The 68,719-nt window shown below is 31.9% G+C and overlaps 3 protein-coding genes across 9 annotated transcripts; 2 read left to right on the top strand and 1 right to left on the bottom strand.

Annotated features, from left to right (window-relative positions):
• Positions 1 to 9,118: 9,118 nt before the first annotated feature.
• LOC133700639 (uncharacterized) lies at positions 9,119 to 14,367 on the bottom strand. 6 transcript variants are annotated; one of them, XM_062124225.1, is made up of 6 exons: positions 13,922 to 14,362; positions 13,302 to 13,423; positions 11,796 to 11,848; positions 11,318 to 11,559; positions 10,749 to 10,851; positions 9,119 to 9,376 (listed from the first exon to the last, which is right to left on the bottom strand). In XM_062124225.1, exons 1-4 carry the CDS (start codon positions 14,160 to 14,162, stop codon positions 11,529 to 11,531), a joined length of 447 nt encoding a protein of 148 aa, XP_061980209.1. In that variant the 5' UTR covers positions 14,163 to 14,362; the 3' UTR covers positions 9,119 to 9,376; positions 10,749 to 10,851; positions 11,318 to 11,528. The 6 variants fall into 6 exon arrangements, 3 of the variants coding, with proteins under 3 accessions (XP_061980209.1, XP_061980207.1, XP_061980208.1); XR_009843449.1 differs by lacking the exon at positions 13,302 to 13,423 and having other exon boundaries at positions 13,922 to 14,364; XR_009843450.1 differs by lacking the exon at positions 13,302 to 13,423 and having other exon boundaries at positions 13,928 to 14,364.
• Positions 14,368 to 22,683: 8,316 nt separating this feature from the next.
• On the top strand, positions 22,684 to 30,416 carry LOC133701861 (DEAD-box ATP-dependent RNA helicase 20). The gene is made up of 10 exons (XM_062126002.1): positions 22,684 to 22,889; positions 23,000 to 23,268; positions 24,745 to 24,924; positions 25,038 to 25,199; positions 25,397 to 25,551; positions 26,368 to 26,460; positions 27,766 to 27,851; positions 27,956 to 28,182; positions 29,226 to 29,459; positions 30,030 to 30,416. Exons 1-10 carry the CDS (start codon positions 22,834 to 22,836, stop codon positions 30,086 to 30,088), a joined length of 1,521 nt encoding a protein of 506 aa, XP_061981986.1. The 5' UTR covers positions 22,684 to 22,833; the 3' UTR covers positions 30,089 to 30,416.
• A 31,282-nt stretch (positions 30,417 to 61,698) lies between these two features.
• Positions 61,699 to 68,106, top strand: LOC133701085 (3-epi-6-deoxocathasterone 23-monooxygenase CYP90D1-like). 2 transcript variants are annotated; one of them, XM_062124871.1, is made up of 8 exons: positions 61,699 to 61,958; positions 62,345 to 62,669; positions 63,249 to 63,401; positions 63,529 to 63,777; positions 64,306 to 64,395; positions 64,559 to 64,744; positions 64,841 to 64,962; positions 67,582 to 68,106. In XM_062124871.1, exons 1-8 carry the CDS (start codon positions 61,699 to 61,701, stop codon positions 67,673 to 67,675), a joined length of 1,479 nt encoding a protein of 492 aa, XP_061980855.1. In that variant the 3' UTR covers positions 67,676 to 68,106. The 2 variants fall into 2 exon arrangements, with proteins under 2 accessions (XP_061980855.1, XP_061980856.1); XM_062124872.1 differs by lacking the exon at positions 63,249 to 63,401.
• Positions 68,107 to 68,719: the final 613 nt, after the last annotated feature.

Below are 68,719 nucleotides of genomic sequence, written 5' to 3'. Positions count from 1 at the left end.
ATGAAATATTTTTTTGAGTAACATGGCTTATTAAATAAAAAGTAAAAGCAATAAACAAAATCATTTGCGCAAAAATTCTAATTAAAAAGGATAAGATATATAATTTTAATTAAAAACTTAATTTTTTATTTATGTATTTCTTTTTTATTTTGTCTAAAACATACTTTTTTTTTTAGGAAATGCATTGTTTTGTAAATAAAAAACTCATTATAATCGTGAAAACAAGTTTTATTTGGAAAAAAAATCATGTATCGATCATTTGCAAACACCTATATAAAAATAAAAATATACATAAAAATTATAATAAAAAATACAAAGTTGTTTTAAAAATTCTACATATTAGGCTAATATATAATTATTTATAATACAATTGATAATATTATTATAAAAGGCTAAAATCTTGTAAATTCAATGGCATAATTGAACAATCCCTTTAATATTATTTTAATAAATTGATTTAAATATAGTATCATTTTTTAATTAAAAAAGAAAAAAATGTTAAGAAAATCAACAACAAAAAAGTATGGCTTACATGCCTAGCTCCCCTCCTTCCTGTTTTCCTCTCTTTTATTTTGTTATAAAATAGATAACATATCACCCACTTAGACATATGATATATTATTTTTTAGCTTAGATTTTGATCATCTAATAATTGAAAAATCAATATCTGAGTTTTTAGATCCTAAAACTCAATTTTCAACTTACATGTTACCTGAAAACACCAAAAAAAAATCATAAAAACCTTAATAAACCAATTTTGAACCTTAAAACATCCTCTAACCATTCAAAAAATTCAAAATCTAATTCAATAAAAAAACAACTTGATTGGTTCCGATCTACTTTTTGCAACATGTTCATATAGAAAAAAAAATTCATTTCCATTGAACTTTCTCCTTGAAGAAAAACTTAATGACACCAAGATTGAATCTATTTTTTATTGTTAGAGTATGGTCGGCCAATCCTCTCTCCCCTCCCCCCTTTTCAAATGACTTCCTCTCATCTCTCAATATCTATGGACTGAAATATAATAAAAATAAAGTTGAGGATCAAAACATAAAATCCTAAAATAATAGGAATCAAATAAAAAACAAAAACTTCAAGGACTAAATTGAAGTTTTTTGCACCCCATGAACAATAATTAAGCAAAAGCGGTTGTTTTTTCTCGGTCTTAATTTAGTTCTTATTGTTTTAATTTTCTATAAAACTATAAATAAAAATTTCATTTTGTATTGCTAACCTTTAAGTTTATGTCAGGATGTTTCATGCCAACAAGAATATACTTGAACATGCAAGTCAAAATAAATTATGAAATTTAAAATCACACAATCATAATATAAGAGGATGCAATTGAAATAAAAAAAAAATTCAATAATCATAACTGTATACTTTTTATAGGATAAAAAAAGGAACAAACTCAGCTGCATTGTGATAGTTCATGGTAAAAGCAACAATAAAAGTCCTTTCTCTTTTAGTTTTTTTACTAGATATTTTGGCTCATGCTATGATGCAGGCTGTTGAGATTTCTTTGATAGCAAATATAGAAATCTCAAGCAAAGCAATTATTTTTTAAAAAAATTATAAAAATATGATATTTGGGTCATTCAGTTGATCGCGTTAAAAAAACTCAGTTGATTTTTAAAAGTGAAATTCTTTTTGAGATTTGGGTCATTGGATTGACTACATGTGATAAAATAAATAAATAAAAAAGCACCGACCATAAACAAATTGAAAAAAAATGGGCTATTGCCAAAATTAAAGGAAAATATTAAAAAAAAATGACCCATGTCAAACTAGGTTTACTCATCAAATTTGTGACTCGAAGCATGAGATTGAGATAACCCTACAAGAAGAAAATGAAAGAAAATAATAAAGGATGATTCAGAATTAATCAAATTTTGAAGAATCAAACTAAAATAAAATAATTAATTTTTTTTAATAAAATGAAGAAGCCAACTCAAAAAAATTCTCTAAACTTGTAACCCAAGTCATCAGAAGAGAATTATCTCATAGAAGGTAAATTTAAAAAAATAACGGTGCAAGAATCTTAATAAAATATCGATGGATGAAATTAAAAAAAAACATTAATCTAAAAGAACATAAAAAATAAAAATAAGAGTTTATTGCGAAACCCTACTTAACCTTGTAACTTGACGCCTAAGCTAGGTTGAGTCCCAAAATATAGGGGGAGAAATGACCTAGCTTGACAAGGTCAAGATTTTGGATTGATCCATAACACGATTAGTTAGGAGAACATCCCGTCAAAGCCCAGTGAGTTTTTTCCCCATTTTTTTCCTTTTCAAAATAATACCTTTTTTTTCTTTTTAGCTAAATAAAAAATCAAGCAATCTAGAGGAAAAACATGTCAAACCCGTTGATTTTTTTACCAATTTTTTTTTTATCAAAATAATATCATTTTTACTTCCTGCATAATTAAAAATCCGATTGACCTTGGTAACCTCGGTCATTCGACCCAACTAGTGACCATATGATAGGAGTCGACTCCTATGCCGGGTTTCAAAAGCACGAAAAAAAAAGCATCAAATATGATACAAAAATTCAATGAAATTAAACAATGAAGGAAGAAATTGCCAAAAAATAATTAATCAAGAAGAAACTAAAAATAAAAGAAATTGCAATCATAAGAATGAAGATCAAAATCAACAAAAAAAAAAAATTAAAATCAAATGATTAGGGGTGGAATTAAAAAATAAAATTTAGTTAGAAAAAAAGATTAAAAGCAAAATAAATAAGAATAAAAAAAATGAGGATCAAATTTGACAAAAAAAACATAAAAAAATCAAATACCAAGGGATAAAATTGAAAAAAAAAATTAAATTCAATACAATTAAAAGATTGAGGACTACTTTGTAATTTTACAAGGTTAACACATCTTTCAAGATGAAGGAGAGAGAAAGGAAGGGAAATGAGAAGAATTGTCACTGGAGTTTTGTTGTGCCCTGGCAGCTGATATGTGTCGGCCCACCATGTAGAGGGTCGTAGGATGCTTCAAACGCCGCTTCAGAAGGGGACCAAAAGCCATCAAAAGACATTGCACACGCTAACTATTTTTTTTATTTATAGAAAGACTAGAACACCCTTGAATCCACACGATAGTTGGAAAAAAAAAACCAATGTAAAAAACCAAAAATGCCCCTTAACCTTGGAAAAAAAGAAAAAGATGACCCCTAGGGCTATTCAATAATAACATTGTACATAAAATATGAAAACTCAAAAAGGTTCTTCAAACATTAGCCGTCATGTTTTTGTTTTTTTCCTCCGCATAATTACACTATGCAATAAAGTGTGAAAATACTATTTTATCCTTGAGTGTGTTAAATCCTTTGGTTTTTAAAGGGCAAAATCACCATTGTACTATATATTACACTATTCACATGCTCAGTAAAACACTAAAGAGAATTAGTTTATGTATAATAAAAAGATTAGAATATCCTTAACCCCACATGATAATTACAAAAAAAAATTCAAAATTAAAGACAAAACAAAACTTAGAATCCTCATTTTGAGCTATTACAAATATCCCCATTCCATATATCAAATGTACTTAGTAGGAGTGATTATTAATTATTGAGAACATCCCCATTCCATATATCAAATGCCCTTTCCTTACACATTTATTTCTTCTAATAGCTCGACAAAAAAGTGTTATGAGTCTAAAACTTAATATATTTCCATCCTTTTAATATTTTGGAGTAAAACAAACAAAAATAGGCAAATTAAAGTTTAGGAAATAAAGATGTGTTCACACACATATTTATCAGTAAAAAAATAATTCACAAGGTTAAGAATATTTTGGAGTAAAAGATATCAAAGGATAACCTAACACCACAAGTACCATTTATTTCCAAAACGAAGAATTGACAAAAACTAATATGATCATGCATAGTTTTGAAATCTGACCCCGCTTGGCAGGTCGATTCGGGGTTAAAACCGGGCCGGGTTAAAGAAAAAATAGAAAAAGGAAAAACCTGGTATGACCCAGTAATCCGGCAAGACCCGATCAAAAACCCGGTTGTAACCTGTTAACTTTTATTTTTGTATTTATTAAAACGACGTCGTTTTAATTTTTTAAAAAAATTAACCCGGTAACCCGGTCAAAATCCGGAACCTAGACCTTAGACCAGGTCAGTCACCAGACCGCCTTCATGACTACAAACAACCCTTGAGGGGATCGCAAATGTTTTTTTTTTTCCCTTTGTGGCGTCAAATAGAGCCTGTGACCATCTCAAACCAGAGCTTTCTATATGACGACTCTATCAAATTTGCACAAATAGCTGAGTCTTACATCATGGCGATTTAATGGAAGAGCGAGTCAGATGAATCCTTACATCTACAATTTCTAAGAATCGTAAATCTCAGCAAGATACAGCAACCATACCTTTGCTCGAAAGACAAATAAACCTCTATATTGACGGACATGTCATTTTATACTCAACCATACATAGCATTATGGACATGCCATTTTATACTCAACGGTAATGAATAATAGTCCACTTAGTTTCTTACACCTTCTGCCACCTTTGTTGCAATTCAGGCAAATTGTCATATGTTAAAGATCAATGCTTCCTTTCGCATTATGGTCTAAGAAGAGAAAAAGGAGGTGGGGAAGAGAGAAAAAGGAGAGGAGAAGAGAGAGGGGAGAAAGGGAGGGGAGAAGTCTCTATCTTTTCTTATTTCATCATCAATAATCTGACCATATTTTAGAAAATTACATATAAATAGTCAAACATAGAAACCTAATCAAAATCAAAGTATTCAGAGTTCGGATGCAAATACTGCATTGCTGATATTGAATATCAGCTTCAGAGCATAAAACACAAAGTGGAAACGTCGAATACACCAGAAGCAGTTCTAGTAAGTATGACAATGAAAGATAAAGGTAAATTCTTAATTTTTTTCTCCAGACATGACTTTATAAGCTCCCTTGGGTGGAGAGGAAATTAAACTTCAAAAGAGGAAGTCAAGCCGCTATATAGTATCTTAAGAAGCTGGAATGTTTGTTTTTTTTTTTTTGGAAAATGGGTACTCTTTATTCTGGATCATGCACACTTTCCTGGTACCTTAAGCAATACTTGGAAATGCAGTTTGCATTAGCTTGCCTAGTCCTCACCTCCCCCATTACATAAAAAAAAAAAATACCCAAGATGCTCTGGAAAATGGGAAAGATCACACGAGAGAACACAAAAGGGAGAAAGATTTTACACATGGAGGGGAATCATGCAAAAATAATGTAGGGCTGTTTCATTTTTATACAAGGTCTTGTCACTGTCGGCTTAGCCTGTCAGTGAGTTAGTAGAACAAGCAGTCTAATTAACAATTATAACAAAAATTATGTCGGAAAATTACCATGAATTAAGAAATATTTTATTATGAATTATAATAGTAATTTTATTTTCAATTTCTCATTTTGTCGATTGCAAGTGGAAAAACGTTTTTTTGTTTTTGTTTTTCTTCTCATTCATTGCTTCTTCTCTTTTCTTTTTTTAACTTTTTACAACTCAGATCACGAAGAAAATGAAAGTGAATCGAATGAGAGGAAACTGCAAAAAGAAGATGATGATGGTGCTTCCTGTGTTCAGTCCTTCTCTTTCTTCTCAACCAAATCGGTTGAAGAAATGGAAGAGAAGAGGGCACCAAATTGACAGAGTCGCAACGAAGAGAAGTAGATAACAAATAGAGCATGAAATTTTATGGTATGATTAATGGTGAGAAAAAATATGTGGTTTGCTTTTATCTATTCCTAAGAGTTTGATGTGGTTAATTATTCTTCCATTAACATAATGGATGTATCTAATGAGAACATTCTTAATCTCACCATCAAACCTATAATTTTTTAACGAAAAGTAGTGGACTTTATGATTCTAACATCAAAGGTGAGATCTTTTTCAAAAATCTAACTTGTTTTGTTGTTTTTTTAATAATGTTAGGAGGATTAGAGATAGGTAACAGAAAGTTTAAACAACAAATTAATAGAAAGAACAAGAGAACTTTGAGTATGTTGAATCAATATTTTTTTAGAGGACAACAAGTATATCCTTGCATTGTTAACAAGAGAGGTTTGCAAGAGTAGAGTAATTTTTCTTTATTCTTGATAAGAGTTTTTTAAGCTTTAGAGTTGATGCTCTGCTTATTTTTTTGTGTTGATCTTTGCGGCATATCATTTGTAGCTGATTCAAAAATTTAACATGTTGTTTGTTAACATTGTTGTTGTTACTGATTCAAAAATTTAACATGTTTGCTAACATAATGGGTTAGGCATGTTTGTCAGACCCAAGTAAATATGGTTTAGGCATGTTTGTCAGACCCATGATATCTAGACTTGACGGTTAGTCAAGTCCATAGTGCATGAACTTGGTAGCAGCCAAGTTACATCAAGTGGGTCTGAAATGTTTGTCAGACCCAAGATGTTTGGATTTTTTGCCAGCCAAGTTGAAAGTCAAATAAATATAGATCTGACATGTTTGACAGACCCATGATATCTGGATTTAGTGGTCAGCCAAGTCCACAGTGCATAGACTTGGCGGCAGCCAAGTCCACATTACGCCGGTTTGGCATGTTTGCCAAACCCATGATGTCTGGACTTGGCGGCAGTCAAGTTCACATAACGTGGGTCTGACATGTTTATCAGGCTCAAGTAAATGTGGGTCTGACGTATTTGCCAGACCTAAGACGTTTGGACTTCAGGCATCGACCAAGTCCAAAGTCACATAAACATAAATCTGACATGTTTGTCAGACCTAAGTAATGTGAGTCAACTAATTTTTATTAATGTGTTTTTGCAAATGCCTGCAACATAGTGCAGACAATCTAACTAGGCTAGACCCAAATAAATAATGTTTTTATTTTGATCTTTTTTTATGTTAGTGTTTTTTTTTTACAATTTAGTCATTCAATTCTAATTTTTGTATATTATATTTTTCAATTCAATCCTTCTATTTTTGATTTCTTAATTTTTTTTCTCTTGGCTCTTTTTTTAAAGTTCTTATAGTTTTTAATTTTACCCTTCAAATTAAATTTATAATTTTTTCAATAGTAATAATATTTTTTTAAAATTTAATAATAATACAGTAATAGTTAATAATAATAATAATAATAATAATAATTATTATTATTATTATTATTTTACCCTTCAAATCAAATTTATGATTTGTTTCAACAGTAATAATATTTTTTTAAAAAATTTAATAATAATTATTATAATAATAATAGTAGTAATATAGTAATAGTTAATAGTAATTGTGATAGCGATAGCAATAACAATAATAATAATAATAATTGTGGTTATAATAGTAATAATAATGATGATGATAGTAATAAGAATAGTAATTGTTATAATAATAATGGTGACAATTTATCATTCGATGTTATATTCATCCTTAAATACTGGATTAATTGGGAATTCAATTTCATAATTAGTTTCGTTTCGCCTTTTATGAGGTTATTGTGATCTAAAAAAATATCTCGGTATTGAGTTGGTGTTTGATTTTGCAATCATCTATTTTTGTTATCATGTAGTTAGAGAAAAAATAGATTAAAAAAAACAAATTATAATATCAGCGAAGTCCATAACTCAGTTCATAGGTTTATCGTACTAGCCCGGCTTACCTAATTCACGCATGGCAACTAGCTCGAAATGGATTGACCCTCACTTTTGAAAAGGAATTTTTAATTCGTTATTTGCCTTAACACCGCTTTGTCTTTACCATGATCTAAAAACTTTTTTGTTGGCGTTCATTAACTCATTATGGATAAATCATTACCTTACTTTTGTGACATCTTGCAAGACTAATGTTGAATTTGCAAAGATCAATTGGTATTAACATGGTAGAGTTTAGCTTAAATTCTGTATCTATTTATTGAAACTCAATAATGTTTGGCAAAAATATTTGTTATTTTTTTCTTAACAATACATTATAAGTTCACAAGGAATTATTAGTTAGATGTCCTAAGACCATTTAACACATTTGCATGAGTATTTTGGTTCTCAACAAAACCATAATCTTTGCCTGGCTCACGAAAATTATGCAAATCCTAGGCGCCAGACCCAAGGTACTTGGGTCTGGCAATTATACCAGGTCCAAGCGTCTTGGGTCTAGCAACCACGCTAAGCCCAAGCGTCCATGCCAAATCCAAGCGCCATGGATCGGAGGAACCATGCCAGACCCAAGCAACTTGGGTCTAGCAACCATTCTAAGCCAAAACGCCCATGTCAAACCCTAGTGTCATGGGTTTAGCAATCACGTCATATCCAAGCTACTTGAGTCTAACAAGCATGTTAAACCCATGTTATGTAGACTTGGCAAAAATTGCAATGAACAAGCTTTGATTTTTATTTGGATTTCACTCTTGCTATCTTGGTTGTGTATTAACCCATTTACATAAAATATTTCTATCTATATTACTACTTATGGTTTGTGTTAATTTCTTTTTACATTATTAGTTGTTAAAGTTCATGTTATATTACATATTTAGCACAAACATGAACCAAGTTCAGCACAATGACAAAATAAAAAAATGCCGCAGCGGAGCATGAACATGTATCTAGTGTCTCCAAAGAGGAGGATGCCATCCAATGATAGAAACCCCAGTTGATAGAGACACCAACAGTGGCTGGATAATCACGGCTACACAAGCATGAGAAAAAGGCTCACTTGCCAGTAAGCATTTAGAACAAGGAACATGCAACATGGCATGTTTTGCATGTTCGGAGGTGCTACACATAATGGGAAGAGAGGAGAGGAAAAGAGAAACAAAGGTGCGAGGGACAAGCATGTAAAGAGATAAGGTGTGTGAAAAGAAGGGCCAAAAGATCCCTAATTCATGTCATTAAAGCTATCCATAGGCGAGGCTACATGTTGGGCCAAGGCATGTGTTCATAGGGTTAGCAAAAAGCATGTAAGGCACAAGTCCTTTTCTTTTTTCCCTCATGAAAGAGACACCATTGTCACTAACTTACATCATCTCTCTACACAGGCTTCAGTCCTAATTAGCCAGTTCTATTTTACTCTGCCATCATTTGCCACATAATGTGATCTTAGCTTTCACCTAGCTTTCTTGCCCCACAACATCATAACCTTAGAATCCCAAGCTTGAAAGGAAATGAAAAAAAAGTGCATGACGTTTGCACCTGAGCACATGATGCCCATATCATGCCACTGTGGCACGCATTTTATTACAAAAGCGAAAAGGTAAGGTGCTCGATACAAATTTGATTTTACAAACAAGAAAGGCGCACTCTAGATAGTTGACTTACTGTTTGCTTCCTCCATAATCATTTGTGTAGAAGAACCAGTTGAGAATCCCAACGTAAGCATTACTCTTCCAAACGATTTACATTTGTCAGGTAGAGATAACCAACCTATAATATGCAAAGTATAAATTAAAACAAGCCAAGAGGAGATTTCTGAATCATGAATAATGACTTCAGGTCATGACCAAGCAAATTGGATAAGAAATCAATAAAAAAGGTAGATAATCACATATGAATGTCTCAATACAACCTAAGCCAAATTCACACCAACTTAAAAGAGTTTCTATATCATAAAAAAATTTATAACCTTGTTTGTAAACAAATTCAAAATTGAATGGTATCTAATTGAATAATATCCTAAATATAATTTTATTTTAATGAATTTTAATTAAAATTTAAGAAAAAAATTAAAAAATAGGCTAAATATAAAAAACCCAATACCTAGACCTGGGTTGGGTGGAGCATTCTTGGCCCAAAATAGAGAAGTCAAGAAAATAAGCCTGACCTTTTATTTTTTTTTGTTAAATTGGGCAGTCAAATGTTTTTCATAAAAAACAAATGACACATAGTCAATTAGCTGAATTCTAGCCACTCCGTATGGCTGAAAAGTTGAGTTCTGACTTTTAGAACAAAAAAACACTTATTTTAAACCCTTTTTCACCTAAGAAAGACTAACTTAATAAACTCATTTCTAATCTTAAATCAACCTTTAATCTATATAAAAGAACTTAACCCAAATAAAAAAAATCTTGAGTCTCAATCTACTTTTTCCAGTAAGATAAAGAATTAAAAACACATTAATGATACTCACTCGTCAAATGAAACTCATTAACATCGAAATCAATCTTTTTTACTGTCAAAATGCGCCATCCGATCACTTTTTCTCTCATCTCTCAAGCTCATGGACCGAAAAGGGAACAAAATAAGTTTTGGACCAACACTAAATGGATCAAAATAGAAGTTAAAGGAAAATATGTGGGACTAAAACATACTTTTTCACGCGCCTTTTTTATGGTTTTTAGTGTGGTCTTTTTCCTTTAAATTGTTTCCTTATACTATAAAATCAAACTGCATCTCATTAAATTGACCTGTAATCAAGTTTTTAAATCTAATTAAAAACTTTAAATCTCAAGAATATGCACAGAAAAGAAACTCTCAACTCACAAAACACCAAAAACAACACATGAAAGGATGCAATAATAATAAAAAAAGTTCAAGACCAAAAAAAATAAAAACACTGCTGCAATCCACAATTAATTATGAGAGCATGCACAATGCAGACATGTATAGTGTTTTCCCAGCCTCTTTTATTTTTCTTTGTAATTGTAATACTATATACTTATATATTGTTGAAAAGATGGTTAATGTTCCTTGAGCATTTCCATTTATGCAGGCGTCCAAACTAAACTAAATTGTACTCCAAGAGAACATTATATTATGCTTATATCTTGTTAAAACCAGAAGGTAAGAGGGTACTAACTAATGTTTCTAGTGAAGATGCTCAGTTGTAAACTGCTACCCCAACACGTTTTTTTGTTCATGTTTTAGCTGAACCGACATTCTTTCCCCAACGAAGAACACCCCTGCATTAAGAAGTTTTGAAAGGTGATGATTAGTTACAATCTTCTAAAAATCATTCTTTTACCATGGAAGATTAAGGAACATGTCATCACAGTTTTCAATAGATAATTTAGCTTCAATGAATTCCGACAATTAAAGGAAATGTATTAGGTTAACTAACATCACCTTAGCAATAAGATAAATCTACTAACAACCATTTGATAATCTTTCTTTCTTTCTTTCCCCCTTCAATTTTTTTTTTTTGAAAAACGTAATCCATCATCTCTCTATGAGTGTCCCAAAAATCTCACTCTTAAATAAAATAATCTAGTTGACTATTGCTATATAAGCAACTATTTCTATTATAAAATAAATAATTTTGTTTTTTATGAATCTCAATAAATAAATTGTCAAAAAGAATTTACATCTATAAGAGGAATTGATTGGAACGACTCTTTTAGGGGTCGTGAGTACATGGAAAAATCTTACGATTTCTTGCCATGACACCACATGACATTTGACTTGTATGCCAAGTAATATCTCAAGCAACTCAAACCAAGAGCCTTTCCTTCCATTCAATTTTAGAAGTCCCATCATCATCTCTTGCAAGAGTTGAAAACTTGAAATTCTGTTACTCTGCCAAATGCCAAGAACACATTCTCCAACCCGAATCAGTAATTTCCCTTCATATGGTGCTACCTCACATGGAATTTTTGATGTGCTCTAGGCTCCTAAAATAGAAGGGTTCCCATGAGTCCAAATAGAATTCAAAGGCTGCTTTTAGATCATGGGATAAAGATAAGAACAAATTCAAAATTAAATTCAGAAGACCACATGTCTGATTTTAAAAAAAAATAAACAAAAAATTAATTGCTCTTTTTTAGTTTTGACAAGAAGGAGAACAAGCATTAAAGAGTTTATGTCAGTAGATAAAAGAGGATAAATGAACAAAAAATGTTCTACAGACCTTTCTTCCTCTGACAGGTAATTATCATTGAGAAGTTTCTGGAGCAATGCATCCTGATTGCAGCAATCAAATAAATTAGAATTTGAGCTTGAGCAACAAAGATATCACATAATAATGAACTTCAAAAGATGAGAGGGGCGAACATCAAAGCAGGAAAAAGAGAAACCAAACCAATTGTAAACTAAACACCAAACCATTTTAAATCCTTTATGGCAACCTAATTCCCTTCAAACAGCTAAAAAATACTGCCAGACTCCTAAAACTACATAAGCGGTTGGGAAGAAAAAACTTCAAAATTAAGTAGAACCCAAAAAAGTACGAGAAAGAGATACAATTCCATACGGACCATAACCTATAAGTCTTTTGCCACTATATACAACATGCATGCTCTGTAACTGAATATACAATTGGTTAGCATATTGTATTGTTCTTCTTATCACATCATGAATAGTAACTAAAGTTCACAGATGAAAGTGAAGGCTCACCAACATATCCGTAGAAGTTAGAATAACAAGGGATCTTAACAATGGGTAGAAGAAGGGAAGGTTGAGTTAAGTAAAATCTACATCATAGACTCCAAAAATAGAAAAGTGGTATATAATACAAGATTACAGATTTATTACTTGATTGGAAAAAAAATAGCACATCTCACCCACGGAATGTCTCCATTTAAGAATATAGAATAACAAATGTGATGCAAAATTGAAAGAAAGAAAGAAAGAAAGAAAAGATAATATTGATTACGAAATCTGTACTTGTGCTTCACAGCGTACAACTGCAATCACACAGTCATTATGTTCCTCAAGACTCAATGGAGGAAACAAAAAGTGCCTATGAGCATATAGCTGCATCATTTTAGAAACAATGGTGTATATTATCTGGCAAAGTTAAATAAGCTTCAGAAAAACAGCAATTGTGTTACAAACATAGAATATACCATGCAGCTTGTAAGCATCAACAAAGAAATGTGCATTCTCAGCTAATCATCTAAAAAAGCCATCAACCAGTATATCTGCCCATTTGTTAATGAGTTGATCATTCCTTATGCCCTGTGCTTTTTCCAACATAATAATTATTCTTTTTTTTTTCTTTTATCAATAGATCATGCCATTAATGTGTGATTCAGCTTTGTACCCAGAGCACAATAAACATAAACCTCTTGTGATGCAAAAAGAAGGTGCAATGCAGCCCATTTACATTGATGTATACAAAAGGTGTGCCAAGAGTACAACCATAACCTAAAAATTAAAGGATCTGAAATTCAAAAATAAAATGGGAGTGACAAATACAAAATGAATCTGGTTAGAAAGTAAGGGAAATATGAAAAACACAACCATGCATCCATAAACAGAATGCCATGCATCTGCAAATATTCTACCTTTCTTTTTCTGATTCAAGCACCAATAAAGCACAGATTATGACCATCCTCTCACAATAACAAAATGTAAGAAATACGAAGGTGGATCCAAATGGTGATTGAATGAAACAAACAAAATCAAAACACACCTCAAAAATACTATCATCAATATAAGCCAAAGTCGCGGCATTAAACACTGATGGAGGCTTCTCTACTTTTGGCTGACTTGGCAACCATCTCTCACATCCCAAATATGAATCATCCAATTGTTCTACAATTTCACATAAATTCCAATCAAAAAGAAAAAAAATAGTAACAATCCCAATTGAAAATGATAAAAATAAACGAATCCTTCATTTGATCATCAACCCTTGTTAGGAATGACAAATCATTAATTTGCATTTAAGCACTTTAAAAGTAAATTTTCCAAAGCATATACTCATGAAAGCAGATTATATAGGGTCCTACGTACAGGATTCCATTAATTATTCTATTACCTGTCATTTCCTTGCTTTGGTTATTTATCTGAGCAACTAGCTAATCAAAGCAGGAAAAAGAAGACCAAAATAACAGAATGGCAATCCCTGAAAACCCATTAAAACAAATAACAAGTTTCTTTCTTTCTTTGACTGAACAGAAAAGAATTCTCCTTATTCATTAACCACAACACCATAAGAAAACAAAAGTCCTATATTTCTTTCATGATAGATAAGAGGCTAGAGGAACATGAGTAAAGAGAGAGAAAAACAAGTGTGAAAGTGATGAGTACCTTTACCCTGAACAATAACAGTCCTGCGTTTGAAAACGTCAGAAACTGCTTGAGCAGTTAAAGTGAAAGTCGGTGAGGAAGCAGTTTCTGTCGGCGGTGGGGTAAGGACAGAATTGTTGGGTTTAGGATTGAGGTTTTTTGAAGGAGATTCTTGGATTGTAAGGGGGTTGGTGTCCGCTGAAGCAGCTCTTACTCTTGTTACTTTTCTGGAAATCATATTCATATCCATATCCATATTCATGGATACTGCCGTTTCCGTTCGCTCCCTCTTCTTTCATCAGTTCAGGTACAGGTACCGGTGGGACTCCGACGGGAGTATAGGATACTATGGCTGCTGGGTTGGGTTTCGGCTGGTTTTGTTTGGGCTTTCTTTTGGTTGGGGATAATTAACCTTATCTTTTTTCTCTTTTTTTCCCAAACATTCAATGGTGGGGCTGTAGGTGCATTTCTTATGGAACCCTTACGTGTCAGCATCTCCTTGAAGACAATATATACACGCACGCATGCACTAGATTATTATCTCACCTGTATTATGAGTAGAATTAATCTTTTAGCGTAAAAAAACATCTAACTAAATTTTTAGTAGGAGAAAAAAAATCTTTTGGGATCACTTCAACGTGATTTGGTTAATTTAACGAGTTTAAAAATAATTTAAATAATTAATAAAAATATAATTTAATTCAAAATAAATATTCAATATAAAATTTTTTTATAAGTATTAAAATTACTTGGATCAATTTTGTTCAACTCAGCTTAACTTACTAATCTACATGTCAGGTTATGAGACCATGATAACTATATAGAAAATAAATAAATATAAATTATAAAACCTAATTTCCAATAAAATTAATGTTAAATAATGAAATTAAAAAAAACAAAAACAAAAACTTGAGTTAACTCATGTTAACTTACCAAACCAGTGACTTGGGTTATGAGATTGAGATAACCCAATAAAAAATAAATTATAAAACTATCAATTTAGTGTTAAAAAATAAAATTAAAAAAAATAAATATTATTATAAAATGTCATTTCCGGTAGAGTATAAACCGGATATTTTTTCCCCAGCAAAGCTCGTTGATTTAATTTTTCATTTGATCTGTTATTTGATTAGTTGTTTTATATGCTGCATTTTCAATTTTGTTTTCTTCTTGCAGTATACCATTTCTATTTCATAACGAGAGCTCTGAAAGGACAGGTCCATCCCTGTCAGGAAGGATTTTCTTAAGGTTGAGCAATAACAGGTTATCTGGATAAATTGCACACCATAATTAATTATTTTTCTAATTACAATGAGATAAAGTTAGGTCCTCTTTATTTTTTTATTTTAAAAATATTTTTAAAAAAATTAATTTTTTTTCTTTGTTTTAATTTAATATTTTTAAATTATTTTGATATGGTATATTAAAATTAATTTTTAAAAAATAAATAAATATTATTTTAATATATTTTTAAATAAAAAATATTTTAAAAAATAACTGAACCAAATTCCTAGATATTTGTTACTTCCTGCTAAAGGGAAAAATAAATTTCTAGATATATGTTGAAAGATGAAATTAAAAAAATTAATTAAAAATGATGTAAAAAACAACTTGAGTTAACTCAGGTTAACCCATCAATCTCATGACCCGAGTTATGAAATAGAGATAACCTTATAAAAAAAAAATCAAAACAAATAACAAAGTCTAATTCTCAATCACCTCAATATTGAATGATGAAATTAAAAAAAAAAGTTAATTAGAAAAAAAAACTTGAGTCAATTAAATTAACTCGTCAAACCCGCAGTCTCGGTCGTTAAACTACAATAACCTCATAAAAGTAAATTGAAAAAACATTATAAAGTCAAATCCCCAATAAATCTTATGTTGAATGATGAAATTGAAATTAAAAAATCAATAAAAAAAACACAACAAACAACTCGAGTCAATCTGGTTAACCTACCAAACCCGTGATCCAAGTCATGAGACGGAGATAACCTCATAGAAAGTAAATCAAAATAAATCATAATGTCTAATTCTCAATCAACTTAATGTGTCAAGGATGCATTTGATAAAAAAAAACCAATCAATTAGAAAAAAAAAAAAGAAAAAAGAACCCAAGTCCACCAACTTAACATGTCAAACTCGCAGTTCGAGTTATGATACTAGAAAAACATCATAAGAAGTAAATTGAAAAAAACTATGAAACTCAATACCCAATAAACCTAATATGAAAGGATGAAATTAAAATTAAAATTAAAAGAAATAGATTGGAAAAAACCAATTTAAGAAAAAAAAACATTATTCTAGTAAATAGTATTTTATGAGGAGGGGTACAATAAAATCTCATTCTCTTTTAGTTTTTTGTTGAAATTAAAAAGAAAACATAGATTAAAAAAAAAACTCCATTATAATGAATAGTATTATGTGAGGAGAGATACAATAAAATCTCCTTCCCTTTTAGTTTTTCGTTGAAATTAAAAAAATTATTATAGTAAATATTATTATATGAGGAGAGGTACAATAAAATCTCCTCTCCTTTTAATTTATACTAGTTAGGTTGTACGTGCTATGCCGCAAACTCACGTTTTATTTCTTAAAAAGTTAGGTCTTGATGTTGGCAAGACCCAAGGTTATTTTGGATTCTTTAACATGCAAGGCCCAAGGATAGTTAGGTATTGTCGTGTCAAAGCACCATGTGTGAGCTGGGGTATACCAAGCCCCTAGGTAGACAGCTCAAGCGCCACATGTGCGCAGGGGTGTGGTCAACACTGAGGCAGGACCTAAGCGCCACATGGGGGCAGGGGGTGTGCCAAGCCCCCAGGCAACAGCCCAAGCGCCACAGTTCTTCACGTAGTTTTTTTTATAGTAATAACAATTTATTAATAATGATGATGATGATGATAATAATAATAATAATAATAGTAATTTTTAGTTTTACCTTTCAAATCAAATCTATAGTTATTTTTCAATATTAAGAATAATTTTTTTCTAATTTAGATATTATTTGATTAATAATATTAATTATTACAAAAATAATAATATTTATAACACAAAAGATAATATTTTTAATATTAATACTTTGGATTATAGTAAAATTAATAATATTCATAACACAAATAACACTATTTTTAATTCCAAGAATATTTAGAATGCAAATAATACTATTTTTTTATATTAAAAATTTGAATTCTTATAAAAATAATAATATTATAACACAAATAATAATATCTTTGATATGAATATTTAAAATTATAAGAAAAATAATAATATTTTGATATGAATATGTTAAATTATAAGAAAAATAATAATATTTAGAACCTAGATAATAATATTTTGATATGAATACTTTGAATAATAAGAAAAATAATAATATTTAGAACCCAAATAATAATATTTTTTAAATGAATACTTTGTATTATAAGAAAAATAATAATATTTACAATGCAAATTATAATATGTTTTTATATTAATACGTGGAATTGTTGAATATTTTTAATAATACTACGTCGCGGGCTAACTTTTTATTTTTATAAAAAATACCATAAAAATTTATAATATAAATGATAATATGTTTTCAATATTAATAGTAATATTTTCTTTGAAATTTATTAATTATTTTATTAATAATATTAATTATAATAAAATAATAATATTTCTAAAAACAAATAATAATATTTAGAATCTTAGGATCTAAGAACCCTGGGTCTTGATGAAGAACCCAATAAAATTGGGTTTTAAAGCACGACCCATTAATCTTGAGTTTTGACAACAGACCCATTTCCCTTGGTTCCAGCACAATGAGTCAAGCGTTAGGTGTTCCCAAGTGAGAAGCGGGCATGGTTCCGTCTAATGTAACCCAAACACCACATATACAAATGGATATGCCCAGCACGTAGACAGAACCCAAACACCACGTGTATATTACACTCCAAATTACAATTACATTAGATGCCAAAAAAAACTCACATATCACTAGCCTTTTCCGTTCTTTTGTTTTGTTTTTCTTCCTAGTTCAAGTTTTTCTACCCTAATCATTAAAGTTTTTTTTAATTTCATTTTATGTTACGTTAGCAACGAAATGAACTTGATTATTTTTTTATTTATTTTCTCTAGAATTATGGTGATTTCGAAAAAAGATAATTTGGCATTGGATTGATATTTGGTTTTGTAAAAAAAAAATAAGTTTTATTATTTGTGAAAAAATAAAAATGTGGGGACCAAAACTAACAGTAAGGCAAAATACAAGATTTTTTTAAAATTTTTCATTAAGCACTTTTAAAAAAATAATTGTAACCAAAATCTTTTAATTTTTATTTTTGGTTTTTAGTTTGAAACTTTAATATTTTAATCTAAAACTTTCACATTTCAACCTCTAAATTCGAATAAAGAGAGAGTCAATAAAAAAAAATTGAAGAGATAAAAAAATGGTTAATTGGCTAGATTTTGTGATAACAAAAGTCAAATTTAGTTTTAATATGTTTTTTTTGACATGAGAAGTGTCATTGAGATTTTTTGAGCTTCCATATTGTCAGAAAAAAAGGTAAATGAGGGTTGGGGGAAATCAATATTTAATTTTATGTTTTTAAATAGATTTAAGAATATTTTGAGTTAAAAACTAGTTTATTAAGATTCTTTGAGTGTTTATTAAGTGTTTAAAAACTCTGACCTAGTTTTTCAGCCACTTCTCCTGTGGCCAAAATAAAAACAATCACATTGTTTATTGTCTTCTTTTATTTTTTTTTAATAAATAGTGGATGACATGTCTTCATCCTTGAGAAAAAAAAAAAGAGAAAAGGCTAAGAGTGCAAGCCTAGTCTTGTAGGGGCCCGTGAAACAAGTTTTTTTTTTTTGTTAGGTCAGGTATACGGGCCTCATCTCTTTGGCTTAAACACGTGGTCCTTTTTTACGTTTTGTTTTTGTTTTTTTTTTTAGTTTTTGATTGAATGCACTATTAAAAAAAAAGTTAACTTGATAATTTAAATTAGTATTCAATTTTTTCATGGTTCTTAAATAGTATTATAGGTTTTTGTGGGAATGTTAATGATTTTTTTTTCAATAATTATATACTAATACGCAAAAATAAGAAATAAAAATTGCTCATGAATATTCAATAAAAATAAAATTTATATTCTTTAAATTTGTTATGGATTTTTTTACATCATTTTATAATATTTGTTAGTCGTTTTTTTCAATCACATACAAAATGTTTAGAAACTGTTTTAATATTTGTTTTTAAAACAAGCTTTTGAGATCTAGATGGCTTTTTATTTAAAAACAATGTGTAAAAAAACATGTTTTTATTAAAACAATAAAGAAATGCATTAATAAAAAAATTAAGTTTATGTTGAAGAAATACATTTCTCCGTGATAATTATATTTGTTGTCTTTCCTACAAATGTTTATTTTAATATTTTTTAATTAAATAAAAAATATATTTCAAAAAACAAGATTATTAAATCCAATTAAGACCATGTTTTAGGTTATGGATTACGCGGGTCAACTTATTTGACTCGGGTAAATTCAATATGTTGTTTGAATTTTTTTATTAAAATATAAATCAATGTTATTTTTATATCCTTTTAAAAAAAAACTGAAACCGAGTTTTGGTCAAGTTGACTAAATTGTAGGTGCATCTAAAAAAAATCTGCATATTACATCTAACCTAATCCTTATAAAAAAAATTACATTTTATTTAAAAAAACAAATTAGCATTGTTTTAGAAATTTTTTTTTTGTATTTTTTTTTGGATTTTACAACAAGTTTGTAAACTTCTTTAATAACTTAGCTAATATTTCAATAACCATAATTCTTTTTCTTTGAAAATTAATGGCCAACATTTTAGCATAAATGTTGCACTTTCAAGCAGGCTGATATTTAAATATCAAGACTTGATTATAAAGTTCTTAGATTTTTTTTGAATATTCACCAATTTTAATTAAGAATATTTTTCACCATAATATACGAGTTGTGGAAAACATTTTCACCTTCTAAGATAAGTGAACCTTATTAGGGCACCTATATAGATTTTTCCTATAATATTTTATCTGGGCATAAAAGCCCATAATAAATTTAAAATATCATATTTATTCATGAGAGTACATTTTTATTATGGGTCATAGATGGACCATCAATTAGGAATCCATAAACTCCTTTAAACCACATCTAAATCACACAATATAACTTACCTCAGATAAGGTGCGCTAAGGGTGCTAATATCTTTCTTCGTCACAACTAGTCCCTTACCCTAGAATTTCAAATAAAACCAGTCCATCTGGGTCTCCTAGTGACATTAAACCAAACAATTAGGTGGTGACTCTTTGATTCCAATATCTTGTCACGCCACGCGCGATAGAATGACGACTTCACTAGGGACAATTTAAGCTCAAACATCCTTAATTGAGATAAACCTGATTAATTTTACACAATTAGGCTTTGCCAAAATTTGATTGAGATCCTTCAAGTCTGACAACCTTTTCAAAATAGCCCTTGGTTTCTAATTTGTTCAATTTAGTCCCCCATTAAGCCTTAAACTTTTATTTTCTTCAATTCAGTCTCTGGAAAAGTTTGATATAGTCTCCAATGTTGTGTGCCTTTTACATAAAGGTCATCAGCCTTGAATTTATTTAATTTGGCCTTAATTGACCCTTAAAATTTGATTTTCTTGCAATTAAACCCCTGATTGCACAAATTTAGCCTTTCAAAGTTTTAATTGTGTCCCTAATCTTTCAATCTTTGCAAATTGATTTGAATTAGACCTATAAACTTGGTTTTTCTTCAATTGAGTCCCCGACTAACTACTCAAAACCCATTAGAAGTTTAACCAAGTCCTTGACTTTAATTAATTCTTTTAATTTTGGTCAAGTCAGATTTCAATCTTAAACTTTGTTTCAAATTAAGTCTTTCTTCAGCCCATGTTGTTAACATACCCCAATATAATTATTCTTCTAGCATTTTGTTCTTTTACAGCTTGAAGATTTATCTCCTCGTTTCTCAAAAATATTTTTGGATTTTAAAATAAAAAATATGCATTTTTTATTTTAAAAAAATTTTTTTTTGTCCAAAATTTGGTTATGACATGCCTGATGGGTCAACCTGGAAATTCCCTAACTCACCCTCTGCTTGACCTAAGTTTTAAATTAAACCAAATGAAAATTGACTTGATGTGACTTGACTGACATAACAAGACCAAACACGATTCAATTAAAACCTAATTTGATTTAAAAAAAATTCAATACTGTCATTTTAAAAAAATATTGAGATGATGAGGTTTTGAAGTGACTTATGTTAACCCAACTTAACACGCTAAATTTGCAACCCGAGTCATGGATTCAATTGGGTTTAAGAACTTTATTTTTTGAAATGTATCTTTTTATTTAAATATACAATAATAAAAATAGACATTCACTATAAAGCCATCAAATAAAATTTAAGAAAAATAACAATTATGAAGGACAGTGCAAAAAGAGTACTTGTTGGTATTATAAAAAGAATGCTATAGTTTTATTAAAAAACAAAATAAAAAACAAATGATATTTAATAAATTAATGTTCTAAATATATTTTTAATTAATTAATTTTAATAAATTTTAAATAAAATAAAAGAAAAATATTAAGAAACCATAAAGGCGAAAATAAGCCAATGCTTATGCCTAGGTGGGCTATATGACCATCTTTTTTTTAAAAAAAATGGACAACACATAACTTACGTACACCTATTTTTTTTTAAAAACAAACAATGCATCATTTGCTGGTTATATTCTGAACATCTCAAGTGGTTGAGAAGTCTGGTCCCAACTTTTTAGACAAAAAACTCGTTTTCAACTATTTTTTCACTTGAAAACATAAAAGAAGCATCTCATAAACTCTAGGATATACCAATTTCTAACCACGAAACAACCTTTAACTAGTAAAAAAAATGAAAATCATTCTGAATAAAAGATTCCAGAGTCTTGATTTATTTTTTTCTAGCAAGAAAAGAAGTTAAAAACACCTAAATAAAACTTATCTTGTCAAATGAAACTCATTGACAATAATATTATTATTTTTAGTTGTTGAAATATGGACAATTGACAACTCTCTTCCCTTATTTTCTAGCAACTCCCTATCCCCTCACACAATACAAGGATTAATCTGCAAAACAAATAAAGTGAACTCCTTCTCTCCTTATAAAATAAAGAGACTAATATGCAAAATAAATGAAGTGTTTAATTGAAACTTAAAACTTCAATAAACAAGGATAAAAATGAAAAATAAAAGAATTTAGGGAACAAAAAATTTAAAATTGATGCCTTATGAATAATAATAAAAGATAATTTTTTTTATCTAATTGTCTTATTGGATCCACACAGTTTCAATCCGTTCTAAGCAATAAACTGAAGTCTATTTAGGCAAATAAAGCATTAATTTAATATCTAGATGATTTTTTTGATATCACGAAAACTTCACAGTAAACTGATTAAAATAAATTATTAAATTTAATTTTTAATTATTGTAATATAAAAAAAAGAAATTTTAAAAAATTTCAGGATTGAAGTAAAAATGCTTCCAGTAAAAAAAAAAGAAAATACTTTTCAATACAAGGGGATACAATGTTTTCCCATCTGTTTATAGATTTCTTTGTAATTATAATTTGTAATTGTAATATAGTTGTATTTGTAATTAAAGAACACGAAAACTCAGCATGATGGATAAATATTCATTGGATCAGGGTATAATTGTCATCTCAATTTGTCACAGTAAAAAACACGTATGGTGAGCTAGAGTACACCGTCAACCAAACAAACGGAAACGCACGCACGCACGCCAGATTATAAAAACCACAGAGAAGGAAATAAAAAACTCCTCCCTCACCCAGTTGCTTCCATTTTTTTTAAACCCTAAAATTCAAAACCAAAAACAAAAATCATCCCTGATAATCTCACCGGGAGTAGCACCATGAGCCGATACGACAGCCGTTCCGGCGACCCAACTTCTTACCGTGACCGGAGAAGGTAATCATTTCAATGTGTTTATAATTATACAGCAGTCAACAACTGAATTAGGATAGCTTGTTTTGCTCTTTCATTGTTACTTCATTTCTGTGAATTTTGTGTTTCTTTAGTGGTTCAGGTTTCGGCGGTGCTTCCAGTTATGGTGGTGGCTCCACTCGGCCATCATCCGAGAAGAGGGAGCATGGTCGTGGTGACTCGCCGGCGAAGTCGGATTTAGATGGGCTGACTCCATTTGAGAAGAATTTCCATGTGGAATCCCCATCAGTGGCAGCAATGTCAGAAAGGGATGTGGAGGAGTATAGGCAACGCAGGGAGATTACTGTAGAGGGCCGTGATGTTCCCAAGCCTGTTAAGAGTTTTCATGATGTCGGCTTTCCAGGTACTGTGTATCGATTTTTGATTTTTTTTAAAAATCCCTTTGATTTCGAGTTTTCTTGTTGCCTATGCTTATGTGTATTGTTTTAGAGGTTCGAGGTGGTCGATAGATTGCTGATGAGAGGTTCCTTGCCACATGGTATTGGAATTGCTGTGTTGCAGAAGGTGCTCTTGATTTAACTGAAACCTAGGATAGTCATTCTCCTGGGAGGGTTGGTTACGAGTTTTAAATTTGTCAATCAGCCTATCTGGAGCATTGCGATAACAGACTTATTTTTACAGCTTGTTTAACTTAGTTTGAATCATTTGTGTGGGTGGAGAGGCCAGTTGTTCTAATTTTTATAACTGGTTGGTGGATAGGATAGGAAAATGTGGATTCTGTATATGATTCATTCTTTAGAAAACTTTAATTTGTTACTCTTAACAGGTACTGTTGGATTTGAAATGAACTTTAAGTTTTACCTTTTAAATCATTGTTAGGATTTATAATCCAATTGTTTCTCATGCATAGGGATAGAATAGGGGATACTATGATCAATTGATTCCCTAGGGATTGAGGCACCGTTTGTTTTTGCAGTGCAAAATCGCTTTTGAAAAAAAATGAAATTTTTTTGCTTCAAATTACTTTTTTGGTGTTTTTAGATTGTTTTGATGTGCTGATGTCAAAAATGAATTTTAATAAATGGAAAAAATATTTTTTTGATGCATTTCCAAATGAAAAACATTTTAAAAAGCAACCACTATCACGATGCCAAATGGGCTCTGAGGGCTGTATTTCTCGAGGTGGAAGTTTGACATGTTCTTCAAGATTTAACCTGCTATCTCTTATAGAGACGGGGCTAGCATTTTTTGCAGCCTCAATGGCTATTTAGAGTAGGACTAAGATGCAACTTAATATAATACTTCCTAGCTACTTAATTTGGTGCTGAAAACTATTCATTAGTTTGGTAAAATCACTCATTGTTGTTTCAAGAGATGTGAGATTATATTCTGCTCACACTACATGAGAGGGGAAGGGTTACTCACTAGAGTGTAACCCAACTATTAGACTACTTTCTCCCCACATCCCCTTCCTTCTCCTATAAAAAAAGAGAAAAGGATGAAAAAGGGAATTAGGAAATAAAACTAGTGATAGGAGATTTCAGAATAGAAAATGGTTGGGTAAGCAACCTACAACACTTAATCAACTGGGATAGGCTATTTTTTATGTCAATTGAGTTCACTGAAATGGATAACATTTCAGAATGGATAAGTCTTTAAATTGGATAACAACGTTTATTTGAGAAAACTAATAATCAGAGATTGCAGAATAGAACATGACTGGGTAAGCAACCTACAGCACTTAATCAACTAGGATAGGCAATTTTTTTACATCAATTAAGTTCACTGAAATGAATAACATTTATATGGAGAGTCTTTAAATTGGATAACAACGTTTATTTGGTAGTAAACTTATTAGAATCTATTTAGTTTTCTCCAGATTATGTTCTGCAAGAAATTTCAAAAGCTGGGTTTACTGAACCTACACCTATACAAGCTCAAGGATGGCCAATGGCTTTGAAGGGCCGTGATCTCATTGGTATTGCTGAAACAGGATCCGGGAAGACACTTGCTTACCTATTGCCTGCAATTATCCATGTTAATGCCCAACCATTTTTAGGTAAAGGTGTAGTTTGCTAGTTTTTGAAGCTTCTCATATCATATCACATGCCTCCATATGTTTTTGATTGTGTTGTTGGCTTAAATTTGGGCTTGTTCTCCCTTATTTTCCAGCTCCTGGAGATGGACCTATCGTATTAGTTTTAGCTCCAACACGTGAACTTGCTGTTCAGATACAACAAGAAGCAGCTAAATTTGGTGCATCATCAAGGATTAAAAATACATGCATATATGGTGGGGTTCCAAAGGGACCTCAAGTGCGTGACCTCCAGAAAGGTATGTGGTGGTTAACATTGGATGACATTGCTTCTGCACTATTTTTTGAAACATGAACTTATTCATGGCCTTTGAGCGTAAGCACTAAAACAGCTTTACTATTTATTAGAAGTTTAGAACTTCATTTAATGGTGTATCTGGATTACACAGGTTGTTGTTTGAGTTTTTCTAAAGTTATGACTTTGTTTTTGACTCAGGTGTTGAAATTGTCATTGCTACGCCGGGAAGGTTGATTGATATGATGGAGTCACATCATACAAATTTGCGAAGGGTTACTTATCTGGTTCTGGATGAAGCAGATCGGATGTTAGACATGGGGTTTGAGCCTCAGATACGAAAAATTGTTTCTCAGGTTCTTGTTTTTAACCTTATCGTTTTCTCTTTGTAAGAAAATAAACAAACTTTGTAAAGTGGGGCGAAGATAAATAACTCTTCATTTAAGTTATGCACAACTAACATGGATATTGTTGTTAAGCCCATTGCCTTTTGCCTCTTCTTTTCCTGGAATGTTTAGTAATGCTGTTGCTATTAAGTTTGAACTCTTTCAAAGTTGGATATGGTTAGCAGATGTCTTATAAAGCCTCCATGGAAGAAGTGAACTATGGATTGATTGTTGGTTCCTACCTGTTTAGAATTTTAATGGCAGCCTAGCTGTATAACTAGTCAAATGGCTGGAAGTTGTTTGATTCCTTGGTATACTGTTTTTTGTTTTGTTTTTTTGATATGGTAAGTTCACCATGTGCAACTGAAGGAGAAACTTGGTTCTACTATGATTAGCTCAAAAACATGCAAGATATATAATTTAGAATGCTGATTTTATAGGAAGTTGAATTTGGAGGTTATCTTTTCTCGTTTTTTATGCCAATCATGTGAAAAAAGACATGAATAGGTGAGAATATGCTTGGAATTCAATCAGTTTTAACTTTACTCTCCATCTGATACATGCTGTTGTTGGCTGGCACAGGTTTAATTATAAAGTGCAGCCTACCAAACAGTCAAAAGTTAATAAAGTGTGTAGCACTAAGATTGATTGGAATTCTCTGTAGTCTCTCCCTTCTCTTTTCATGCACATGTGCACACTTGTTTGTGCTCGCAGGTGCACACCTTTTCTAGTTAGTTCTACTCTTGAGATTTTTTTTTTACAATTGCCCTTTTGATCTGTATGCAGATTCGACCAGATCGTCAAACTTTGTACTGGAGTGCAACTTGGCCTAAAGAGGTTGAACAACTGGCACGGCAGTCTCTTTACAATCCATACAAAGTAAGATAGTTCTTCTATGCAGGCATAATATTGTCCGCAATTGATTTTGTGAAATTAAATGGACCCTCTTGTGCCTTTGTAAAATTGAGAAGATTAGTCAAATGTTTAAATACATGACACAAACTCCATCAACATTCTATGAAATGTGATAGAATAATGTGATCCACTTCCATCACAGAACTAATAGAAATTGATAATGTCGTGCTGCATAATCATATCTTGTACCAAAAACATTCATCCTAAGAACAGAAGTTTTTCAAGGATAAAATATCTTGTACTGAATTCCCTCCTTGTGGCACTCCAATCAAATGATTCAATCTTCTACAACTCTCTCACTCCCTTACTTGAGAACACCCAGATGGAATGTATTTGTGTTGGGGATGATTGGATGAATGGAATAACCAAACTGTTCCATGTTGCCCCACATTCCCAGCCCAAAGGAGCTGCCACTACCACCAATCCAATAAGTTCCAAGTCATCAATCCCAATAGAGCTACCTCAGAACCTACAGACATTTGTAACCTTGTGGTGAAGGAACCTGCCAATGTCTTATTATCCTAGGATCATGTACAAATTCCAGACATATTGATCACTAGTTATTCAAATGAGCTGGTGCTTATCAAGAGCTAGAACAGCATACCCATTTCATATGCTGATCTTGATAAGTACTGCTGTATGACCATCCAACAAGTAAGGATGGTTGCCACTATCTTCTACATGTAATCTCAAATAAGAACTTCATTAATTTGCATACTTGCCTTGTATAGCTTGAATTGAAATGCAACTTTGGAAGCTTATATGGTGTTTTTTGTTTCTTCAATTCTCATTTGTTTCTTCAATGAGTTAGATTGATAAAGATAAAAATGATTTGAGTTCATGAAGTTGATTCAGGTTAAAAATTAGTGCTACTCATGTTATAACAAAGTTAATCAAATCCTAGTTAATTTAGTCTTGATTAGTTTTACTCATTTTGGGTTATTTCCAATATAGTTAGATTATCTTACTTGTGTTACATCTCATAGATTGATATGGGTTCTTATTTCATTTAAACCAACTTGAGAAGGTAAGATTCTCAGCAATGTTCATCTGGCCACCAAAAAGTTGCAATAAACAGCATTCCATTGCTCAATGTTTCTAACTTCAATTTTTTTTAATGGTTTCTAGTCTTCTTATGAACTGTCCAGTAACATTGTGATCATTCAATCAATAGTATTGCCTAAGGCCTTTGCCTCATCTGGATTCTCATTTTGTTATTGTTGTTGCATGATTTTTTAGTTGGTTCTCCACTTGGATATTATTGTGCAGGTGATAATAGGATCTCCAGATTTAAAAGCTAATCATGCAATACGTCAACATGTGGACATTGTTTCAGAGAATCAGAAATATAACAAGTATGATGTATTCTGTGTTTGTCTTATTGCTTCTTGTTTTTGTTAGCATCTGTCTGCTGTTGTACATGAAATGGATATTTCACATATCTTTCTTCACATTCCAGATTGGTGAAGTTGCTGGAAGATATCATGGATGGTAGTCGGATTCTGATTTTTATGGATACCAAGAAAGGTTGTGACCAGATCACTCGACAACTTCGCATGGATGGTTGGCCTGCTCTCTCAATTCATGGAGATAAAAGTCAAGCAGAAAGAGACTGGGTCCTGTCTGAGTTCAAAGCTGGCAAGAGTCCTATAATGACTGCAACAGATGTTGCTGCTCGTGGATTAGGTACACTGTATATACATCTTGCTGATGCTACAAAGCTTTGGTTTTTGACTGCTCTATGCCCCTAATTTTGGTTGTTACATGGTTGTCTGTGATTTTTGCCTTTATTTCTGAATGTCACTTTATCCCCTTTATAAAGAACCACAACTCAATAAGGCCAGCTCACTAAGGCAGCCGATTCTCTGTCATTTATAAACTCATCTCCTTCTCTTTTGTACAAAGAATAATCATCTTTCTGTAGTTGCTGTCATTATTTAAGCCTGCCTTTATCTATGGTTGATAGCTTTATCATTCTCCTCTAGCAACACACTTTCTGATCCTTTTTGTTTTACCTTTTCTGTCCATCTCAATTTTATATATTCTTATCCAGACAAAGTTACTCTTTTCAATTTCCGACACTTTTTGAATAAACCGTTTGTAGCTTTGTTATTGCTTTTCCATCATGTATGATCTTGTTGCTATCTTTCTTGCCTGAAATTTAGTTACAGCATTCAAGTCTTGTTCGTGGATATGTTCTCTACAGATTTTGGATCATGCAGTCTGATGGAGTTTGTACCTTTAGCATTCTCAAGCACATCTTTTTGTATATATTCTTTGTGAACTCTAAAATTCAGCTCTCGCTATGGTCTGTTGTGGTTCAATGTAATGGAGATCTTCACATTAAATCACTGCTCTGTACATTTTGTTTTTCAAGGATATCCTTTCCTCATTAGCTTCATTAATTGTTTTGTTTTTGTTTTTGTTTTTTTTTTGTCATTTTGATGATGGCTATTGTAATTTGTCTGACAAGCTTTCAGCTCTTAATCTTTCCTTTTCTTTTGTTGGAGGTTGTGGGGAAGGGTGTTGTTCATCTGGCCCCATAATTTGATTGAATTTATATCTTCTCTTTCGGAGTTCCGTGGGGCACTGAACTCTCTTTGGGTTTGCTAGGCAGCTGTACATGGGTTCTTAGGTTTTTGACCTCTGCAAAACTTTTAAGGGGAGGATCATCTCTTGACTTAGCCACCTCAGTTTCTGGATTCCTTATTGTTTTGTTTTGGTTGCAGATGTGAAGGATGTAAAATATGTGATCAATTATGACTTCCCTGGGTCCCTAGAGGATTATGTTCACCGCATTGGCCGGACAGGAAGGGCAGGAGCAAAAGGAACAGCTTACACTTTCTTCACAGCTGGGAATGCCAGATTTGCTAAAGAACTTGTCACCATACTCGAGGAAGCTGGACAGAAGGTCAGTCCAGAATTGACAGCAATGGCTCGTGGTGCACCTCCTCTACTATCTGGTTAGTTGTCTGGAACCTTTTCTTTTCACACAGTTTTTTTTGGGGGAGGGTTACAATCTTAATAATGGCGCAATGACTCTAGGGATACCTTTTGGGGATATTTCCTCTTCTTTTTAGGTGGGGGCCCAGGTGGCAAGAGTATCTGGATTGTTTTGGGAAACCACATTCTGTGGACATTGAATGCTATGATTTGTTTAGATAGAAATTTAAGGTCTGGATCCATTATCATAAAGTGGCCACTTGAAAACATGAGTCATGGCCACCATTGGAGTTTTTGCGCTCATATCACTGGCAAAAGTCTCAAGAGGTCATTGAAATGTGTAAAGAGGCATAGGTTTAGTGTGCCAAACTGCCACTGGTTTAAGGATTTGATTTCTTACTTCATTTCCTATGATAGATGTTGATTTTTGTGATGGAGCTCCTCCATTCACTAGGATGAACTTACTGTAGAGTGATGAGCTGATAAAATACTGATCGCATTATGTGGTTTGCTGCATGTGCATGTTACAACTATTAGTGTGTGTCGCATTCTTATTTACTAAAGCTCTACTTTGCTTCTCATCTCACCAGGCCATGGGGGTTTCCGAGATCGTGGGAGGGGTTATAGTGGTGGCCGATCTTGGAACTAATGAATGAAGGTGGGCGTTGAGCTTGGTGACCAATAGTGTTATCAAAAGAGGAGACTTGTATGGCTAGAGAAATAGAGGCAAGGATTCTTTTTTCGGATTTGGATTGCTTCTTTTTACTTGAATGGTCTAGCTGCCTATATATACGAGGGCAGTTAGCTATGTAAGATAACTGTTAAATTATGCCCAAAGGATCTTGCATCTGTGCTATAGTGTTGAAAATTCAGTAGCTCGCTCATTAACAATTGAGTTGCCAGTTATGACACCACTGTATCAATATTATTCTCTTTTTTCCTCTTTTTTTCGGAATAAATTTGTAAGTTTAATCCAACTCCGAAACATCCAAGAGTTACGAATGTGTAATACATTAAGAAGGCTAAAGCAAATAAGCTTCAAATGGACGGTCAAACCAGTTGTCTGCATTTTTGCAGAGACAGGTCCTGATGAAGGTGATGGCAGAGGCAGGCAGGCCTCCCTCTACTTTTTGAATGTTGGATCGATATCTACCTTATCTGAACCGCTGCTCTCTTTTGAAAGGTTCTTCCGAAACGTTTCTTCAATTTCTCCAACTTGCTGTGTGACAGCAGCATCTGGATGATTCGACAACTTGGTGCTGAGACCCAAATTGGGGTTTTCCTTTCGAAGGTAAACAAGGGAATCAAATTCAAGACAAATGAACTCAGCCAAGGAAGCCTATAATTTGACAATTTTTTGTTTTGTTTTTAAATGAGGTTATTTTCAAGTTAATTTGGGATATGATTTTTTTTATTAATAAAAATTTATGGTGCTCAGGGAATAATTAGGAACCATTCTGTTAGTTATTTTTTATGTCTAATTTTAAAAAATAGAATAATTAGAAGAGAGAAATTTTAAATAAAAATATTCTTATCACTTTTAGTGTGTAATTAGTGTGTAATGAGTTTTAATTTTTCTTTTTTTTTTATGTTTTTTTTCTTCATAGTGCATTTTAAAATGAGTCATGTGTCTCATCTTCTCTTTTTTTTTTGGGATATGATTTTTTTATTAATAAAAATTTATGGTGCTCAGGGAATAATTAGGGATCATTCTGTTAGAAGAGAGAAATTTTAAATAAAAATATTCTTATCACTTTTAGTGTGTAATGAGTTTTAATTTTTCTTTTTTTTTATGTTTTTTTTCTTCAGAGTGCATTTTAAAATGAGTTATGTGTCTCATCTTCTCTTTTTTTTTTTTGTCTATTTTTTTTTCAAGATGAGTCTTGAGAATAATTAATAGGATGTTACTAGTTATTTTTTGAACATTATAAAATTCTTCACTTGTTGTCTGCATCCATTGGATAGAGTTTTATTTTCTTTGGAATGGTTAATTTTCCCATCCATGGTTGGAATTTTGATATTTTATAGTCTAAACTAAGATTTCAAGTATTAATTAATTTGACAAAAATCATCATTATTACAAGCAATCATAAAATAAAAAAAAATAAAGAAAAGGCATGGGTGACCTTTTGGCATAAGAATAAAAAGAATAAGGTACCCCAATAAAAAAATTAAGTAAATTGTATTGTTTTCAATTTTTAAGAAGAAAGGAGGAGGAGGTCCAAAGCTCTTCACCATTAAACCCTGTTTTTATTTTTTATTTGTATTTTATTGAATCATTTAGGTTTTTGACTTTTTGTTTATTTTGTTTGTTGCTGAAAAAATAATAGCCCTCATCACCTACAACTGCTTTATTGTTACATGCACAAATTAAACTAAAGGAAAAGGTTAGGTTTCAAGTAATTGTGGCCATTATCAAAGCACACCGTTTTACTTTCAATTTGCACCGTTCTATTAATCAATTGTATGCACACGAATTGCATCTCTCATGCTAGAATAAAGGGGTTAGTTAAAGAGAATAGTCTAGAAGAAATGCTATATATATAGCATGATGTAACAGAATTGAGATATATAAAAACATAATGAATGCACGATGAGAGACCATTTTCATTCCCCACTCCCCCTTATTGTTTCTTTTCCTTTTTTCATTTTGTGATTATCATCTGTCCAAACTACTAGATTCAATCCAGATGGGTTCTTTGAAAATACCTCTTGTACCAATTGGTATCAGAGCCTTCGAACCTTGGACACATGCCATGGCTCCAGACACTAGAGCACTTGATCTAAGGCGCTTAGAAGACTCCCTTGTGTCTGCCAACAAGGAGCAAGCAACGAAGTATGAACAAGTAATAAAGTTATTAGAAGGGTATGGTCAGAAATTGAATAGCCATAAGGCTAAGTTTGGTGAGATCAAAGACTTGATAAGTGGGTTAACTTTCCAGTAAAGTACCTTCATATAGAAGCTGAGAGCAGCCAGGGTGCTTCAATGGTGCTACTAAGGGTTGCTGGGCAAAGGAAGAAGGTCAACAACTTCATTAGGTATACAAACCCAAACGTGACTTTTTTAGTTTTAATGGGGACGATATCCATAAATGGTTATTCAGATGTAACAAGTATTTTGAAATTATAGAAATGAATGACTTTGAAAAACTCAAGCAAACATCCTATTACACGGATGTGAGAGCCTTATATTGACATTAGAATTTTATTAAGAACCACCTTGAGGTCCTATACGATGAATATATTGATGCACTATTCTTCTGATTTAGGGGCTAAAAGGATCCTCTATAAGAATGGAAAGATCTTAAGCAAATGACACTTATAAACAAGAACTCGACATTCTCTGAAATAGGGCAGAGATGACTGAGAGACATGCTCTAGTATTTTTTATTGGGGGATTAGAAGTTGAGATTAAGAACATGGTCAAAAGGTTTAAACTAAAAACCTTATACCAAGCTTACAACTTAGCTAGACTACAAGAAAATAACATCAACCACAAACACCTCCATCAATCCTTATCAAAGAACACTCACCAGTTTACAAGTATTGTCAACCAACAAAACCCCCCCTTTCCTAAAATATCACTAAAACCACCATTTTCACAATAACAACACTTCAAAACTAGTTTCCTTCCACCCGAAAATTCCAACCACTGATAACTACCCTGTTAAAACCCTTTACAAACCCATACAAGCCAAGAAACAAGGAATTGAATGAGAGGAGGGTGAAGGGACTATGTTTTTGGTGTGATGAAAAATTTATACTAGGACATTGATGCAAAAACAAGAGGTTGTATTCATTGTATATTCTGGAAGATAAGGATGATGCAAAAGAAGAAGTCCAAGAAGCCAATGAGATTAATTTTGATATTTTCAACCCCAAATATCCATCAATGCCTTGAAGGGTACTTCAGGTTTTCAGACACTAAAAGTGATTGGAAAAGTTGACAAGTCTCCACTATTTATCATGGTTGACTCAGACAACATACATAATTTTATCAACACTTAAATGGCCAATAAATTGAATCATACCCTCACTGCTATTAGACCCTTGGCAGTAGAAGCAACAAATGGTGGTAAGATGACTTGAGGTCATGCGTGTAAAGGATTTATGTGGAGAATGCAAAGAGTTAAGTTCTCAATCGATGTGTTTGTGGTGGAACTTAACAACTGTGACATGGTGTTAGGAGTATAATGGTTGGATACATTAGGTAATATTCAATCCAATTACAATGAATTATGGATGTCTTTTGTATGACAAGGGTAATAAGTATTATTGCAGAGAGAAAGTCCAGTTAAGCTACAAATTATTAGATTTGAGCAATTCAATAGTTTGATTGACAATTGCAGAGAGAAAGTCCAGTTAAGCTACAAATTATTAGAATTGAGCAATTCAATAGTTTGATTGACAATCTAACTCAACTAGTGGAGGTTAATTTGTGCAACCTAAGATTAATGGAAGGGGGTGATCACATCGTAAACTTTATGACCACTAATTCAGCTATAGAAGATCCGTTGACTTCTTAACAAGATATTTTTAAGGAACTTATTGGGCTACCACCCTTTAGGACACATGACCATGTTATTCCCCTCAAAGATGGATCACAACCAATCAACTTGAGGCCTTATAGAAACTCTAGTTTACAAAAAGATGTAGTAGAGAAAATAGTGACAAAGATGTTAGATTTTGGCATTGTACAACACAATACCAATCCATTTGCCTCATCAGTGGTCTTGGTAAAAAAAAAGAAGATGAAATTTAGAGGTTATATGTGGATTACAGGGTTCTTAATAAGATCACGATAAAGAACAAGTTCTCTATTCTTATAGTAGAAGAGCTGCTGAAAGAACTAGTAGGAGTTACTGTGTTTTCAAAGGTTGATTTAAAGGCAAGATCAATTACCACACAGCTACTAAGTCTACCCCTTATAAGATATTCTATGGTTTCCCCCCTTCTCTACATATTCCCTACTCTACATATTCCCTACTCTCTGAAGGATTCAACTGTGAAGGCTGTAGATCAATTGCTTATACAGAGGGAAGAAATGCTTGCTAAAATGAGAGGCAACTTGATACAAGCTCAACAAAGAATGGTACAACTAGCCAATTGACAATGCAGTGAAAGACAATTCAATCCAGGGGACTTAATTGATCTTAAACTACAACCCTATTTTCAGAAATTAGTGGTACAAAGAACTTCTAAAAAACTACCTTCAAAATTCTATGGGCCAAACTTGATTTTAAAGAAGGTTGGCTCTATTGCTTCTAAGCTACTGTTGCCTACATCTACTTCCATCCACCTAGTCTTCCACGTGTCCTAGTTAAAGAAACACATTGGGAACATGGTAATGTAGTTGATATTGCCAAATATTCCTCTAGCTTCTAAGGTAGTTCCATAGGCAATCTTGGACAAAAAGATGGAGAAGAAGGGTAACCAGACAACCAATAAATTCTAGTAAACTGGAAAAGTCTTTCCTCGTCAGAAGCAACCTGAGAGTATATTGATGAAATTCAATATAGGTTTTCAAATTTCTCCTTTAAGGATAAGGTCAAGTTCAAATGGATACCTGTTACATGCACAAATTGAACTAAATAAGAAGGCCATGTTTCAAGTAATTGTAGCCATTATCAAAGCACACCGTTTTACTTTCAATCCACAACGTTCCATTAATCAATTATATGCGCATGAGTTGCGTGTCTCTCATGCTAGAATAAAGGGGTTAGTTAAGGAGAATTGTATTTAGCAATTGAATTCAATTAAACATTATAATTGAATTCAATTACAATAGAGAATTGATTCCAAACAACATGTTACTTGTGTGCTTTGTGTATCCTAGCTTTTGAACTAGAAATACCCTCATTATAATTTGTGTTGATAATCAAAATGACATGAAACAATATAACTTCTTAGATGTTTGAGTATTTGACTTTGAGTTGTTGCGTTTCTTTTATTAGGTGGGTCCTAAAACATCAATATGTCAATCAGTGTTGTCAAGAGTTGTTGAGGCACTCAGGCAGGATGAGGCAAGGTCTCAACACTTTTATTAGCCTCAGGTGATGAATTTTGATGACGCATTGCCTAAGCGAACCCTACTTGAAGTTTTTCCTTTATGTTGGAATTTTTTTTAACTGATTTATATTATGACTTATTTGTTCATTTTTTAATTTACCCAAAAAAACCCTAGAGGTATTTTTGTTAAAATCTAAGATTAGGATAAAAAAAATTCAATAAGTGGAAGATAAACCGACATTTAGAAGAGAAATACTAGCCATGCTTTTTGTTGAGAAACACTAGCCACACCTTTTGTTTCCAACATGGGTGTTGAAGAACAACACATCTCTACAAGTAATACTTTATTTTTTTTCTTTAGTACTTTATATTTTATTATTGTCATCTTTTTGTTTTTTTTTCTCAATTAATTTCTTTCTTCTTCACTCTTTTGCTCTCTCTCATCCCATGTTATTTGTTATCTCTCTTAACATGTCAATTTTAATGGTGTTATGTTATAATTTTTATTTTTTTTGTTTTTAAACCTATCTAGCTACTTACCACTTTAAATAATCTCTCTTCAACACTTGTTTTTGTTGAAATTATAGAGGTGTGACATGATCTTGGGAGTAGACTAGTTAAGAAGATATTTTCATGTCCTATTTGATTTTTTCAAGATGAAGATTTCATTTAAGAAAGAAAAGAGGACAATTGAATTAAAAGGAATGGTGGAAGAGGCCAAATTATAGATGATGACTACGACAAAGGTCCATAAGAATTTGAAGGAAGCACTGTTTCATTTTGTGGTTGGCAGTTCAGAGGAAGCTTCGAACTCAAGATAGGTTGCCTTTTCTTCCTAGCGATCCCCTTTGTGTGTTCTACCAGTATGAGTAGGAGTTGCATGACCATTTGTTTTTTGCATGTGAATGGACATCCTGCTTATGGGGAAAGATTAAATCCTGGCTGCAGATTGGAAGGAGTATGGCGACTTTGTATAGTGCTATGCATGGTCTGAGGTTTAGGAAAAGTAATCTTGAAGCTCGGATGCGAAGAGTTTCCTTGGGCATCGATGTCTACCTTATATGGGAAGAAAGGAACAAGCGGATATTTGAAGGAAAATGCTTAGGGGTTGATAGAGTCTTCATGAGATTTCAAATCTTATTCTACACAATATTCTAATTCAATGCCGCGGACCACTCCCGACTGAATGTTAGCTGAGTTTATTTTGCTTTTGCTGTTGGGGTTGTAGGCCTCCTATTAATGGCCCTTGTGTGTTTTAGTAGTCGTTAGTGGTTCTCTTAACTACAAATTGCGTCAGCTGTTGGCTTTTCTTTTGGTTGGTATTCTTTTTGGTTGGTTATCTTTGGCACCTGCTGGATCCTAGGTTCCTTAGCTAATCGATGTGATACTTCTGGTTTTCTTTTTAGGTAGCTGTCTCCTTGTATTTTTGATGAATGAGAGCATGTTCCCTTTTGCTTTTGATTTGTACATGTATATATATGACTTGCCAACTTTCTGGCCTGTTTCATTTTGATCTATTATATTCTTATATTTGATCGAAAAAAGAATTTGAATGAAGCCATATGTGGTTTTACCGGTCAATTATTCTCTTTATCAATCTTAGAAGAAACCAATAAGAATACATAATTTAAAGCATTATTGGAGGAATTTCAGTGTGTATTTGTTGAACTAAAGACTTTACCATCAATAAGGAAGCTAGGTCATAAAATTCCTCTTATGCCAGGAAATAAGCTAGTAAACATCAGGCCTATGAAGTTCTTTCATTCATAAAGAGAACATATAAAGTTTAGTGAAGAAGATGTTGTTAAATAAAGTTATCCAGCATAGTTACAACCCCTTTTCATCTTCAATTCTCTTGGATAATGTCATAACAAAAATTTTGCTCCGCTGTTTTTTCTAAATATTTTCAATATACAAAAAATAAAAAATATGTTCTTGATATATTTGTGTTATTTTCAACATTTTTGGTGTCTTCTAAAAAAATTTAAAAGTCAAATATTTTTCCAACACGTTCAACTTTTAACATGCTATTTTTTAAATCATTGATTTTTTCCTATTAGGTTAACATTGATGTTGCTTTTTTCAAAAAAAGAAAAAAATAAAAAAAAGAAATAGTTGGATAAAGGGTCCAAAATGCGAAGGAAGAAAATGAGGGACTAAAATGCTTTTGGAACCAAGCAATGGGGAGGCAAAAAAAAAAAAAACTTAAAAAAAAAAGAAACCAGATTCTCTCCACTCACAAAAAACCCTACACCTATTTTGTTACTCCATAACTGCTAGTCACCACACAAGAAAAAGCACACCCACAACCTCCATCTCCACGACTAAAAATAATGGCCAAACCTAGTCTCTTTCATGCCTATTGTCACCATCACTGATAGCCTCCCTTCAAAACCTACGACATAATCTCACTATCCAGCCACTCATAGAATAAAAAAAAAGACCCACATTATACTTTTGGCTAACACTTAATACCTCATTGCCCAACTCCATTTCCCTTCATTAAGAGCAACCCCTCTAAAACTGGACCTTTTATTGGCCAAAACATCACAGGTACTAGCCATCCCATCTTTCACCTTCACAAAAAATAATCATAGCATTTCATCTTCTTCTATTAACCAGCCTTACCCCATTTTTTTTTTTATCTTCCTTAATAATGACCTCTCCTATTCTTCTCATTGTCAACCATCGCTGTCACTAGAGACAACAAACTCGTAACGCTAGCAACCACCCTCTCCACACCACAAGCCCACACACGACTGAAAACTAGCTTCACTTCTTCTCATTCATCCATGCTGACAACAATATTAGAGCTTTAACCAACAGCTCCTCACAATAACCCAACAACTAACCCTCTTCACCACTGAACTAGCCAAGACACCTATACAAGGCCAGCCTACCATTCTACTATTATGAGCCATCATCGGGTATGCCTCCCACCGTTTCCAATCAAACCATCGACCACCACCCATGACAACCCAACATAGCCACCAACTTTTTTCTTCTCCATGACAACTGTTTGTAAAAGCAAAAAAGAAAGTGAAACTAAAAAAAATAAGATTTGTAAAACAAACAAAATAAAATGAATTGTCTTGAGTGATTTGGTGCTTTTACAGGTAGTGATGACACTCACCCCACTGTCGAAATAAAAGGAAGAAGAAAACGATTCAGATCCACCTATTTTTTTTTACTTTACTAGTGACGACGAGTGGGATCATGCCCTGCTAGTGACGACGATGCTTTTAGAAACTTCTCATCACTATCTTTGAGTTTTCAGCAACTTCTCCAGATTATTTTGTGAATTTTAAGAGGCTTATTTTGCAAATTTGAGATGTTTGATGTAAGTTTTATTAATTTTTATTTTTTTTAAATTTTTATTGTTTGTAAACATATAATTGTGGGTGTGTGAGTAAAACAATATAGTAAAAAAAAGAATGTGTGTGTTTTGTATTTTCTTTTCATTACCTTTTTTTTTATTTTGCATTAAATATATGGTAAACAAAGGGAAAAAGATAAAAGGTTGTAATTAACCAAATGTTTTAATTTCATACGAACAAATCCTAAAAGGTTTTTCATGCATATCGACTAAAAAGAAAAAATCATATTTTTTTTATATCATATTTTAAAAATACAAAATGGATATTGTAACTAGTTTATGATTATCTATTAGGGTTTGATCAAAATATTAAAAATCTCACAACAATTAATTAATTTAATTAAAATTTGAAGTGTTGGAATTTAGTTGTAGACTTAATATTTGGGGGTATAAAATTACATTGTAAAGTATACCCTCAAGTATTAAAGATACCAAATAGAAAATAAATACAATGCTAGAATGTGGGCTCCTTGAACAGTTAGGATTTAACCTGATAAGGTAGAAACTTCCTCATGAAGAGCGATATGCCTTGAACTATTAGATATACCAATAAATAGAAACATGCCTTAGATTAACAATCAATCAACGATGTAATTACTATAAGTAAGGTGCACTAGGGGTGATGCATCTTTTCCTTGCACAACTAGTCTCCTTACCTAAACATTCACAACATTAGGTTTTCTAGTGACCATAATACTAGATAGAAACTCCCTCAAAATATAACTTCATGATTAAACTCAAAACCCTTTCAATTTTAGGAGGCGGCTCTGTCATTCGACACCGTGCACGTCACGACAGGATGATGACTCCACAAGGGTTTTTTTTTGGCTGAATTAAGCTTTGTTTGTTTGATTTTTTTTCTGCTTATTTCTGAGCCCAATAAAGCTCTCAACGATGAAAAACCTAGCAAGGTTTGACAAAGAAAGAGTCCAATAAGACTTCGGCAAACAAGAACCCAACACAATTTTGAGTCTATGAAGGCTTGATTTAATTTTCAAAGCTCGACAAGATTGTAGCAAAGAGGAAATCCAACAAAGTTTCTAAGTCCAGCAAAGCCATATTTGATTAAAACCCATCAAGGTTTTGACAAAGAAAAGTCTAGCAAGACTATAACAAAAAAGACGCAGCAAGGTTCTGAGCCTAACAAGGCTCGCAATGAATAACAAGAAGTCTAGCATGAAAAAAATCAAAACACGATCCATTTTAGAAAAGGAATCTTCAATTTTTACCTTGCCATCAAGAAATCAGTCTTGCAATAAGGAAATCTAACTTTGCCATCAAGAAGTTTTAGACTCAACCATGCAATTAAGACATCTCTGACCAAATCCTTTAACTAGGTAGGTCATTTTTCACTTAGGCAGGTCACTCATTACAATGTGATTATTTTGATTTTTTTTTTTGTATTTTTCACTTGGACAGGTCACCTGTTATAATGAGATCATTTTGAAGAATCTTTGCATTTTTCATCTGGGCAAGTCGCCCATTATAATGGACCATTTAAAAAAATCTTAGCATTTTTCACCTAGGCAGGTCAAATTACAATGAGACTATTTTAACAGATCTTTCTATTTTTCACTTGAGCAGGTGACGATTTTGAACAATCTTTGTATTTTTTACCTAGGCAAGTCACCCATTACAATGAGACAATTTAAAAGATCTTCGTATTTTTCACCTCCGCAGGTCAACCATTATAATGAGACCATTAAAAAAAAAATCTTTAATTTTTTCACATGAGAAGGTCACCTATTACAATGAGATCATTTGGAAAAATATTTGTATTCTTCACCTAGGTAGATTGCTCATAATAATTTGACCATATAAAAAATCTTTGAATTTTACCAATAGGTAGGACGTCTGGTACAAATATACCATTTCAAAAAATCTTTTAATTTTTCACAAATATCATCGTTTTCTTTTCAAATTCTATCTATTTTCTTTTGAGTGTGTTTTTTAGCCCTCACATATCGGATAATGCGCTTTCTAGGCCTATTTATTTTCTCATGAGTGCATTTTTAGCCATTATATATCGGATAATTCACTTTCTAGCCCTATATTTTTTAGTGCACTTTCTAGCCCTCATCCATCAGATAATGTGTTTCTAGCCCTATCTCTTCCCTCCGAGTGTACTTTCTAGCTCTCGCATACCAGAAAGTGTGCATTTGAGTCTTATCTCTCTTTTTTTTAGCGCACATTTGAGCTCTCATCTCTCAAATAGTATGCATTTGAGACTTATATTTTCCTTTTTGAGTGTATCTTTGAGCCATCATCTCTTAGATAGTGTGCCTTTGAGCCATATCTCTTTTCTTGTTGAGTGCACTTTTGAGCTCTCATCTCTTAGATAGTGCGCTTTCTAGCCTTATCATTTTCTTTCTGAATGTGCTTTCCAACCCTTACATACAAGATAGTGTGCCAACAAGCCCTATATATTTCCTTTCTGAGTGTGCTTTCTAGCCCTTGTATACCAGATAATGCACTTTTGAGCCATGTCTTTATTTTTTTAGGGCACCTTGAAGCCCTTATCTTCTAGATAGTGCGTCTTTGACCCCTTTCTTTCCCCTTTTAATGTACCTTTGAGCCCTCATCTCCTAAATAGTATGTATTTGATCCCTATCTCTTTTCCTGTTGAGTGCGCATTTGAGTCTTCATCTCCTAGATAATACGTCTTTGAGCCCTATCGCTTTTCTTCCGAGTGTGCTTTCTAGCCATATCTCTTTTCTTTTGAGTATGCCTTTGAGCCTTCATTTCCTAGATAGCACGCCTTTGAGCTCTATCTCTTTTCTTTTTGAGTACACTTTTAAGCCCTCATCTTCCACATAACGCTCCTTTGAGCCTTATTTATTTTTCTTTTGAGTGTCTTTGAGCTCTCAACTCCCAGATAGTGCGCCTTTAAGCTACATCTCCTTTTCTTTTGAGTGTGCCTTTGAACCATATCTCTTTTCTTTTAAGTATGCCTTTGAGCCCTCATCTTCTAGATAATTTGCCTTTAAGCCCTCATCTCCTAGATAGTGCTCCTTTAAGCCCTATCCCTTTTCTTTTGAGTGCAACTTTGAGCTGTTGTCTCGTAGATAATGCGCTTTCTAGCTCACATATTGGATGGTATGCTTTCTAGCCCTATCCATTTTCTTCTAAGGGCGCTTTCTAGCCCTTACAAGAAGATAGAGTGCCAACATGCCCTATTTATTTCCTTTCGAGTGTGTTTTTGAGCCTCAACTTCTAAAACTTTAGTTAAGGATCCATCAATCTTCGAGGTATTTGTGAATATCTCAAAATTTTAAAAGGATTGACCATTTCTTGATCTGGTAAATCCATAACCTTTTATATTTTGTTCTTTACAAGCTTATTATCTAAAGTCTTTTATGAGATTTTCTGTCATAAGCCTTATAAAAAAGGGGTAATTGTCATAACCTAATTTTTAACCCCTTGTTTTTTCTAAATATTTTCAAAATACCAAAAATAATTAAAAAAATATTTTCTTGATGTATTTACATCCTCTTCAACATTTTTAGTGTCTTCTCAAAAGAATTCAAATTTTAAATTTCTTTTCAACGTGTTCAACTTTTAATGCACCATTTTTAAAATCATTGATTTTTTTCTCATCGAGTCGACGTTGATGTTGCCTTTTTTTTTTTTTAAATCAAAACATAAAAAAATAAGGAATATAAAAAGAAAAAAATATTTGGATAAAGGGATCAAAATGCAAAGAAAGAAAATAAGAGACCAAATTGTTTTTGGAACTAAGCAACAGGGAGGCCAAAAAAAAACTTAAAGAAAATAAAAAAAACCTAGATTCTCCCCCTTACTCACAAAAAACCCTAAACCTATTTTGTTACTCAGCTGCCAACCACTACAGAAGAAAAAGCACACTTACAACCTTCATCTCTTCTGCTAAAAATAATTGTCAAACCCAACCTTTTTGATGCCCATTGTCACCATTGCTGGTAGCCTCCTTCCAAAACCCATGACAATGTCTCACTATTTAACCACTCCTTATAGAACAAAAAAAACCCACATCAGACCTTTGGTCAGCACCTAATATCTCATTGCCCAATGCCATTTCACTTCTTCTTCTTCTTCTTCTTCACTAGGAGCAACATTTCTAAAACAAAACCCTCTCTTGGCAAAAACATCACAGGTACTAGCCATTCTATCTTTCACCCATACAAAAAAAAATCATGGCATTTCATTTTCTTCTCTTAGCTAGCCTCACCTTTTTTTATTGTCTTCCTCAACAACGATCTCTCCCATTCTTCTCGGTATCAACCATTGCTACCACTAGCGGTAACAAACTCGTAACGCTAACAACCATCCTCTCTACACAACCAACCCATACACCAATTATACCTCGATACATTACCAAATATTAAGGTATGATTGGTTCATTCTTATATTTAATTGCAAGTAGACCTACTATTATGTCTAGTGTTTGTCTATGTACACATTTTCAATATTGTCCTAAAGAATCTCATATTAGTAGTGCTATAAAATGTATTTTTTGATATTTGCATGGTACAATTGACTTAGGATTGTGGTATCTAAAATGAAGCGAAGTTGAGTTTGATTAACTATTCGAATGCTGATTTTGCCTGATGTAAGGTTGATAAAAAAAAGTACTAGTGAAATATGTTATTTTTTAGGATCATCATTAGTATCTTGTGCAAGTAAGAAACATAACTCAATTGCCTTATCTACAACTAAAGTGAAATATATAATAGCTAGTAGTTGTTGTGGTTAGATATTATAAATGAAACAAACCATAAAAGACTTTGGTCTTGCAACTGATCATATACCTATTAAGTGATAACACTAGTGCAATAAATTCATTTAAGAATTCTATACAACACTTGCGTACAAAACATATTGAAGTGATAAATCACTTCCTAAGGGATCACATGATGAAGGGTGATATTGTACTTGAGTTTCTAAGAACAAAACATCAATTAATAGATATTTTTACAAAGCCTTAGGTAAGGATCACTTTTGCAAAATAAAGAGGAATTTAGGCTTTATTCATGCAAATAACATTTGAGGTTTTATCTTTGTGTGTATACATTATTGAAAATAAGTTGGATATATTTAAGTGATAAAATGTATACCTTCTTTGTATGAAACATCTGTTCAACAACAAAATTCATGATAGTGCAGATTCGGGACAAACTGATTGACCTGTTTGTCTTACCAATTCAACCGATCGACATATTGATTAAAGTAGAGAAACAAAGCATAAGCTACTTTGTTAACAACAACATTTTCAATCCGTAGTGATGAAGGGGTCGGTTCATACTCTTTCACTAGGTTGAAAATAGGCTCCTTTTGCCTTGGTTTTTTCGATCACTGGATTGAATGATAGACTAGAGTTTTGAGTGGGGTTTAGTTTTTGAGTCTATAAGTTGGACAACAAGGTATATTTAAACTCATAAAACATATCTAAAAGAGATAATAAAAAAATCAAAATTCTGTATGAATTGGTCGACTGGTTTATATGATTGGATCAACTAGCCAACCGGTTGAGACAACATAGACAGTGACACTATTGCCCAAAATCTCAGATTTTGACCCCTCATTTTCTTTGGGTTTTGGACATAATGTATGCATGGAAAATACTCTTTTTGAGTGCATAAGAAGGATCAAAAGAGAAAATTAAAAAATCTCATGGTTGGGGTTAAATTGTTCGACTGACTTAACTAACTCAAGACAACTGGTTGACCAGGTTCCCGACAGTATAAATATTGTTGTCCCTTTCTAGCAGGTCACAAAATCCCCAAATCAATTTTGAAAACCTTAACTTGAAACCCTTTTTAAAAATATCTCAAATTTCAACAAAACCCAACCTTTTCAACTTAATTTCTTCAAGTTTCAAAGGGTATGACACCTAAAAAGCATTCCCGGGATGTTGAATCAAGGAGAAAACAAGTCAATGACCCTCATTGTCTTCCAAGTGACAATGTGCCAATTTGATATTGTTTAAGGGCCTATTTCATTTTCGATTTATATTAATTGATTACTAGTTTAGACTTATTAGCTTGCAACTCAAAGGAGGTCTATTAAAGTTAGTCAAAGAAGACTATATTATACTTTTTTAGATGAAAATTTCAGTAGTAAGTTGGAAAATAAACAAGAGTTTTCCTTTTGTTTTTTTGGTGGCAAAACAATCTTTCTCTGCAAGGACAAAGATCGTACATTGACTTATCGAAGACTAACTAGCTTTGTGGCGTTATTCACATACTTAGGGTTCTTAGATACAAGGTTATCTTTGGGTTCAAGTCTTTTTCCAATACATTTGGTTCTTAGATACAGGATTACCTTTGGTTTAAAGTTTTATCAAACCTGATTTTTAGCTTTCCGGGTTGTTATCTACTTCGCTGGGGGTTGCTTGACCAAGTAATCAAGAAGTTCACATCAAGCAATAGTTAGGAAAATAACATAATTTAAAGAGTCGCATATGATATCTGCAATTCACGAGTCGTAAGTGTCATCTACAAATTAAACAACACCAAGAAAGGTTACTAACAGTGACTAAAGTGGGCCACATAAGAACTCCAAAGACAAGTGAGCCCGTCGCCTTTTGAAAACTTGTGTGACCCACTTTGTTCATCGTTTGTGACATTCTTTGATGACAAAGAAAGGAAAAAAAATGACTCTAGAGGCACATTGAAGTTCCGATGATGATGCTACCGGTATTATATAAAAGATCTCGACAAGATAAATCCAGAAACACCAAATAAGGTCATGAACATTAAACGAAGTGAGCCACACGAGCTGTTCAATGGTGTTAGAGCTCACATTCTTTTATACCATTTGTATGGCTCACTCCGGTCATTCTTAGTGACCTTCTTTAGTGTCATTGGATTCTTCTCGTCGATATCTTTCTAACAATACTAATGATGTCATCATAGGAGTTTCGGTGTGTTTTTGAAATCTTTTTCTTTCTTTTATTTTTTCTCACAACTCACAAATCCTAGAAGTCAATTGTAAACTTTCTAAAATGTGCTATTTTCTTAAATATTTTTTACACTGTGTTATTTTATCAATTGTTTTTTTTCCTATGCTAAAAAAACGGAAAAGAAAAAATAACGGGTATCAGCCACTTGGTTGCGGTGGTTCATGTAAAGATGCTGAAGGACAGTACTGTCCTAAATTCATTCTCCTTTGACTCCATTTTAGTTGGACCATGACTGGTTGACGGCCTTTTTATCGGCAATGAATTTCAAATTTCAGCGTGCTGAATATGCATTAACAGTTCTAATTCTTCACCTTGTAGATGAGTTTTCTACAGATTTTATCATCATCATATATTGCAGTGCTTTGTGATTATTGTTGTTTCGTTTCGACATGATGGTGGTGTTCGTGGGGATCACGTAATCTGATCTGATGCAAGCTTCTCATTGACCGCAAGCTAGCTTTTCTGCGCTTGCTTGTTTCTGTGCATGCAATCATATGATCAATTTATATACCCCATATAGCTTTATAAGGTCAGGTATGCACTTACTTACGAAGGGATGAATCATTATTTTGGAGAACACTTGAATTAATATAATAATTCCTGCTTTAGCTCCTGTTCTGGCAGCCCACTTCCCCATAATTTGAGAGAAATTCTTTGTTTTTCCCTGTTCTTTTATCAACATGTAGGTGGGTTATGGGCTTCGGGTCTTAAAATTCTTTCACGTTCCTTCTGTTTGTGGAAGAGGGAAGCTAACCCTGGAATGAGGGAGCTCACTCCTTGCTGGTACTTTTGTCACAATAGTATCTGCTAGCTAATATCATTTTCAGTGTAAGGTGGCCATGGATTTCATTTCATTATGATGAATCCAAAATAAAAAAATAAAAAATGGAGCATGCTCTCCAATTCATCAGAGATTCACATGGTGACATGAGTCAAATGAAAGCATGCACAAGTTCCGAAGAGGATGTGGACACATCCCATATAATAATTAAGACGGAGTTCCCCAAGCCTTTGCAAAGTTTTAGAATTCAAACCAACTGTGCCAAATTATTTCATTATCTTTCCCCTCCATACCATCTCCTGAAATACTAAAACAACAAAAAAAACTTTGCATAGCTAATTGGTCAGTTTTAAATTTATTTTTTAAAGATTTTCAGTTCAAATTTTATAAATTTCAGGACTACTAGAAATTTACATGGTCATTAACTTCAGAATTCATGAGATTAGTCAAGGTGCATACAAGCTACCCCAAACACCCACGTTAATTAAAAAAAAAACCTCCTCCTCTCCGAGTCTTTCAAAAGAGTTTAGAAATCCATTCAATATATTTTCTAATAATATTCAAGATTGATTTTGAATACTTCAAAAAATCAAACTAACAATCAACAGATCAAATTAACGAGAGGGAGATATTTAATGCAATTATATCAACAATTTAATTATTAATCTTGCTATGTAAAAGGATACTTAATCATGAGTTAGGTAGCTTAGAGGAGCTAGCTAGCTAAAGAGAAAGCTAAGGAATGGAGCTTAACAATAAATTACATTAGCAATCAAGAAATGGGCCACCTTGGAATTCCATAATCAATGCTCATTTGATCAACAGTCAAAGAGAGATACGTTGAAAGTGAAAAAGGTTGCGATAAATTAACACACCCTTGCCCCAAAAGGCACGCCTTTCTTGCTTTACCAATACAAATAGACATAATTAATTTGTATAGTCCCAATTAAATTTGTGGGCAATAATGATACACATTGCTTTGTTTATCACACTAATTAAGCAGGTTTCAAAGGCATGATGTGGAGCATTTTTGATCTTAAAGAATCAATTCAATTTAAAAATTTAAATTATTAAATGAGGTTCTAAAATATAATTTATATTATTTTTTAAAATACTTCTTCAAGTGAAAGTTTTTTGGGCCTGAAACTTGCATACGCTTATATTATCTTATGCTTAGTTTTTATTAAATAAATAAGGATAGTGAAATTCAAACTCGTGACGGTTTTGTCATTAAAGTTCTGATACCACGTAAAATAATTAACCAATTCAAAGTAAGGCAATCACATGTGGTCTCTCTATCTCCCATATAAAATGGCATTGAGAGAGGATGGGATTCAAAGTAACACATGAGGGGAGGGGCTCGGTTGGCCTAGGTGTGTGTGTATAACATATATGTTTGTGGACTGAGTGATAATTTCAGTGCAGCATGAGAGAAAGAGGGACAAAAGTTGAGGCAAATTAAGATTATATTTGATGATGGAGAAAGTAGATGGATTTATCGAGCCTCACATGAATGCACGAGGGAGGATTACCAGCTGCGCCTGCAAAGAAGGGACGCCTCAAGCCACTGTGCCACGAAACAATTATGGACTTGTGGGGACTCAATCTCTCTCCCACTCTCTCTAACTCACACCAGCACACTTCAATATTCTATTCTTATTAGTTACGTAACTGGTCAGTTGACGTGTACTTTATTTTGCATCAAATCAATTCTTTTTTAAAACAAAAAAATAAATATATCTAAGGCTTTTTTAACATAAAAGTCAAAACAATAATGCATATATTTAATACAATAAATGCAAAAAAAATAAAAAATAAAATTGTTAACACTGCCCTACTACGAGTAAGACATCAAATTAACTTTTAACATGGGAGAAGAATTTAACAATATTACAGGTGTGTTTTACTGTATTATTATGATTTTTAATATATAAACTAATAAATTGAGAAAGAGATACTAATGATAATTACATGCTAAAATTAAAACCTAATTCTTTTCATAAAAATCAAAGACAAATAAGTATGCAAATATTTAAGCACAATATTTTACTTTAATTGATATGATTTTTATTTATTTTTATCTCAGAGGTTATGTTCCTTACCAAAAAAACAAATAATTTTTATTTTTTTAAACACATCATCTAACATTTATTTACATCAAACATAAAAGAAAAAATATTAAAGATAAATTAGAATAATCCCTTTGAATATATATGTACAAAATAAAAACATAAAAACAAAACTGCAAAGTAAATAATTTTAAAAATAAAATACAGAGGGTATTAGTTAATGCAAATAAAAAATTAATACAAAGTGATGAATATATAATAGAGTATTAATTAAAAATATAATCAAAATCAAGAAAAAAAAAGAGAGGCTAAGCAGCGTATTTTGCCCATCAAAGAAAGACCACACGTGTGGGCCTGCAAAGCAAGGCCTGCTTATCCTTTTAATTTTTTTTTTGTTGGCAAAAGTGGTAGATGACATGACATTCCTCCCTAATTTTCTTTAAAAGAATTAAAGGTAAACAACATATCGTCTACTTGTTCACTTTCTGACCATAAGATAAAAGGTCAAAAAAAATCATGCAAAGGTTTTTTAGTCTAAAAATACAATTTCAACCTATTTTCATGTAATAACACTTAAGAAATATCCTTATGATGCCAATACATTAATAAAACAACTCAAAACACATCTAAATTTGTATAAAAATACAAAATAAAAAAGAAAATCCTCCCCCAACCCCAATCTATTTTTCCAACAAAATAAAGGGCTAAACATACCTCAATGGAATCCCTATCGTTGAATAGAATTCATTGACACCAAGAACAATTTTTTTCATAGCTAGAATGTGTAGCCCAAAGGTCATTATGTATATAAGATTTTTTTTTTTTATGATAACAACATATTAAACACATTCAATGAGTATTTCAAAGTATTATTATTCTAGGAAATGTTCTACTTTAAATTAAAGCTTTGGACTCCTTGAATGCTATATGGACTTGAAGATGCCTATGTTTTACATTATGTGATCAGGTTTTTAGGGAATATAATTTGGTATCACAAAATGATTTGCACTATAAAATATTTTAATGTTCATTTATAGCTAAAAATCTTATCATATGGATTTTTACACCTAGCCATTTCTAAATTTTATTTATTATTAGTTAAAGTGGCAAACATGTAATTTTAAGAAAAGTGTGCTCAATACTTTTCTTATTCTTGTAATAACTCTTTCTCTCTCAAAATACCCTTATTAGTTAAAGTGGCAAACATGTAATTTTAAGAAAAGTGTGCTCAATACTTTTTTTATTCTTGTAATAACTCTTTCTCTCTCAAAATACCCTTATCTATTTCTAATAATGGTGGAGAACACTTATTAGCAAAGAAGGTCCCTTGATATACATTGTGAGTTAATCTAATATATATATTTCTAATAGCATCATAATCAAAACCAAGAAGAACATTGTTAGCAAAGAAGGTCCCTTGATATACATGCTCTTCTTTTCAACCATCTTTTTTTTTTTTAATTTTAGTTGCTCCTAATATATTTACGTAGGAGTCAAAGATACAAGAGTTATAGGTCTTTCATTTATCTTAAAGAAATACCTATTTTTCACTACTTCATGCATAACTCTCCTATCATATTGTCATGATCTACCAAACAACAAGTGACTAGCTTGCATTTGCACAATATCACATAACACCTTATCATAATATTTACCAATACAAAAAACAAAAAACCTGTTTATTCACTTTCACTTTACCACCATCATTCAATCACTATAATTTATAAGCTATAAGATGTTTAGTAGTGTGTAAGCTTTACTTTCTCACTAATTCAGTACTAGCTACATTAGTGAAACCACCACCATTTATAATTAAGCTACATACCTTATTATGAATATGGCATCTTGTGTGGAATATGTTCTCCATTTGACCTTCTAAATCATCCACCTTGACATGCAAATTCAGTGCTTTCCTCACCACAAGTGCCTCTCCCTTAACTGGATCTCAACACAAACATCATTAGTATCCTAAATTGTGGTATCTTTTCCTCTTCATCCTCCCAATCGGTCTCAATCTCATTGTTAGCTTTCATAACCATGACTCTTTTTTTGGACACTATGAGACAACATGATCAAAACCTAGACAACGAAAGCATTTAATGTCATGGTTACGAGAAATAAAAGTAATATTGTTACATTTAACAATGATCAAGGTGTCTTCTCTCTAAGGTATTCGGCCTTGCCCTCCTTATTCTATTATGATGGACCACCCCTAGTGTTAGCCTTCTAGTTGGGTTTCCAAGGTTTTGAAGGGCATAATGGTTGACATTGTCAAATGGTACCCTTTTGTTTAAACTGTTTCTCCATCTTCACAACCATATACACCATCTTTCTCAACTCCACATAATGATGCAACCCCAAAATATGAGCTATATTATGATTAAGGTCGTTCGTGAATATAGCCATAGTTTCCTTCCTAACTTAGCTCGAATCATATCAAGTTTCATCTCCTTCAAGTACTCATCAACACTCTTTGTATCTTGACTCAAACTCTGCGACTTTTGATACAATTTTCTATAATAGTGGCTAGAAACAAATCTCTTCCTTATAAGGGATTTCATCTCATCCCAAGTATCAACTTGGCTCTCATAATTTCTCTAATGGTTTGTCATTAACAAATCCCACCATATAATGGCATACTCAGTAAAATCAATCACATCAAGCCTAACTTTTTTGAGCTCCAAATAATTTTAACACTAAAAAATTCACTCCACCTTCATTTTCCATTTTAAATAAACTTTAGGATCATTCTTCCTCTGAAAAGCTGTATTTTTAGTTTAATTGTACCCAAATCTCTACCTAACTCAGTATTATGGTCCTGGTACCTATAACTACCCCTCTAACCAAAACTATCATCATATCTTTCCCCTACAAACTAACAATTCCACTACTATCCAAAATGTTCCCTATATCCCATGGATAAATATCTAGAATCAACAACACTCATGTCCGTATTATCAGCCACAAACTTATCTAACCTATCTCCAAATTCATTGGTCATCCGATCCATTCGTTGATTCATAATGTAAGCTGAGTTACAATTTCATTGTCTCATCTTTGTGGTGCCATGTTGTTACTTGCCTCTAACATCTTTAACTCTAAAAATTAGTTAGTTGACAAGAAATATATATTCCTCACCCACTCCCTTATGTGTTTAAACTCCTTTCATGTTTCACTCAAAAATAGATCTTTCACTCAAATATGCTTGTTACACTTTTTTTCTCTCGTCTCACCTTTCTTTGACTCTTGCGAAAATAAAATCAACACCAACTATAGTAGTGTTAACAACATATTCAATTTGTGCAGATGACTCAAGAAGCAAGAAAAATATGAAAACAAGTAAAGAAAAAACTATGATTACAATTTTACGAGTAACAAGCAAATCTGTATGAAAAAATGGATGTTTTTTAAGACGCAAAAGAAAAAAGATGCAAATGTTATATAAAAAATTTAAATGACACATAAATATATCAGTTATGATGTTATTATACTATCATAATTGAAAAAAAAAATCATCAAAACAAGTTTAAATTACTGATGCGAATTAGACCTGTTATGACAAGTTTCAATCCTAATTTTAGTTCCTATAGAAAAAGAACTCCAAATGACCTTATATTTTATATGGAGTGCGATCAGAACCTCAAAACCTGTATATAAATTTTATAATTTTCTAAATTTATTTGTCCCAAAATTCCCTTCTGATACGAATTTGACCTATTATAACAAGTTTTAATCACGACCTTGGTTACCATTGCAAACGATCTCCAAATGAGTTCAAATTTTACATGGGGTGCAATTAGGACTCTAAGAACCACTATAAAAAAATTAAGAGGTTTCTAAATTGATTTGGTCCAAATTCGCTTTTATTTGTGTAATGTGGCAAATTTGACAAAAGTGACTTTTGGATGTTTTTTTGGACCCATAGAAAAAGACCAGTTAATCTTTGAACCCACAGATAACCTTGTATCTAAGAACCCTAAGTATGCGAATGATGCCACAAAACCAGTTAATCTTTGATAAGTCAGTATACGATCTTTGTCCCTATAAAGAAATGATGTTTTGCGATAAAAAACAAAAACAAAACTCATGTTTATTCTCCAACTTGCTGCTGAAATTTGCAGCTAAAAAATACATAATATAGTCTCCTCTAACTAACCCTAAAAGACTATTTTTGGGTTGCATGCTAATGGATTTAAACTAGTAATCAACTAACATAAGTCCAATAATAAAATAAACCCCTAAACAATGTCTAATGGACTAGAATAAACCTAAATTAAAAATAATTATTTAACATCAAATAAATAAATAAAATAGGATAATAAACACAAATTCTACAAGCAAAATTCCTTCATATAGCATGAGTCTCTAATTTTTGCACATTCTTGACAGATTTTAAATCTTGACTTCAAACACGTTGTTCTCTCTCGTCTGAATAAATTACTTGGCCTACCATATATGATTGGAAACATTGAGACGTCTAGTTTCCAGACCAACTTGAATATCATAAACCATTCCACCTGTAGCTCCAGATATTTCCCAAATAGTACATAAGGGTTTAGTTTGGCAGATTTGATAAGATTTTTTTAGTAACTTCGACCCTCTAAAATAATATGTTCCAAAAATCTATTTGACTTGAACATTTACCAAAATATAATTTAATTTCTCTAGTATCTCCCTTTAAAATTTTAGCTCGTTCTGATGTACGGTTTGAGAGATATGATCGATCTCACAAAACTAGTCAATATACATTTTAAGATTAAATTTGGACCTAACTTGGTTCGTATCATTTTTGGGTTCAAAAAACCCTAGCCAAATTTCTGACCACCTCTCTGGTGATCGAAATCTAGACAAACAGGTGACTTGTTTTCTGCTTTATTTTTTTTAATTGGAGAACAATGTGTTGTTTTCTTATTTTAACAAAAAAAAAAGAAGGATCAGGCGTGCGAGCTTGGCTTCCAAGCCAACGCTACCTAGCCTTCTTTTATATATGTCAACTCAGCTATCCTAACCAGGACTATGAGCCTAGACTCTGTTTATGAAGGCTTTTATTTTTTCTTTCATTTTTAATTTGAATCCATTAAAATTAAAATTTTAAAAATATTCTTAGGTTAGTATTTTATTAAATACAATTTAATTTTTTATTTTCTTATAAGATTATAACATTCCTTTTTAATATTAGCAATCAATCTTTTTGTACTGCTCCTCATTGTTTTTTAAAATGTTTACCTTGAATTTTATTGTTCATATCTATTTTAATTATGGTATGGATAAGCAAAGATGGATTTCAAAACATTCCCCTAGCTAACACACACACACATTATGTTATTCTTATATATTTTTTAATACATTCGAGTCAAGATTGTCAATACATAGTTTTTATTTATTTATTAAAGTTTGATTTTATAATTCATATAAGCTATTGTCTAAAAAATAAATATTTTGGTAAAAAATCCAAAAAATTCAAGATTAATGATTTAATGGGGTTTTAATTGAAGATATATATATATATATATATTGAAGATTTTACAAAAAACATTGATGATTGGAAAATTTCAAAAATTTCTCAAACTCAGATTTATTAAAAATCTAAATATGATGTTTTCAAAACAGATTTTACTATCAAAACTGAAGAAAGAGATATTCAGCTTACAAAATCTTTTGAAACCATTCAACTCCTCTCTCAAAAACCCCTACAAAAATATCAAGCCCGAAACTATAATGGAGGGAATCTTGGAAGTTTTGAAATCTATCCCTGTTGCTCTCATATTCAAAATCCACTACAAAGCCATGTTCTCAGCCTTTGCCAGCAAACACAAATTTCAATCTCAAAAAGTAGAAACACTCCTTCTACAAACATATTTATTTCGCTCAAACACTGTTGTCCCAAAAGCAATCCAATGGAAAGACATATCCCTACTAGAAGATTGGATCCTTGAAGGTACAACACCACCAGAATTACCACAACCACCTCAACCCAATGTCCAAATTAAAAATATTACCCAGTACACAGATGGAAAAGTCAAACTATCTTTCCACCGACACTCTACAAGTTCCAGATTCTCAGAAACCTTTTCCTCTTCCAGTACAATAGATTTAGGAAGAATTTCCAAAATCCTTTCTGTTATCAATATCCCTTATCATGCAAACCTTCTTAGAAAATCTACATTTGACATCCCTTCTACCAGTTTTCAAAATGTAGACTATACTACAAATATACCAAAACCAGTTTATACAGACCTTGAGCAACCATCTCCTCCAACTTCACCAACCTTTTCAGCTGTCACTGAAAACATCCAAAATGAGCTGAATGTTTTCACTTCAGAAAAGTATTTTTTCATAAACAAAACTCTTCTTAGAAGTGATTTTTATGGTGATCTTAATATGGAAAAACGATCTTGGTTTTTTCAACATTTTCTCCAACAGAGGAATGATATTCAAAAACAATTTTATGCTTACATTGAGACCCATAACGTGCAAATTTTATTCTTTGATTAGTTTGAATTCCATTATGTTTTAGCAAAACATATTGCATATCCATTTGCATCCACTAAACATGCATGTCCTATTACAACCCGTTCAAAAACTCCTACATGGACCCTCACCAGTAGACCAACAGTTGAGTCTGATCATCCACCTTTACGCAACATACAACTTACCCACAAAGATCAAACAATTGATGCAACCCCATATAAATTACCTGGCGAAGATACCCTCACAAATACCAAAGCAATCATCTTCATTATCATCTCCAAGGGAAATGGCAGGAGATATCGAGCCAGATAAGCTGGAATGGGATAAGACTGTTTTTGGATCTTGGCTTTGTATAATGCCTTATACTATTTATAGGTATTCCTCTTCAGTTTTAGCAGAGGCAAGGAGAGCTGCCGTTTGAGCCTTTCGGGTTAGAAACTTTGATTCAGGATGATGATCAATGATGGGAGATGTTTGATGTTTTTGTAACCATTCCGTAACAGCTAATTTGGAACTTTTGGACTCAGCTATAAAGGAATCCCACCATTTAATTTTGAATTTACGAACAAGTACTGGATGTCCGTTTTGTAGATTATAGTCATAGAACCATGAACATACCTATGGAACAAAAAATTTTGTACAGAAAATGAGAAGGGAAGAAAACTTCCTTTCAGAAGGGGCTGGGTGAAAATTATTTTTGAAATGGAGGTAACCATTTTCAACCAGAGGATGTTCTTTGAGGAAGTCAACGTGACAACCATAGTAGTCCCACCATTGGAGGAACCAGAGGGGAAGGTTTGTAGTATTCATTGTATTATGGAAGTAGAAAAGCCAAGAATGGCTATGGTTTTGATTTTATAGGAGAAGGTATTGAACCATGCTTGTTGGTAATCCCAATACATATAGGAAGTATTGAAGTCCTGAGGATTTGTACGGAAGTGCATGGGGAAGGAGAGAGGTTGATGTAAGGGTTGCCCCCAATCTTTAGGGTGAATAACTTTGTGAATGATGCATGTATAATATGCTGGTTCAGTGTGATTAGAATGTAGTTTGAAGTGTTTGAACTTGACAGAATTGGTAATCTCTAGGATGGTGGCATAATAGGATTGTGATTTGGCTAAATTCCAGGGTTTGTAGTACCAATTTGGAGGGAAAATCTTTGAAGCAGCAATGGAAGGATTTTCATGATAGAATCCTTCTTCCATAGTTAAAATATTTTGAAGAGTAGTTTTGAAAATATATTTGGATTTGGTTTTTGGAAAACTGGTTTGTTGTAAAGAAAAGAGGGGTTTTGAAGTAGAAAAACCTTCTTGGGGTTTTGAAAGGGATTTGGAAATACTACCTGTTGGAGATACAGAGTTGTTAGAGGCCTGTTAAGACACTTTTTGTAATGCCAGGAGTAATTCTGGCGATTTGGATATGGTGTCAACCCAATGTTGAACTGTGTCGGGTTGGACCTGTGATGGTTTTGTAGGTTCTTCTTCTTTAATAACTGCCTTATACCAGGATTTGACAGGTTTGACAGCTAGGATGGCGGAAGACATGAATTTTGCAGAAGGCTTGGGGCTTTCTGGTTTTGTAGGCTGGGTTTGGGGGGCTTTCCCCTTGTCTTTAGCCCTTGCTTTAGGAGGCATCATGATCTATTTTAGAGGAATTCTCGGGTTAAGAAATCAGGGATAGAATTTGAATCTCCTTTAATGTAGACAATATCGAAATAAAAATGCTTAAAATAGCTTGCCATCGGGCAAAAATCTGTTGAAGCAAGATTTTGGACATTGTTTTGTAAAACTTCTTTTACAGATTCATAGTCAACACGTAAATTTTTTTTTTGATTTAATAAATCACTTTGGAATTTTATAATACAAAGAACAATTGAAAGGATCTCCTTTTTGATAGTAGAGTAATTTTTTTGACAATCATTCCAGTAGGTGGATGTATACTAAAGTATTTGTTCTTTGTTATCTTATACTTGTTTAAAAATCCCACCATAACCTATGTCAGAGGCATTGGTCTCGACTATCTTAGGAGCTAATGGATTAGCTAAATGAAGGAGAGGAATGGTTTGAACCTGTTTCTTAATCTGTTTGACTAGATCGGTATGGAGGTCAGACCAAGAAATGGGGTTGGTTTTTAACCTGTCATGTAAAGGTTTGGCTAGACGACTAATATTGGGACGGTAGTCCAGAACATAATTTAGACTGCCTAAGAATCTCTGCAATTAGGTTTTATTAGTGATTTCATTAGGAAATTTACTTGTAAAGGTTAAAGATCTTTTTATTGGTGTGACAATACCTTGATAGATATAATGGCTTAGGAAACGGACACGGGTTTGGAAAAGAGAAATTTTTGTTTTAGAAACAACTAAACCATTTTGTTTTACAGTATGAAAGAATGTATGTAGGTGTTTGAAATGTTGGTCTATGGATTGTGAAAAAATAAGTACATCGTCAATATAAACAATGCAAAAATCTGAATGTGCATTGAAGATGTCATTCATGATGCGTTGAAATTCAGATAGGGTATTTTTTAAATCAAAAGGCATGACATTCCATTCGTATTGACCAAAAGGAACTATAAAAGTAGTTTTGTATCTATCTTTAGGATCAATCTGGATTTGCCAAAATTCGGATTTCCTATCAAATTTAGAAAATATGAATGCAGAGTGTAATTTTTGCAACAAATCTTTTTTTTTGGGGATTTGATATCTGATCCATTTTAAAGTAGAATTTAAAGGTTTGTAATTGATCATAAGTCTTGGTGTGCCTCTTTCAATTTCAGAGTTTTTATTCACATAAAAGGCTGCACACGACCACGGTTATTCAGACTTTTGGATAAGACCTTTAGACTCGAGATCGCGAATTTCAAGTCTGCAATGCTGTTCTAAATCAACATTCATTTGTATAGGTCTTGTTTTTGTAGGTATGAGTTTTTCGGAAAAAGTATCTTCATAAAGAAGATCAACAATGTATTGTTTTCTTTTCCAGAAAGCATTAGGTAAATTTGAACAAATCTGTTGTTCAATTTTAGCTTGTAAATCAATGATTTTCTTTTGTAAATCAGAGTTTTGTAATTGCCTGTTGATATGACAAAAAGCAACATGGTCTTGTAAATCATGTAAATGGAATTGTTTTTCATGAATCAGTGCATTGATATGATATGTATGTATGGAATATGCTTTAATTAAATTTAAATTTCTAGTCTTAGATTTTTCTAGGAATGGGAAAACAAGTTTGATGCCATTGATTTTGGTAGTAATACAATCATGATGTGCTTGATATGGGGTGATCATGTCAATAAATGAAGTGCCAAGAATGATGGTATGGTTTATATCTTTTGTAACAATAAAGAATGTTTTAAGAGAAATGCTCGTGTTGAAAACAGAGGCTTGAGTTTTTCCTACAATATGCAATTTGGAATTATTAGCAGCAGAGAGTTTTTCAGAGGTATTTTGTAAAAATCATTTTGGAACTACGCCTTCTTTGATGTAGTTTAAATCTGCACCTGCGTCAAATAAGACGATAGTGTCAAGTTTAAAATCTTCTGAAAAAATAAGAGTAATTTTAATCAAATATTTTTTTGAAGATATTTGTGTTAATACATTCAAGAAATTATCTGGGATATGCTCAATGTTTGTAAGTGTATGGGCAATGCATGAGATTCAATGGTTTGATCTTCTGGTTCATATTCAGTGTCAGACTGGCTTTCAATTTTAGACAGGAGATGTTGTAATATGGCAGAGTCTTTCTGTTGGGCTTGTTTCAAGGTTTGTAATTCGGATTTAAGAGTTTTGATCTCAGAATGTAATTCTGGAATGGTGATTGTGGTTTTGGACTTTTTTTTTATTAAGAATCTTTGTAAGGTCATATGTATTGGTGCTGGTAGAGGGTAATAAAGAGCGGTTTGGAGGGTGCTCTGGTTGGTTAAAATCTTTCAACAGTCTATCCAAGTAGGTTTTTTGAAGATGAGGATCATCAAGTCTTTTGATAGCCTCAAGAATGAATTCTTGGTCTTGGGTTAGGACGTTAATTTGTTTGGAATCCATAGAAATGAAAGATAAACTAGGAAATAGGCTGCAGGTTATATGGATTTATTGCCCTAAAACTCAGACGGGACTTACACCATTCAGTTGCATACCTATAGTCTAATGATCTCTTGTTCTTTCTAAGAATACTGACTTTTAGTGTGTGTGTGTGTGTGTTTGTGTGTGTGTGTGTGTGTGTGTGTGTGTGTGTGTGTGTGTTGATTTTTATTGCTTTTGGTTTTTATCATTTTAAGAATCCAAGAAAAAAACGATATATTTTTTGTTGAAAAATTATATTAATAAGAAAATGAGGAATTATAGAAAAAAATTATTTCGTTTTTCAATTGAGTTGAAATTATTATTATTTTTATTACAAAAGAAATTTAATTTTTGTATTATTAAAGAATTGTTTTTTAAAGAGCTCCCAGTCCAATGTAATCAAATATCTTAATATATATCTTTGTCTCAACTTACCTACTAAATCTATGGTTAGCGTTAATAACTTTTATTTCATATGTATTGGTAAAAATAATTCTTGATTTATTTTATGAATTAATTTTTATTTCACAATTATAATTTTTTTTGACGTTAGAGAATGCGTTGACAATGCTTACAATTTTATTGTGTTGAAAAACAAATTTAATTCAACTTGCAACTAATCATAGGTAATATATACTACATGAATATATGAAACAAAAAATAATAATTGTAGTTTAGCTATGTATATGATATTCATGTACTTCTTTATTAACAAGTTTATCATGATACATATTTAGAGTTTTTCAATAATTTTTTTTTCTGTTCTATATATACGGTAGTTAGTATTTTATGTATTCAATCCTCAAGGATCATAATTTGATCAATGCATGCTACCGTATAATTGCTATCCGTGACCAATTAAAAGACTTGTAATTAAAAGATAAGAAAAGAGTTATAAAGAAAATGTTTCCCTATATATTTTCGTCTTCAATTTATGCTAGCTTTATGCGAAATCATGAATTATTTACTTCATTTCTAATCTTTGCTTCTTTATTTTATCTCCAATTTAATGCAAAACTTTCATAGTTAGGATATGTTTGGTATTGTGTTTTGAAAACGTTTTTGAAAAAAATTGATTTTTTTTTCTTTGCTTCAAATTGATATTTTTTTTTGATATTTTTAAATTTTTTTAATATGCTGTTATCAAAAATAATTTTTAAAAAATAAAAAATATTATTTTAATGTGTTTTGGAATGAAAATTAAATATTTTAAAAAATAATTATTACCTCACTTTAAATTTAAAATAACGTACAAGCTGATATGATAATTATTAAATGGTTAAGTATAGATGCTTTGAATTTAGTATATGATTGGATTTCAAAGAAAAAAATAACCGTACTTGCATTTATATAAAAAAAAACATATTATATTACTAAAAAAAAAGTCTTATGTAAATTTAAAAGCAAGAGAGAAAATGCAATTATAATAATAAAATTAATTCTCCTCGAGTGTTTCTTAAAATTAATGAATTTTTTTTTCAAAATTAATTAAGCATACCACTAAATTGTACTCATGAGTGTGTGTGTGTGTATTTATATGGGCGTTAATAGGACAGAAGAAGAGTCGTTTTACTAATATAAAATCTGAAAATATGAATCATCATTCATTGGTATTGTAAAGTTGACGATTTCACAGTGCATGGGGCATCTTTTTGGTCCACACCCCCGAAAGAAGCCAATAATACTAGGCAGCTACTACCAGCTAATAATCTATCACATGTTGATGCATTATCCAATAGGCCAATACAAATAAAAAAACAAATTTTTTTATTTTATGTAATTTCTAAATGAATAAAAAATATTATTGTATTAAAAAATATGATTTTAGATATTTATAAATATGAAGTTTTATTGCGTGATAAATTAAATGAAGGCCATAATACATAAGTTTTTTTTAATGTATTTTCTAATTTTATTATATGAATATTTATAATATAAAAAAGATAGCTCTTGATTTTTTGCCATTTGAAACTTAATGAATCAATAATGTTATTTCTCTTTTAAGTTTATTTTTTTTAATTTTTTTAATTAAATTTGATATTTGTAATTATTGGAATAAAATTGAATAATAATTATTCAGTTTAATTTAAAATATAATTATTTTATTAATAGTCATATAGTTTCATTAACACTCATAATATTAACAATTAAAATATTTTTTTATAATATTTTAAATTTATATAAACTTAAGAAAAAAACATATAAAAAACAATTTTTTTTAAAGAGTTTAAATAGATATTGTCTGTGAATGTCACGTTTAGAGACTTTTCACGCCTCTAAATTAACTATTTATTTATTATCATCCGCAGACAGTTTGTCTAACACCTTCCACACATTTTGAGAGTTAATTTCCAGCCTCGTTTTCTCTATCTCTGCCAACACACCAGCATCGTACACATTCATATCATATATTTTCTTTACAAATGAGTACTTAGTCATCAATCATCCCCTCATATAAATTATACCCATCACCATAATTAGGAAGCCGTATTTTAGCAAAGCAGAGAGAAAGAGAGCTCTCTCTCTGTAGGAATAGGATACTTATTATTAAACATGGACAGTTTATTGTGGATTTTGTTAGCAATCTTCTTGTCCTGCGGTAGTACCATAATATTTCTGTACAGGAACAGCAGCTGGTTTAGTAATAGTATGATGACGATGGTGATGATGATGATCAAATCATCATCAATGTACGAAAAAACCTTACTTCCTTTAGGCGCTCTTGGATGGCCCTTTATCGGCGAAACCATCGACTTCGTTTCCTGTGCATACTCAGACCGCCCTGAAAGCTTCATGGATAAACGTCGTCGCATGTAAGTATATATACACTGATAATTCTTAACCCTGCATGCATGCATGCATACATACATGCACATACACACACAGATACATACTTATATATACAGAGAGAGAGAGAGAGAGAGAGAGAGCGAGAGAGAGAGAGTTATTCTTTTGCTAACACTTGCATATATAATTAGCCCTGGATAGATATATATGTAATCCCAAATTCATTTTCTTCCTAGTTTTGGGTTCATGTATGTTGAGCTTAGTTTTAGTAACTATATCTTTGCAGATGATTGTATTTGTGATTAGTGAGTAATGAATTTTATCATATATCAGAATTAATGCTTAAGAAGAGGGTTATAATTACTATGATAATTACATAATTAATTGACATGTATATGTATATGTATTGCAGGTATGGGAAGGTGTTCAAATCACATATATTTGGAAGTCCTACAATAGTATCAACAGATGCAGAAGTGAGCAAATTTATACTACAAAGTGATGCAAGGTTGTTCGTTCCTTCTTACCCGAAATCTCTCACTGAGTTGATGGGAAAATCTTCAATTTTACTCATCAATGGGAGCTTACAAAGGAGAATTCATGGACTCATAGGTGCCTTCTTCAAGTCACCTCATCTAAAAGCTCAAATCACTCGAGACATGCAAAGTTATGTTCAAGAATCAATGGAGAAATGGAGAGAAGACCACCCCATTTTCATACAAGATGAAACCAAGAATGTTAGTCTTCTCCTCCCTCATCACCCCCCTCTCTCTCAATCTTCTGTATCTGTCTCTCTTTGTGTGAGAGTGCGGTGCGATTTCGAAAGTTGAATTCTGTATCCTTGAAGTTTGAAATCTATCTCCAGTTTTCTTCTCTGAGTCCCAACTAAGATGTTTTTTCCCCTTTCTTTTTTGAGAAGAGTTCCGCGAGACACAAGATAAAACAAAAGATGTCATGTCTCTTAACCCTATTTCTGGCATCTTTCATCTTGTTCCAAGTTTTCTTTTTCTTTTTCTTTTTACATGCTTTTATGAAAATTGAAAGAGATCCAAATTACATCACTAAGACCTCCATGCAGTAACTCTCTCTCTCTCTAGTGAAATATATTAATGATTGATGTTCCAATTTTATCCGTGGCTTCTACTTAAGTTTTGAAATGATTTTGCTGGAAAGTATAGACCAAGCTTAGTGGAGCATGGGGTTTGCATGAATCATATTGTCTGTAGTAGAAGAGACTCATGATCATAACTACGACATGTACACAGTAATTAATTTAATATCTCTAAAAGTTACCAAGGATTTATAAATGTCTCCAGATAGCCTTTCAAGTGTTGGTCAAGGCATTGATTAGTTTGGATCCTGGTGAAGAAATGGAGTTGCTAAAAAAACAGTTCCAAGAATTCATTGCAGGGCTCATGTCTTTACCTTTAAAAAACATTCCTGGAAGCCAACTTTATCGATCATTACAGGCAAGTTAGTAAATCAATCACACACACTTTCCTGAATAATTCACCTTTCTCTTAATTTGTTTGAATTATAGAGATAAAAAATATACAGGTGGTGAATAACAAGGAAATTTACTTTGGTTTTCATCAGGCAAAGAAGAAAATGGTGAAGTTAGTGCAAAAAATTATCAAATCTAAGAGAGATCATGGGATGATTTCAATGGTACCAAAAGATTTAGTGCAAGTGTTGCTTAACGATGCAAGCGAACAACTAACAGATGATTTGATAGCTGATAATATGATCGACATGATGATACCTGGTGAAGATTCAGTCCCAGTCCTTATGACTCTTGCTGTTAAATACCTTTCAGATTGCCCTCCTGCGCTGCACCAATTGACGGTATCTTCAATTTCCTACCTCTGTTACATATATATATATATATATATATATAATTCTTAACTTAATTTCTTGTGATTAATTAGCAGCAAGCAAGATCAATTCATAGTTAAAATATTTCTATCATCTTTTTTTTTTTTGGTTTTTTGTGTGTGGCAATTTTCTAAGTTCTAATAAGTTTAATTTTGGCTACTTTGCAATGTCGTTTTCATTTTCTTATCCTTAATTAACTTGGTAAAATTTCCCATTTACTATTAACTTCTCACTCGTCTCTGCTTATTACTAGCAGAGCGTACTAGCTAGGGTTAGGCCATACTGACTGCACTAACCAACAACTGGAACCAACAGCACGTTCCTAGTATATAATCGACAAAACAAAAGATATTCTTGAAGATTTTTTGATTAGATTTGCATGGATCTCTGGCAAGTTTATTTATTTATTTATCTTATATGTGAGAATATATAGAGCTTAATACACACATACAAATAATACGAATATATATATGATGATGATATATAATTGGTGCTCAGGAGGAGAACATGAAATTGAAAAGTCTCAAAGCTCAGCATGGGGAGCCAATGTGCTGGAGTGATTATTTATCTCTACCCTTTACGCAAACAGTGAGTACCATTTTGGATCCTCATTAGTTAATGGAAAAAAGAAATGAAAATGATAAAAAAGCTATATATATAGTCATATTACACTGTATATATGTAGTATAAGTATGTGATTCCATGATCGTAATTGGAAGAAGGAAATCATCTTAGTTTTTCTTTTGAACAGGTGATTACAGAAACCCTAAGAATGGGGAACATTATAATTGGGGTGATGAGAAAGGCGATGAAGGACATAGAGATTAAAGGGTATTTGATACCCAAAGGATGGTGTGCTTTTGCATACTTCAGATCAGTTCATCTTGATGAAAACAACTATGAGTGGCCTTACCAATTCAATCCATGGAGGTGGCAAGTAAGAAATTGCTTCTGTCGACCTTTTCGTGCTAATTTGTTGTTTTTTAGGGTTCTTAGTCATCTAACTTATGGTTGGGAGACTGTCACATCACAGGACAAGGATATGAGCAATAGTAGCTTCACTCCATTTGGAGGAGGACAAAGATTATGTCCTGGACTTGACTTGGCCAGGCTGGAAGCTTCAATTTTCTTGCACCACTTTGTCACCCAGTTTAGGTAATTGGTTCCTTGCTTTTCTTTTTTCTTTTTTCTTTTTCTTTTATATGTATAGAGTCTCACCAAGTCCCTATATAAGCATGTCAATTTTCTTTCTGTTTTTTAGATGTCAATTAGTATGATAAATGGGGAGATAAGTAAATTAAGAAAATCATATTAAATTATTTTACCATCGACCAACACATCTTAAAATATGGAGTGACACATGATTTATAGATTAAAATAAAAAGTAATTCTTTCCATCATTAATTTTATATTTTAGAAATATTTTCCAAGTGAATTAGTAGTTGACACATCAAAATTGTCACATGCTTTTATAGATGAAACTAGATAGCTAGTTCACACTCTGACTCAAGTAAGAATAAAAGTTATTTTATAGTAAAAAAATATATCTAGATTGTGAGAAATTATTTTAGTGTCATTAAGTGCAATAGAGTAGATCATATGAAATCTCTCGATCTGATTTTTTACCTAATTGGACTTCAAATCAAATAGTTTAGGAGTTGCGTCATCGTGACCTAGTCGATTTGACGAGTCTAAGGGTAATTTGAATGTTTGTTAAAAATATGATTTAACTTTTAAGAAAAAAAATCAAAATGACATTACTTTTTAAAAATTAAAACGATGATTTATTAGATTGACCAGGGTTAATTCAGTTAATTTATGAAACACGTGACCTGGACTCCATTGGATTTAATTACTTTGTTTTGTTTTTGTTTTGCCAAATTATTTTTTATTTAATTATATGATAGAAAAAAATAGAATCTCAAAATATCAAGCACCAATCCAATACCAAGATATTTATTTGAGACTGTGATAACCATATAGAAAACAAACTGAAATAAATTATGATGCTTAATTCTTAAATTACTATTTGTTTTAATAGAAAAAATGAAAAGATGTTATTTATAATTTATTAAATAAATTAAGAAATATATAAACTAGTAAATAAAATATAATTATTAGCATTAATTATATATTATAAAGGAAAGTTAATCTTCGAGTAAAAGTCTGCATTTGCAAATGTTTTACATTAACTATCTTTTTTTTTATATTTTAAATGTTTTCATTTCATTTTATTCATTAGATAATTGTGGTTGATAATAAAAAATTAATTTTCTTTTCTTTTTACGAAAACTTTATACAAATACAACAATGAAAATGGAAACTTTGGTTTTGTTTTTTTAATAAATCGATCATTAATTTGTGTATAAAAAGCTAAAATTAAGAGAAGAAAAAATCAAGGATAAAAATGAAAAAATAATTCAGGCGCCTGCATATTTTCTATAATCTTTTACAGAGTATAAATTCTTTTCGAAAGTTGCCTTGCTCATCATACACTGCATATTTTCTTTTACTTTTATTAAAATGAACAAAGACAAATCATGACAAGAAACATCCACCTTTCTGCTAACTTTTAATTGGCTTTTTATTCGTTCCCATGTGATGCTTCCAATTACAATCACCTTCTATATTAACCGCATCTAAACTTGGTTCATCACATTACCTTATATTTGGCCATGTAAATTAGGAAAAATTATCACAAAGGAAAGTATTATTTATCATATAAAAACTTTTATGGTACTGGGTAATTAATAATATCCTATTAACTAATTTTAGGATTTATTTTAAAAGAAGAACAGACACAAAAAAGTATCAAAGAATCAATTCAACCTAAAAGTTTAAGCTATTAAATGAGGTTCCAGGATATGATTTTATATTATTCTCTAACACACCCCCTCACGTGAAAGCTCTTTGGACTTGAAACTTGCACAAGTTCATATTACCTTGTGCTTGATTTTTATCAATTAAATGGGGTGATGAGATTCGAATTCGTGACCACTTGGTCATCAAGGCTCTGATACCATGTCAAAGAATCAATTCAATTTAAAAACTTAAGCTGTTAAGTGAGGTTCAGAATATAATTTTATATTATTCTCTAACAAAAAAAAAGTAAAAAAATAAAATGCTTGACCCATAATAAATGATAAGATCATCTCTAAGTAAGATTTTTTATATTTTTTTTGTATATATATTTTTTCAAAATAAAGTTTAAATAATAATTAATAGGATATCAATAATTAAACACTACATAATTTCTCTTTATCGTATGTTTCTTTATACTAATTCATATTTAAATTTTAAAAAAGAGGTTTAAAATAAAGAATCGCTCAATGCATTGGAAACACAATCTTTGATAGATTTGTTAGATATGTCCTCGTGGTGGTAGTGATGGTTGATCAAAGAAGTGGTCATTGGTCAAATGTTGATTTTGTGGAATTATATACAAAACATGGCCTATTACATAAAGGCATCACATTATTTATCCCAAGCCAATATGCTATGGTCAAATCAGTGCCTAGTTATGCCGACAATAAATTCTATTGATGTAATTTAGACCAAAAACCCTAGCAGCTACTTTGTCGTCTTCAAGAGGTTTGATGCTAGACTAGACATTCCCTAGAGTAATATTTTCTCTACCTTGGAAAAAACAGAATTGTTGTCGGTCCAACCTAACCTTAATTTTGACTGCCTTTAGCACTGATAAGCTTTGATTAATGTGAAAGATTTACAAGGTTTACAACTATTGGTTAAATTTCTCTTTTGTTGGGCCTGAAGATGGGTGGCTGAGGACGATACTATTGTAAATTTCCCTACTGTGAGAATGAAGAGAAGAATGCCGATTTGGGTCAAAAGGAGAGGAGAAAATTAAGCAGACATCGTGGGCAAGAAAAAGTTTCGAAGAAACTTGGCAAAGATACAAAACCCAGCTCGAAAAGACTAGAGAAGAAAGAATTCATGCCGTGAGGGACATCAACAATCTCACTTAATTTATCTTTCTTTTTGTAGGTATTGCAATTATGGACATTTAGAAAACTGGAGAATGACCTTTTTTTTATATTCTGGTTGGGTCCCAAAATATGTAATATTTTTTATATTAAGGTCATTAGTTCTTCCTTTTATTCTCCCTTATCTCTCTTTTTTCCAAGTCAACATCATGTACAATAAGAGGTCTCGGGTCAGTGGGTCTAGACAATGATTGTGTCCACGGGTTCTTTGTAAGAACAATAGTTGTCAATTTAACTCCGCGACAACTTTAGCTAAGTCTATTTTAATATCAGCAATATACATTTTGAATATGAATCATAGTTGGAATTGCATAATCTTTGATGGGCTACGTCCATCACCTTTCAATAAGCAAATTTAATTGCTTAATAAACAAAGACATGTTTCAGGCCCTGAAAAACACACCCAGCAAAACAAAAGAAGACGTGACCAGTATACGGTCCAAGAGATCACCATCAAAAACCTCCTCGACTGCATTAAACCTCCAAACTAATAAAAACTTCATAAAGGAATACTTTATATGTATAAACATTCATTAATAAGATACCTTAATTCAAATGCAAATATAAATCATACTTCTAAGCTGGTAATAAACTCCACATGAAATTTGTATATCATCAAATATCATAATTCAAACACAAAAGTCACAATCGAAAGTCTATAATAAGATGAATAACCTTTAAATCATGAAGGGTGTAGCTCAACTGGTCAAGTCCTGAGTTTACTCTCTAGAGGTCACTAGTTCGAGTCCCACGAATCTCAGGGTCATTAGAGGCTTACATGGTCGTTAATTTCATGGCCCGTGGGATTAGTCGAGGTGCACGCAAGCTAACTTGGACACTAAAATTAATAAAAAAAACCTTTAATAATAAATCTCCACATGATGGTCCCACTATCCATCACGATTGAC

Source organism: Populus nigra, chromosome 8 (assembly GCF_951802175.1).
Source record: "Populus nigra chromosome 8, ddPopNigr1.1, whole genome shotgun sequence".
Classification (NCBI taxonomy): Eukaryota; Viridiplantae; Streptophyta; class Magnoliopsida; order Malpighiales; family Salicaceae; genus Populus; species Populus nigra.
The sequence above is the reverse complement of the archived record's forward strand: the minus strand, read 5'-3'. Positions and strand labels throughout refer to the sequence as shown.

What these genes read in the sequence shown, in the direction of transcription:
- LOC133700639 (XM_062124223.1), bottom strand. Translation starts at nt 14,162, where the DNA reads ATGAATATGGATATGGATATGAATATGATTTCCAGAAAAGTAACAAGA. An exon ending in TGTTATTGTTCAGGGTAAAG is followed by an intron (nt 13,424 to 13,921) that starts GTACTCATCACT and finishes GTGAAATTGTAG; the next exon opens with AACAATTGGATGATTCATAT. An exon ending in TACCTGTCAGAGGAAGAAAG is followed by an intron (nt 10,852 to 11,795) that starts GTCTGTAGAACA and finishes TTCTTAATGCAG; the next exon opens with GGGTGTTCTTCGTTGGGGAA.
- LOC133701861 (XM_062126002.1), top strand. Translation starts at nt 22,834, where the DNA reads ATGAGCCGATACGACAGCCGTTCCGGCGACCCAACTTCTTACCGTGAC. An exon ending in TCTTACCGTGACCGGAGAAG is followed by an intron (nt 22,890 to 22,999) that starts GTAATCATTTCA and finishes GTGTTTCTTTAG; the next exon opens with TGGTTCAGGTTTCGGCGGTG. An exon ending in TGTTGCTGCTCGTGGATTAG is followed by an intron (nt 28,183 to 29,225) that starts GTACACTGTATA and finishes TTTTGGTTGCAG; the next exon opens with ATGTGAAGGATGTAAAATAT.
- LOC133701085 (XM_062124871.1), top strand. Translation starts at nt 61,699, where the DNA reads ATGGACAGTTTATTGTGGATTTTGTTAGCAATCTTCTTGTCCTGCGGT. An exon ending in TACAAGATGAAACCAAGAAT is followed by an intron (nt 62,670 to 63,248) that starts GTTAGTCTTCTC and finishes AAATGTCTCCAG; the next exon opens with ATAGCCTTTCAAGTGTTGGT. An exon ending in AACTTTATCGATCATTACAG is followed by an intron (nt 63,402 to 63,528) that starts GCAAGTTAGTAA and finishes GGTTTTCATCAG; the next exon opens with GCAAAGAAGAAAATGGTGAA.